Source organism: Erinaceus europaeus, chromosome 4 (assembly GCF_950295315.1).
Source record: "Erinaceus europaeus chromosome 4, mEriEur2.1, whole genome shotgun sequence".
In the NCBI taxonomy this organism is placed as follows: Eukaryota; Metazoa; Chordata; class Mammalia; order Eulipotyphla; family Erinaceidae; genus Erinaceus; species Erinaceus europaeus.
The window spans coordinates 99,410,042-99,482,130 of NC_080165.1; the positions used below are offsets into that span (position 1 = coordinate 99,410,042).

Consider the following 72,089-nt stretch of genomic DNA (forward strand, 5'->3'; position numbering starts at 1 on the left):
CAAAGCACAAGGACCAGTGTAGGGATCCTGGTACAAGTCCTTGGCTCCCTACCGCGGGGGGATCACTTCACAAGCGGTGAAGCAGGTCTGCAGGTGTCTTTCTCTCCCCCCTGTCTTCCCCTCCTTGCTCGATTTCTCTCTGTATTATCCAAAACCAACGACAGTAACGACAACAATAATAACCACAACAATGATAAACAACAAAAAGGGGGGAAAAAAAGGTCTCCAGGAGCAGTGGATTCATAGTGCAGACACCGAACCCCAGCTATAACCCTGGAGGCAAAAAAAAATCGTCAAGATGATTGTCCTCTTAAAATAAATTGACTGTGGACTTTGGGATAGATAACCAGTGGATACAAATTCAGGTTAGATCCAGCCAATCAATGGGAGAGAATGGAAAGCTTGAGGAGTGCTGGGATGAGTGAACAGAATGGCGATCTGTTTAGAGCTGATGGCTAGCAAGTTCTCTCCATGAGAGGGAGCAGTAAGGGCCTTTGGAATCCATAACTCCCACCTTCTGTACCCCATAAAGAATTTTTTTAAAATTTTTTATTTAAGAAAGGATTAATGAACAAAAACATAAGGTAGGAGGGGTACAACTCCACACAATTCCCACCACCCAATCTTCATAACCTACCGCCTCCCATGATAGCTTTCCCATTTTCTAGCCCTCTGGAAGCATGGACCCAGGGTCGTTGAGGTTTGCAGAAGGTAGAAGGTCTGGCTTCTGTAATTGCTTCCCCGCTGAACATGGGCATTGACTGGTCGGTCCATACTCCCAGTCTGCCTCTCTCTTTCCCTAGTAAGGTGTGTCTCTGGGGAAGCTGAGCTCCAGGACACATTGGTGGGGTCTTCAATCCAGGGAAGCCTGGCCAGCATCCTGGTGGCATCTGGAACCTGGTGATTGAAAAGAGAGTTAACATACGAAGCCAAACAATTTGTTGAGCAACCAAGCTTGGAATAGTGGAGAGGAAGTGTTAGGGAGGTACTCACTGCAAACTCTAGTGTACTACTGCTTTCAGGTATATATTTTGCAGTAGTTTATGGATACATGTGAACATATGATCTCTCTCACAGAAACTGGTGTATATCTAGGTTTTGGGACTTTGTTAGAAAGTGAACCACCTGAGATGAAATTAGAGTGTACTATAAAAGGAAAGGTCTCACCCGAGTAATGAAGCTGAAGGGTTGTCATTCCACACGTGAAGTCTCTGGACACAGTCTGAGGTGAAGCATGTTGAGGTAGCAATCGTTGCGTTGGTTAGGTTGTGATCGGCAGATACAATATTATTTGGTTTGGATTGGGAGATGCATACGGGAAAGTGGGCCCTATCCAAGGGTTCCAGGACTGGGGGAAGTAGGGGCTCTATAGTGGAGATGTGAGGTTCCTGCTGTCTTAGGGTTCAAAAAGACAATCGTTAGTTAATGTTATCATCACATTATTTGTTAATTGGGTTAACTTTGAAAAGTCCTTTTGTTATGGTTTGCTGTACAGTATCCAGTATCTTGTATATAGCTGTGCTATTGGATGCTTCTAATCTACTTGGTCTAGGCTTTTGAGAGAGTCCGCGTATCAAATACACAGCCTATATATTAAAAGGATTCAGTTTGTGTTTTGAGAAACTTTGAGACATACAATTGATTTTCCCCCCTCTCATATTAATTAACTACTGATTTATATGTCTGCATTTTGCTAGGAGTGTACATAAACACCATTCCCACCACCAAAGGACTGTGACCCATCCCTCCCGCCAACTCCCACCCCCCACTGGCCCAGGAAGCCACATGTCTACCCCTCACCACAGGGTTTTTACTTTGGTGCCCTACTTACAATTTGATCAGGTCCTGCTTTTAGTTTCCCTTTAAGATCTTCTTACTCAACTTCTGTTGATGAGTGGGATCATCTCATACTCATCTTTATCTTTATGACTTAGTTCACTTAACATAATTCCTTCTAGCTCTGTCCAAGATGGGTCAGAGAAGGTGGGTTCATTGTTCTTGATAGCTGCATAGTATTCCATTGTGTATATATACCACAGCTTTTTCAGCCACTCATCTGTTGTTGGGCACCTGGGTTGCTTCCAGGTTTTAGCTATTATGAATTGTGCTGCTATGAACATAGGAGTACACACCTCTTTTTGGTTGGGTGTTATGGAGTCCTTGGGGTATAAGCCCAGGAGAGGAATTACTGGATCATATGGAAGGTCCATGTCTAGCCTTCTGAGAGTTTTCCAGACTGCTCTCCACAGAGGCTGTACCAATTTACATTCCCACCAGCAATTTAAAAGGGTTCCTCTGTCCCCACATTCTCTCCAGCATTTGTTGCTGCTGTCCTTTTTGATGTATGCCATTCTTACAGGAGTGAGGTGGTATCTTAGTGTTGTCTTAATTTGCATTTCTCTGACAATCAGTGACCTAGAGCAGTTTTTCATATGTTTGTTAGCCTTTTGGATCTCCTCTGAGGTGAATGTTTTGTTCCTATCCTCTGCCCATTTTTGGATGGGGTCATTTGCTTTTTTGGTGCTAAGTTTGCTGAGCTCTTTATATATTTTGGTGATTAGTTTCTTGTCTGATGTCTGGCATGTGAAGATCTTCTCCCATTCTGTGAGGGGTCTCTCTGTTTGTGTGATAGTTTCTTTGGATGTGCAGAAGCTTTTCAATTTGATGTAGTCCCATTGGTCTGTTTCTGCTTTAGTCTTCCTTGCAATTGGGTTTGATTTAGAGGAAAACATTGGTAAAACACTTTCCCACCTACACCTCAAGGACATCTTTGATGAATCAAACCCATAAAGAATTTTGATCCATGGTCCCAGAGGGGGAGAAATGTTAGGGGAATATGACCAGAGAGCTCTGAACTCTAATTCCATCAGGACCCAGAGAGAGAAGAGGAAAACAGGACATTTGTAAGTGGCAGTGGGTGTAGCTTTGACTTGGAGGAAAGGAGAGGACAGGGCCATGGAAGAAACTGACAAATTCATATATTTAGACAGTTAGTTATAGAATTAATAGTCAGCCCACATCTATAACCTTGAGAAAACTACTGTAATTTCCAGTGGAGGGAATGGGGACTTGGAACTCTGGTAGTGAAAACAGTTTTGTCCCAGAATTTGGTAAATCAATATTAAATCACTAATAAAAGAGATAAAATAAAATAAAAATTGAAGTTCATATGAGTCTTTATGTCATTTCATGAATTTTAGATATTTCTTCCTTTTTTCTACTTTTTTTTATTATTACCACCAAGGTTATAGTTGGGGTTCAGTGCCAGCACAGTAATCCACCAATTCTGGTGGTCATCTTTTACTCCCCCCTTTTTTATTTGATAGTACTAGAGAAATTGAGAGGAGTGGGAAAAAAATAGAAAGGGAAAGAAAAGAAAGAGAGATACTTGAAGTCCTTATTCCCCACTCATGAATCTCCCCCATCTCTACACCCACTCATAGGTGAGAAGTGGGGGTTTGAACCAAGTCTCCTGTTCATTCATTGTATATAACATAATATTGAGGATGTACACTTGGGCAGGGGTAAAAAAGCAGCATGAAATCTGAAAAGAAGACAAGTTTTCAGAAACTAGAAGGAAGAGAAACTGAGATATAATCTGAGTTCAGGCCACTGTTCAAAGATACTTTCCTAAATCCACTTGTGTGCTGGACTCAGTACTAACCCTGTACTACTCCATATAGGGATAATAAAGAATACTTATACCGAGGACAAATACAGTTATACCCAAGGGGCCCATCTTCACAGCATTTGCTAGAGAATTGCTCGGTAAATTTTGAGAAGTCCTGAGACCAATATGAAGAAAAATGCTCTTCAATTAGTATCATGAATTGTGATATTCAAAACATTTCTTTATTTCAAAGCAACAAATAATTATAGAGTCCTTGTGAAATGCTATGCACATTTTCTTGTGGTTGGGGTTGTAGTTGTGTTCATGTTCCTGTTTCTCCTCGTTTGTACATTTATGTTTTGCCTTTTGCTCTTAGGGAGTTTTTTTTGTCCAACATGTATGTTTCTTCCATTTCACAAACCCGAAACATATTGAGGAAACAGGGTACATCATTCCAATTTTGCCTTGGATTGGAAGAGTCTCTTATAGTGACACAATCCTCAACTGTTGCCAGGTTGTTAGGTTCCCCGACATCCCAGAAGCTGAAAGAGAGTCATGGGGAAGATTTAAACCACGGTAACTGGATTTTGACAGCAGACCCGTGGAAGGCAGCAAGTGCTACAATATTTTTGCACATCAATAAGTGTTACAATGCTGTAATAAAGCAACTCTCCAAAGTTTTGTAGAATTTGGGCTATTTCTTAGAAATTATTGAATTAACTAGAAATTAATTACTTAAAGTTATGTATCTCAGAAAGGTCTATCTTCAGCAAAATAAAAAACAAACAAAACAAAACAAACAGACAAAAATGAGATAAAACCATTGAAAGTCCTCAAGGTTTAATGACAAACAACCATTATAAAGAGAATAAAGGGGCTGGGTGGTGGCGCACCTGGCTGAGGGCACATGTTATAATGCTCAAGGACCCAGGTTCAAGGCCCTGGCCCCCACCTGCAGAGGGAAAAGCATTTTGAGTGGTGAAGAAGTGTTGCAGGTGTCTGTCTGTGTCTCTCCTTCTTTATCAACCTTACCCTTTAGATTTCTGGCTGTCTCTACTCAACAAATAAAGAAAATAAAAAATAAAATAAAGAGAATAGAGATATTATTATCAAGGATAGTAAGCATCTTCTGTCTTTTTCAAATCACTATTTTATTCTATTTACTATAATCTTGGGGCATAAGAATGAATTCTACTCTTTGCTTCCTCTGCACTTCCAATGAGTTAGTCTTCCAGTTCTTTCTCATTTGTATCTATTTCCCCTTTATTCTGGCAATGCTTCTGAGAAATAGAAGCAGCAGATACTAAGATGTCTCTTTTCTCATCTATACCAACTCTTTCCCTTTTCTCATCTAATATCACCAAGGATGAACCTAAGTATATCTCATGGTATAAAAGGAGATTATGACAATTGCTTTCAATAATGGCATAACTTTAGGGTTTGGGGTAGTGTTAAAATTCTGTAAGAAGAAAGTTACCTTAAGGATGTGTTGAAAGGTGTGTTATCCACCCATTTCCACTGACTTTCAGTTCTTTGGTCTGTCAATCCAATGTAAAACTCTCTCTTTGTAGGTTTCTTATGGAAGAGGAATTCCTATGAGAAAGGAATAATCATAAAAGAAATGAAACTCAGTTATTTTAATTCTGAACAAATATTGATGATAATTGTTAGGATCTGGACTAGAGATGACAGATTAATTGCCCTGGAATTGTATGACCATGGAGGATTGTCTCTTGATCTTTTTATACACAACATAAAAACTAAACTAACAAAAGAGAGAGAGAGAGGGAAGTTGTCAAACCTCTGGTTAGCTATTTTTATAAGTAAGAAAATAGACTGTATTTACTTTAGACAAACATCGTCAATCAAAACTTGAAGATAATGGGCAGTGCTTGTCCTTGTTCATAGAATATGATCAGAATCTTACTGGGTTATTCCCTTTCTCTTCTTCTTTTCTTTTCTTTTCTTTTCTTTTCTTTTCTTTTCTTTTCTTTTCTTTTCTTTTCTTTGTCTCTCCCTTTTTTTTAAAAAAATTATTTCTTTATTGGGGAATTAATGTTTTACATTCAACAGTAAATACAATAGTTTGTACATGTATAACATTCCCCAGTTTCCCTTTTAACAATACAACCCCCACTATGTCATTTATCATCCTTCATGGACCTGTATTCTCCCCACCCACCCACCTCAGAGTCTTTTACTTTGGTGCGATATGCCAATTCCATTCCAGGTTTTTTTTTTTTTTTTTTTTTTTTTTTTTTTACCAGAGCACTGATCATCTATGGATTAGGTGGTTCTGGGGATTGAACCTGGGACTTTGTAGCCTCAGGCACAAGACTCTCTTTGCATAATCATTAGGCTACCTACCCCTGACCCTCGGCCATTCTAAAATAAAATCTTAACTTTTTTTTCTTGTCTCACTAATAAAAGAACAGAGCATGGAAACACCTCCCAATACATTATTTCTGCAATGTAAATAAATTAAAGTAGGTGTTGAGTTACAGAAAAAGCAGAAGCAGTACTCATTCCAGTGAATCAATTTAACAAATAGTAATTGTGAACCAAACAGTAGGCACATGTAGGCCAGAGGGGACAGATCTGAGAAAGTGGTGTTTAAGATAGAAGAAGCTGTATTCCAACTACCTGCTCCTCCAGTGAGTTGATAACTACCAGATGACCTCCTAAGTCTGAGCAGTTTTTTAAACTTGATGCCCAGGTCAAGGTGTTAGTAGAGAAGAAATAACAGCTGGATTGAAAATGTAGCCAGTTCAGTGGACAGCACTTCTTGACTGAACCTATGGTGAGATAAATTTCTGTAAATGCCCCATATGAGCAACATAGAAAAGGAGAATTCTTTATCTGAGTCTATGAAGCTCACTGTATATAATCAAGAAGCTTGAATCCTACGTTCAATAAGTAGGAAGAATGAGGAGGCTGGGTGGTAGCACATTTGATTGAGCTCACAATGTTACAATGTGCAAGGACCCAGGTTCAAGCCCCTGGTCCCCACCTACAGGTGGAAAGCTTTGCAATCAGGGCTGCAGGTGTCTGTCTGTCTTTCCTTATCACCCCCTCCCCTCTTGATTTCTGACTGTCTCTATCTAACAAATAAATAAAGAGAATTTTTAAAAAATGAATGAGCAGATAGGGGAACCGTTTTAATAGTATAATGGCACTAGAATTACAGTGGCCAATGCAGTGGGTTTTACTTAAAGGTGTGACATTGTACTTCTGATTGTATAATATCATAAACTAATAGCAGATCAATAAGATTTACTTTCTTGTGATTATGCACTTAAGTACTTAGTTATTTTTACCAGAGCACTTCTGAGCTCTAGCTTATAGTGGTATAGGGGATTGAACCCAGGACTTGGAAGTCTCAGACATGAGAGTCTGTTTTTACATTACTACTATGCTATTTCCCCTACTCAATGAGATTTAGGTTAAAAAACAAGTTGTTTTCTTATCTCTTAAAATGTCCTTATTTTCTAGATGTCAGTAAGAGTAAATACAAAAATATAGGCAGCCTGTCTGCTACACTATGATATAGGACTGTATTTGTTCTTAAACTGCAAAGGTCAAAGAAGTGATGTATTCATAATTTGAGAGATTCCTAAGGCAACTATCTTTTATGATACCCAAGCAGGTATCTCTTAGTATAATCTCCAACTAACTGTTTAGGTGGACCAAACTTCTTAGAAGTATAAATGCTGATTTTTCGAAAAAAATTCAAAAGGTAAATAGTTAAATTTCTCTCATAAACTTAATGTTGAGAAAGTTATATGTCAAAAAAGTAAGTCAATGTTCAGTCATATAGTATTTTTCTAAGATCTGCAATAAGAATACATGTAACAGCAATACAGATTATATTTTTGATGTGTTTCCAAATTCCCCTCTCTCTTGCTTTCTCGCTCTCTCCCATTCTCTCTCTCAGTTTCTTCCTCTTCATTTTAGAATCAATGAATGAAAAGAGTGTATTCCTGAGGATAACAGCTTCTACTTCCAGTTATACTATTCAGACATATACCATAATTATTCCCAAAACTTGCTTTAATGTCCCCTAAATTTTCTGCCCCGGTGACAATTATATTTCTAAAGTTGTCCCTCCTCAATTACGCTCCTCTCCCTCTTTTAAGATTTTATCTATTTATTAATTAGAAAGATAGGAGGAGAAAGAAGCAGACATCACTCTGATATATGTGCTGCCAGGGACTGAACTCGGGACCTCATGCTTGAGACTCCAATACTTTATCCACTGTGTCACCTCCTCATAATTCTCTTATAGCACAGATAAAAATTTTATTGTAATTTTGAAAAGCAGAGCTTAATTTAATGAATTTACTTATCCCTAAATCAGCCTGGAGGCCAGAAAAGTTTGCTATTTAAGTTTTGATGTACAAATGCAAGGACTATTATACCTGATTCATATGTGTAGCAGGGTAGCGCCATTAAATCCTCAGGTGGCTGCAATGTTTTTTTATCACAGAGTTGAAAAACATGATATGTCACTGTAGGGGAAGAAGCATAACTTTTTTGGTAAGAATAAGCTATTCCATTTTTTCGTCATAGAGAAAACATAAATACTTATTAAAATACCTTTCTGCCTTTCTACCTTTTCTTCTGCATGGAGATACACTGAAATTTACTCACTCTGTGGAGAAAGGATTCACTTATAATCGACTTCTGGGTTTGTTAAGATGAATGTACTTTATTTCAGACCCAAAGGCTTAGAGAAAATATATGTTTGTGACCTCTGTTATGTCTAGTCTTCATGACATTTTCTTCCACCCAAATTGCCTTGACCTTCAAAACTCACCAATACATTTAGTGATAAAACAGGCACTGAGTAATAGGATGGCGATTCCAGCAGCTGTCCATAAGAACACTTGGGAAGAGAAACATTTTCTCTCTTTAGAAAGAAAGACATAAACGTGGTTAATCTTCCCCAAATAATATACCAAAGAGATACACAAAATTCTTTCTTCTTTCCTTTCCCTTCCTCCCTCCCTCCCTTCCTTCCTTACCTTCCTACCTTCCTACCTTCCTTTCTCCCTTACTTTCTTTTGGGGGTTAATGGATTACATCAAAAGTATAGTTGTTAGCACACAGGTACAATCTCTCATTTCCCTATGATAGATGTCTGTAAAACATTCTTGCTCTGGGTTGGGGTAGATAGCATAATGGTTATGCAAAGAGAATGTCATTTCTGAGGCTCTAAAGTCTCAGGTTCAATCCCCTACACCACCATAAACCAGAGCTGAGCAGTGCCCTGGAAAAATAAACAACAGAAACCCAAACAATCACCATTCTTGTCCCCAGCTTAGGTCTTTTTCCATCATCAAGCACCGGGACACCAAAGCTTTTCCAGCTCTCTTCCCTTCCTTCTGACAAGCCCTTTGGTTTGGTGAAATATAGCACATCCAGTTCAAATTTTACTTTGTTTTCCCTTTCTGTATTTTTTAAGGTCCACCTATGAGTGAAATCATCTGGTATTTATACTTCCCATTTTTGTTTCTCTCTGTCTCCCTCTCCCCAGACCCCCCCTCACCCCCTGCCACCAGGGTTATTGCTGGGACTCAGTGCTAGCACTACGAATCCACTGCTCCTGGTGGCCATTTTATTTTTCTTTCTACTTTATTTTTATTTGACAGGACAGAGAAAAATTGAGATGGAAGGGAAGACAGAGAAGAAGAAAGAAAGACACCCACAGGTCTGCTTCACCACTCATGAAGCATCCTCCCTGTAGGTGGGGAGTAGGGGCTGAAACCAGATCCTTGTGCATGGTGACATTACACTTGAGTTCACCATTGCCCCCCTGGCCCCCAGGTCCTCAGGCCCCCAGTTTATCTCATTTTACACAATTCCTTCAAGTTCCACATAAGATGAAGCAAAGGAGATGACTTCATCATTTTTAACAGCTGAGTAGAATTCCATTGTGGAGACACAAGATTCTTATTCACTTCTACTCTCTTTCACTGGCACTGTCTGTGTGGAGTGATTCTCCGACTTCAGGATGCATCAGAATCACAATGACTTGGGAGGATTTTAAGAGCAAGAATGACAGGGTTTTATCACCAGAACGAAAAATTCAGTAGAGCTGGTAAGGAACTAAGTTTACAGAAAATGCTAATGCTACTTTTCTGGGGACTACACATTAAGGGTCATGCCAGTACTCTATTACTACTGATTATTACTGATAATTATTATTAACATTATTACTGAATCATGAACATAGACAGATGAAACCATTTTTTCTTTCAATTCTCCCAGATGTTTACCCTCCTATCTCTGTCTCGCTTTTTCTCTCTTTTACCATCTCTGTTTTTCTTGTCTCTCTACTTTCTTTCAAAACACTTTGTAAATCAATCTGTTAAAAGTTCGACAATATTCTCGCAGCTCTTCTCCTCTTCCCTTTCAATACACATCTAAAAGACATGAAAAGTGAGTTCCAGAGAAGTGAAATCATTTTCCCACTGAAACAGAAAGTTGAACAGAGTACAAAACGCAGCTTGAACTGAAGTGAGCAACCTTCTCAGTATAGCGTAGTCTCTTATAAACATTCTTCTTCATTTTCCTCTCCCACAGCTCTGTCTTTCTGAATTTTCTTATTCGACTTCACTTTTCTATTGTCCTGCACTCAACATATTACTTGTCTCCACCCTGTACCCCAGGACTAAAATGAAATCTATAAAAGAAGATTGAGGAGTTAGCTCTGCCTGGTCGAGCTCTAATTTATACTCTCAAAGGCTGCAGGTTCAGTCAGTCTCCAGCACCACCTTATGCCAGAGCTGAGAAGTGATATTTTCCCTCCTTCTTACTTGTAATAAAGAAAAAAATTTTGAAAAAATTATGAAAGGGGAAAAGTGGCAAATTTTACCTGTCTGTTCACCTGTAGATGGTTTGGAGATTGTCATCCTTTTTCTTCCTCTCAAGCTCTCAGTCTCTGCCCTTAGCTTCCAAGATTGTCCACGTTTTGTTGGTGAAATTCAGAGAAAGCGAATCCCCAAGGATGAGTACTTTGTCTTTATTTTAGGAGGTTCAGCCTGAAGACATAAAAATATTCACTTACTTTGTGGCTATGTGCTGACACCAGGATTTCCTCTCTTGCATAAGAGAAACAAGGGGATGTACACGGCAACTAAGTTGAGTCTTCACACCCCAAAAAACAACAAAAAATGGGGAAATGATGAAATGGCAAGTATCGACAGCAAAAGGTTGACCATGGGTAAGTGTGAGGAACTTGACAATAATGCTGGGCAAAAATCTCTTCTTATTTCCAGGCCTAATTCATAGCTTGTTTGCTTCTTAACACTCGGGGAACTCACCTCTGTACTCCAAGCTTCACGTGATCTTTACATTCACTTATTAAATAGAACACATACACATTCCCTGTTCTCACAACACAACACAGAGCTACAAACACAGTGTGGAGGGGAATGTCTCCCCACACTCTCTGGGGTCCTTTGGGATTGATGGAACCGTCAACTTAACACTGAATGAACTAATAGATGAAGGGCTGGGGGCAGTGGCACACATTGTAGAGTGTACACATAACAGTCTGTCATGCCTGAGGCTCTGAAGTCCCAGGTTCAGCCCCCCACACCACCATAAGCCAGAGCTGACCAGTGCTCTGGTTAAAGTAAATAAACAAAAATATTTTTTTAAAAAAGACACTAAAGCACTTTGCCGTTATCGATTGAACTTCCTCTGGTGCTATGATTCTCCCATGTGGTATTAGGATATGAACCTGGGGCTTCATGCTTGGTAAAGTGCAAGTTCTACACAGTGAGTTATTTCCCAGACCTCTAAGATCAAACCTATATGTTCTAACAAACAGTGGAAACCAGAGTTGACCCATGACTAACATCTGTATTTTTTATTTTAAAAAAAGATTTTTTATTTTTAAAAAAGAGGGAGGTAGGGAGAGAGGGGGGAAGAGAGAAGAGAAGATACTGAGGATTTACCTCAGAACCTCATGCTTGAAAGTCCAATGTTGTATCTTCTGCAGCACATTCTGGGCTGCTGTCCGATATCTCTACCAAAGTTATTTTTTCTTACTCTTTTCTACATTGTTCCCCTAGTAGAAAGATCAAGATATTGATAAGAGGAATTCTAGTGTAAAAATATATCTAACTCCCCTTATTATCTACCGTTGATCTTAGGTTAAAGAGGAGACCAGAAAGGAATGAGCTAGAAAACAGATCTAGAGGTTTTCAGACAACCTTGATCTCTAGCCCTGTGTAACCTGTCAGTTTTATTGTACTAGGGAGGGAACACCACCAAAGCAGAGTAACACAAGAACGTTATTACACAAATCACTTTAGGATTTGAACACATCCTTGAATAAAGATTCAAGCATTTTCCTCAGACAATTTATGGGGCAGTAAGTAGTGTCTTCCCCCACCCCTATCCCCTCTGGGAAGATGTGGTAAATCTCTCTGACTCAATCATTCAAATATCTCTTGGATGCTATTATTTGGCAGACACTTTTGGTGCCAGAGTCTGCCTTAGTAGAAAGAAGTGACTCAATTCCTTTAAGAAACATAAAGCCAGTGGGCAGGGGTAGATAGCACAATGGTTATGCAAAGAGACTCTCATGCCTGAGGCTCCAAAGTCCCAGGTTCAAGCCTCTGTACCACCATAAGCCAGAGCTGAGCAGTGCTCTGGTAAAAAAAAACAAAACCATAAAGCCAGGTGATGGAATAGATGGTGGGATGGAGGGAGAGGGCTGCATATTCTAAATCATGTGATCAGAGAATATAAATAGTTTCTACTGAGCAGCATACCCTCTAAAGATAGTGAAAAGATTGGCTTCAGAGAATATTTTCAAATCAGATATTGACAAACGATGTGTATCTAGAAAACAAAGAGCTCTTTCAAAACTCAAAAAGTAAATTGCAGTCCAAACAGTCCAATATTACCATAAGGAAAAGCACATATGGATCAGTTGCCTGGGAGGTAGTGCAGTGTATAAAGCACTGAACTTGCAAGCATGAGGCCCTGAATTTGATCATAGGCATTGCATGTGGCAGAGTGATGTTTTGGTTCTTTCCTCTTTCTCATTAATAAATAATTCTTTTTTTTTTTTTAGTTCTTTTTATTTATTTATTTTCCCTTTTGTTGACCTTGTTATTTTTTTTGTTGTAGTTGTTGTTGTTATTGATGTCATTGTTGTTGGATAAGACAGAAATGGAGAGAGGAGGGGAAGACAGAGAGGGGGAGAGAAAGAGAGACACTTGCAGACCTACTTCACCGCCTGTGGAGCAACTGCCCTGCAGGTAGGGAGCCAGGGGCTCGAACCGGGATCCTTATGCCGGTCCTTGCGCTTTGCGCCACGTGTGCTTAACCCGCTGGGCTACCACCTGACTCCCATCTTTTTTGTTTTTAAGAACATATAGATCAGTGGAATAGGATTGAGAGTCCAGAAATAAACTGTGTCCATATTCAACCAATTTTCAACAAGGGCACCAAAACCACTCACTGGGGAAAGGCTCTTTCTTGATTTAAGGTGCTCAGGGGATACAGTGAGTCCTGTGGTGCAAAATTCTGGATTTCTTCAGGTCTTTTAGTAGAAGCCATAACCAATGTGCTGACAATATAGTGGCCAGAAAATATGTACATTTTCTCTCTGAAGAGGATCAAGGGGGGACGCAACACTCCCTGCTGTTGCGGTGGTGACTTGGTGATGACAATAATAGATATAAAAATAAAAAGGGCTTGAGTGGTGGCAAACCTGGTATGCCATGTTACAGTGCTGAAGTACCCATGTTCAAGCCCCCAGTCCCCACCTGAAGGGGGAAAGCTTTACAAGTGGTGAAGCAGTGCTACAGGTGTCTCTCTTCTTGCTCTCTCTTTTCTGTCTCCCCTTACCCTCTTATTTTCTGGCTGTCTCTATCCAACAAATAAAGATAATTTTAAAAAATTAAAATAAATAGAAAAAAAATAAAGCAGATCAGGAATTCAAAAGAAGGCATATCCAGCAGAGATTATTGAGCAACTAATGTCCTACTGAGAGAGAGATGTCTCTTTGTTTTGAAGATAAGTGGGTCATATTAAGCCTTTAGGATGAGATGGAAAGTCCTGCCACCAAAGGTCCATTTTCAGAGGAATGTGCAGACTTATGACTAATTCCAGTCCTGGCCACAGTGTAGTATGGTAATGGTAATGGTATGGTAATAGTAAGGGTAGGGTAAGGGTAAGGGTAAGGGTAAGGCTAAGGGTAAGGGTAAGGGTAAGGGTAAGGGTAAGGGTAAGGGTATGGTATGGTATGGTATGGTATGGTATGGTATGGTATGGTATGGTATGGTATGGTATGGTATATTTATCAAACATAACCCATTAAAAATGCTCTACTATCAGGGAGTCGGACGGTAATACAGCACGTTAAGTGCAGGTGGCACAAAGCACAAGGACCGGCGTAAGGATCCTGGTTCGAGGTCCCAGCTCCCCACCTGCAAGGGAGTCGCTTCACAAGCGGTGAAGCAGGTCTCCAGATGTCTGTCTGTCTTTCCCCCTCTCTGTCTTCCCCTCCTCTCTCCATTTCTCTCTGTCCTCTCCAACAACAACGACATCAATAATAACTACACAGTAAAACAAGATGGGCAACAAAAGGGAATAAATAAATAAATATTTAAAAAATGCTCTACTAACATAAATGTAAATTGGAGGGGCCAAGCAGTGGTGCAGCCAGGAGAATGCATATGTTACCATGCACAAGGACTGAGGTTCAACCCCTCAGTCTCCACTTGCAGAGAGTAAGCTTTACAAGTGGTGAAGCAACCCTGCAGGTATCTCTCTCTCTCTTTTTTTTTCTTATGAGAAAGATAAGAGGAGAGGGAGAGAGAGCCAGACATCACTCTGGTACATGTGCTGCTGGGGACTGAACTCAGGACCTCATGCTTGAGTGTCCAATGCTTTTATCTACTTAGCCACCTCCTGGGCCACAGTTATCTCTCATTCTCTTCTCTTCTCTTCTCTTCTCTTCTCTTCTCTTCTCTTCTCTTCTCTTCTCTTCTCTTCTCTTTCTTTTCTTTTCTTTTCTCTTCTTCTTCATACAGGAAAGGAGGCAGGGGTGGAGGGAAGGAGGGAAGGAGAGATCCAGAGCACTGTTCAACTCCAGTTTATGTTGGTGCCTCCTTCCCTGTATGTCTCTCTTTCATTTAAACAAAATATTTTTTAAAAACATATGAAAATGTCAATGTGAGGTCACAATACACTTGCCAAAATGACTAAAAAAAATGGGCAAAAGATGTGAACAAACATTTTATTGACTAAGTTATGCAGGTGATAAGCACATGCGAAGATGTTCAACATTATTAACTGCTCAGAATGACTAACATTGAGAGTAGTGATAGTGCCATTCACTGGCAAGGTTTCAGAGAAACTGAATCACTCATAATTGAATAGCTAAAATGTAAAATGGTACTAACACTCTCGTAAAGAATGCCAGTTTCATGGGGGCCAGGCAGTGGCGCAGAGTGTTAAGTGCACATGGTACAAAGCACAAGAACCCGTGCAAGGAGCCCAGTTCAACTCACCCCCCCCACACACACCTCTGCTCCCAACCTGCAGAGGGCTTCTTGCTTCACAAGCAGTGAAGCAGGTCTGCATGTATCTTATCTTTCTCTTTCCCTTTCTCCCTCTCTCTCTCTCCCTCCTCTATCAATTTCTCTCTGTCCTATTCAATTAAATGGAATAAAAATGGCCACAAGTAGTAGTGGATTTGTAATGATGGCACTGAGCCCCAGTGATAACCCTAGAGGCAAAAAAATCAATTAATTAAAAGAAAAAAGTGCTCATATTACAAAATCAAACACACATGCACTTAGCCATATGCATTTGTCTGGGTGGGGGTAGATAGCATAATGGTTATGCAAAAGGACTCTCATGCCTGAGGCTCCAAAATTTTAGGTTCAATTCCTTGCAGCACCATAAACCAGAGCTGAGCAATGCTTTGGTCAAAAAACAACAACAACAAAAAACTTCCCCCATGTGCATTTGTCCCAGCAAAGTCAGTAAGCATTCACCTTCAGAGAAATAAAGACCTAATCATATAAAAACTTGTACATAGATGTTCACAGCAGCCTTTTAAAAAAATATTTATTCCCTTTTGTTGTCCTTGTTTTATTGTTGTAGTTATTATTATTGTAGTTATTGATGTCATTGTTGTTGGATAGGGCAGAGAGAAATGGAGAGAGGTAGGGAAGACAGGGGAAGAGCAAGATAGACACCTGTAGACCTGCTTCACCCCCTTGTGAAGGGACTCCCCTGCAGGTGGGGATGTGGGGGCTTGAACCGGGATCCCTATGCTGGTCCTTGCGCTTTGCACCACGTGCACTTAACCCGCTGCACTACCGCTGCACTCCCGCAGCAGCTTTGTTCGTCAGGAAACAACTGTGATGCCTCTTAACAGGTGTATGGTGAAATGATGGTACATTGATGCCATAGAATGCTAGTCAGCAATATAAAAGGAGCAGATTAGTTATTGATATATAAACAACTTGGGTGAATTTCAAGGGAGTTACTGAATGAAAAGAGGTTCTCACGTAGGCTACATATTATATCAGCTTGTTACAAATGAATGTTTTATGTCCCCCCCCCAAAAAAAAATCCTGTGTTGAAACTAATCTGGAGTGTGGTGATATTTTCAGATGGGGCCTTTGAGAGGTAATTAGATCATAAGAATAGTCTTCTTGATTGGATTAGGTGTTTTCTTAAGTGACTTAATACTGACTTACAAAATTATAAGATAACAGGTTTAATTCCACACCTTTCCCACCACCAGAGCTATGTGTCCCAATTCCCTCCATTGGAAACTGCATTAGTTCTCCCAAAATCACAGATATAGGTTGACTGTTATTTCTATAACTTTCTATATTGATACATATTTGCCTATTTTTTAATATGGCCCTGCCTGCTTTTCCTTACTACACCAGCTACTTCTGAGTTTTGTTTTGTTTTGTTTTTTTCTCCTTTCCTCACTTTGGGTCCTGATGTAATTGGAGTTCAGAACCCTCTGTTCATCTTTCCCCTAACATTTACCCCTCTGAGGGTAAGGACCAAAATTTTTTATGGGGTGCAGCTGATGGAAGGTCTGACTTCTGTAATTGCTTCTTCAATGAACATGGACATTGGCAGCTCAATCCATACCTCCATTCTGTTTCTGTCTTAACCTAGTGAGGATTAGTTTCACAGTAAGAAAATACAGAGCACCAACCCACTTTCTGTTAGATGAGGCACAGACACATGATGGCTGTGGAGAACTCAGTCAGCCGGCACTTTGACCTAAGACTTCCAGCCTTTAGAGATCTGAGAAGTAGTGTTTATTGTTTAAGTAACCCAGACTGTGGTATTCTGTTGTAGCAGTGCCAGCTAAGATAGGCTCTGTTTATTTATTTATTTATTTATTTTTAAAATAATTTATTTCTTTATTGGGGAATTAATGCTTTACATTCAACAGTAAATACAATAGTTTGTACATGCATAACATTCCCCAGATTCCCATTTAACAATACAACCCCCACTATTTCATTCATCATTTTTCATGGACCTGTATTCTCCCCACCCACCCACCCACCCCAGAGTCTTTTACTTTGGTGTAATACTCCAATTCCATTTCAGGTTTGACTTGTGTTTTCTTTTCTAATCTTGTTTTTCAAATTTGGCCTGAGAGTGAGATCATCCCATATTCATCCTTCTGTTTCTGACTTATTTCACTCAACATGATTTTTTCAAGGTCCAGCCAAGATCGGCTGAAAATGGTGAAGTCACCATTTTTTACAGCTGAGTAGTATTCCATTGTGTATATATACCACAACTTGCTCAGCCACTCATCTGTTGTTGGACATCTGGGTTGCTTCCAGGTTTTGGCTATTACAAATTGTGCTGCCAAGAACATATGTGTACACAGATCTTTTTGGATGGATGTGTTGGGTTCCTTAGGATATATCCCCAGGAGGGGAATTGCAGGGTCATAGGGTAGGTCCATGTCAAGCCTTCTGAGAGTTCTCCAGACTGTTCTCCACAGAGGTTGGACCAATTGACATTCCCACCAGCAGTGCAGGAGGGTTCCTTTGACCCCACACCCTCTCCAGCATTTGTTGCTGTTACCTTTTCTGATGTATGACATTCTCACAGGAGTGAAGTGATATCTTATTGTTGTCTTGATTTGCATTTCTCTGACGATCAGAGACTTGGAGCATTTTTTCATGTGTTTTTCGGCCTTTTGGATCTCTTCTGTGGTGAATATTCTGTCCAAGTCCTCCCCCCATTTTTGGATGGGGTTATTTGTTGTCTTGTTGTTGAGTCTGGCAAGCTCTTTATATATATTGGTTATTAAACTCTTATCTGATGTATGGCATGTAAAGATCTTCTCCCATTCTGTGAGGGGTCTCTTGGTTTGGGTAGTGGTTTCTTTTGCTGTGAAGAAGCTTTTTAATTTGATGTAGTCCCATAGGTTTATACTTGCCTTAGTCTTCCTTGTAATTGGATTCGTTTCATTGAAAATGTCTTTAAAATTTATGCAGAAAAAAGTTCTGCGAATATTTTCCTCTAAGTATCTGATAGTTTCTGGTCTAACATCCAAGTCTTTGATCCACTTGGAGGCTCTGTTTATTTTTTTATTAATCAGATGAACTACTACCTGGCCCCAATAGGCTCTGTTTAAAGAACATTTTTTTAAAAAAACATTTTTTATGTTTGTATTATTGGATAGAGACAGAGAGAAATTGAAACGGAAGTGGAAGGTAGAAAGGAAGAGAGAGACAAGGACACCTGCAGCACTGCTCCCAATACTCGTAAAGCTTCCCCTGCAAGTGGGGACCAGGGGCTTGAACCCGGGTCTGTGTGCACTGTAGTGTGTGTGCTTGTCCAGGTGGGCCACCACCTGGCCCCTAAAGAACACTTTTTTAAAATGACAAAACTATGGTGGAGAACAGATTAATTTCTACTGCTAGTTGGAAGTTAGAGGTCACTGACTATGGAAGAAGGGAGAATGAAGCATCTTCCTTTTCTGGAGATGATCTTCTGATGTAACTGCTTTGTATCTTACCTGATGGGCATATGTATATGAATACCTATACAGTTAAATAGCAGATTGGATAGGAAGGTGAGGGGCTTCCCTTCTCTTGCTTTCAATGAAATGAGAAGTGAGAGTATCAGCTGGTAATGAACAAAGGAAAGAAAAATCTTGGACATGTGAGGAGAGAGGAAGAAGTGTGAAAATGCTGACTTTAGAAAATAGAGAGTGGTGGGGTCCAATAGTGGTGCACCTAGTAAACTGCACACATTACCATGCACAGGGACCTGGGTTCAAGTCCTAGTCCCCACCTACAATGAGGAAGCTTCACGAACAGCAAAAGTGCTGCTCATGTCTCTCTTCCTTCCTTTCTATCTTCTCTTCACACTCAATTTCTCCCTGTCTGTATAAAAAATGGCCACCAGGAGCTGCAAATCTGTTGTGCAGGTACTGAGCCACCAATAACCCTGATGGGAGAAAAAAACAAACAAAACAATTACTTGAGAAAATAAAACCATACAGAACCATGCTTAGAGCCCTTTTGAGATTATCATCCATGGTCCAGGAGGTGGCACAGTGGATAAAGCATTGGATTCTCAGGCGTGAGGTCCTGAGTTCAATCCCCAACAGCACATGTACCAGAGAGATGTCTGGTGCTTTCTCTCTCTTCTCCTATTTTTCTCATGAATAAGTTAATAAATAAAATCTTTAAAAGAGAGAGAGATTAACATCCTACAGTCAGTGTGAAAACAACTAGTGTGGTTGTAGATTTTAGTGAAAAGAAGCAAACAGAGCAAGTAGAATTGGATTTGACCAAGAGTTTGGCTTTACCAAGAAATAACATTGAAGGGGAGGGGAAGAAGTACCAGGGAGACATAAGTTTATGCAGATAAGTGTCTAAAGTTATAAATCAAAAGAATTTAAGTTGGATGATGTGGAAAGTAAAATTACAAGGGTGATGGGCAGTGAAGACTTAATATGACTCATATAATAGAGATACTGTTTCTATTATTTATTTGTTATTGGATAGAGCCACCGGCTAGCCCTGAGATGCTGTTTCTTCTACTTGAAAAAAGTCAGATAGGAAATGTAATTGTGAGATGCAAGAAATAGGGGTTTGGGAAAAGGAGTTTGTTATGAATGACCAGGGAGGGGTAGGGTATCACAGTGGCAATAGGTGGTAAGGTAGGATACGAAACAAGATGCTTAGAAATGAGTGGACAAGGAATTGAGAGACCAATATATATAGCATAAATTGTCTTTGTAGATAAGAGTGGACCTGGAGGGGGGGCCGGGCGGTAACGCAGAGGATTAAGAGCACATGACACCAAGGGCAAGAACCAGAGTAAGGATCCCGGTTTGAGCACTGGCTCCCCATTTGCGGGGGGTGGGAGAGGGTGCGCTTCACAAGCGGTAAAGCAGGTCTGCAAGTTATCTATCTTTCTCTCCCTCTGTCTTCCCCTCTGTATTTCTCTGTCCTATTCAACAACAATGACAGCAATAACAACAATAATAACAATGATAAGCAACAAGGGCAACAAAAGGAAAAAAATAGCCTCTAAGAGCAGTGGATTCATAGTGCAGCACTGACCCCTAGCATTAACCCTGGAGGTAAAAAAAAAAAAAAGGACCTGGAGAATGCATGAAGATGAATCAGGTTTTAAGATTTCCTGAGAGCAGGAGCATAAATAGACTATTAAAGCATTCTAGTGGGATGTACTTTATTTTTTAAAAAAATTATTATTGCTATTTTTAAATTTTATTCAGAGAGATAAAGACCAGAGCACTACTCAGCTCTAACTTACTGAAACTGGGATTTCAGAGCCTCAGGCATAAGAGTCCTTTTGCATAACCATTATGCTGTCTCCCTAGCCCTTATTATTTTGAGCCAAATCACTAATCAGCTCTGGTTCATGGTGGTGCAGGGGATCGAACCTGGGACTTTGGAGCCTCAGGTATGACAGTCTCTCTGCATAACCATTATGCTGTCTACCTCCACCCTTGTCATCATTTTTTAGTTGATAGGGCAGAGAGATTGACAAGGGAGGGTAGATAGAAAGAGAGACATCTGTAGCACCCCTTCACCCCTGGTACAGCTTACCACTCTTCCACTCTTATGGGTACCAGGGACTTGAACCTGGGCCCTTGTGCACTCAACCAGGCACACAACCATCCAGCACCACAAATGAAATGTTAAATGTACCCCCATAGTACTTAGAGGACCAGGTACTTTGAGTTGGAAGATCGGAACTTGTTGGGCAAAATGACATTTACACTGGGCTTTGGCATTCTGAGAGAAATAGACTTGTAAAGATAAGCCAGGCACAGAAAACGCTTACCAAAGAAGAGGGAGCTGACACCACTGTGTCCCGCCCACAGCCTGGTGCTTTTGCCTCCCAGCTTGCAGGCTTGTTGCTATGGTTACTAAGAGCATCCTCATTGTTGCCCAAATCTCTTTAATTGTAGACCACCAGGTGGCAGTATGTGTCCTTGAAGCACCCTTCCCAGGCCTATGGGTCTGGGAAACAGCTTATAGGACCCTAAAGAAAAACTGGAAATGATAATCAAGGGTAAGAAAAGCTGATGGGAGACTTGTTAACTATGACAGGGAAAGGACAATAAAGAAATCCCACAAAAAAAATACAGAAGAAGTGATTTTCCCCCCACTGGTTTACTTTCAAAATAATTTTGAAAAACTCTGTACTACCTTATACATTAAAAAAATATAAATATAAGGGAGTCAGGCGGTAACACAGTGGGTTAAGCGCACAGCACAAGGACCGACATAAGGATCCCAGTTCGAGCCCCTGGCTCCCCACCTGCAGGGGAGTCGCTTCACAGGCAGTGAAGCAGGTCTGCAGGTGTCTGTCTTGCTCTCCCCCTCTCTGTCTTCCCCTCATCTCTCCATTTCTCTCTGTCCTATTTAAGAACGATGGCATCAATAACAACAACAGTAATAACTACAACAACAAAGAAACAAGGGCAACAAAAGGGAAAATAAACAAATTTAAAAATTATATATAAATATAAAATAAATCTATCAAATGTAAATCACCATCATGTTTGAATGGTGATTAATTTCTACTGTGTAGTTGCCACATAAGTATTTGCAGGCTGTTACCAGTCATTTAGAGATCTTTGTGCAGATGAGGAAAATCTGTCCTTCTGGGGAGAGCAGGGTGGCCAGGTTTCCCGAGAGATGCTACCTTTGTGCAGAGAGAAAGTCTCCCTCCTTCTGGCTGTGGCTCACAGTCTACCCAGGCTGTGCTTTAGATTCCAAGAAACTATACAACAAGGTTCCAACCTCCACTTGCCCCTAAACTTTAGAACTGTATACAACGGTGTTGTAGACTACTTCCACCCTTCAGTAAAAACCTTTGAGAGACACAACACAGTCAGTTTATGGAAATAAAAGCTAAATGGCAAAGCCATTGTTCATGGGCTGAGGAACCAGCATAGTAATTATGCAAAAGACCCCCCAACAAGATATGATTTTATATCAAGAAAGAAACTAAAACCCACCAAAAGTCATTAGAACTAATGAACACCAAGCACAAGGACCATAAGGATCCTGGTTCGAGCCCCAGGCTCCCTCCCCACCTGCAGGTGCATCACTTCACAGGCGATGAAGCAAGTCTGCAGGTGTCTTTCTCTCTCCCCTCTCTGTCTTCCCCTCCTCTCTCCATTTCTCTCTGTCCTATCTAACAATGACGACATCAACAACAACAACAATAATAACTACAATAACAATAAAAAACAACAAGGGAAACAAAAAGGAAAATAAATATTTAAAGAAAAAAAGAATATTTATAAAAAAGAACTAATGAACAAAATTTTTTTAATTTTTTTTTTTTCCTCCTCCAGGGTTATTGCTGGGCTCAGTGCCTGCACCATGAATCCACCGCTCCTGGAGGCCATTTTTTTCCTCCTTTTGTTGCCCTTGTTGTAGCTTCATTGTGGTTATTATTATTGCCCTTGTTGACGCAATTCGTTGTTGGATAGGACAGAGAGAAATGGAGAGAGGAGGGGAAGACAGAGAAGGGGAGAGAAAGATAAATACCTGCAGACCTGCTTCACCGCCTGTGAAGCAACTCCCCTGCAGGTGGGGAGCCGGGGGCTCGAACCGGGATCCTTATGCCGGTCCCTGCGCTTTGCGCCACATGTGCTTAACCCACTGCGCCACCGCCCGACCCCCTTTTTAAATTTTTTTATATATTTAAAAAAGGAGACATTAACAAAACCATAGGATAAGAGGGGTACAAGTCCACACAATTCCTACCACCAGAACTCTGCAACCCAACCCCTCCTTTGATAGCTTTCCCATTCTTTATCCCTCTGGGAGTATGGACCCAAGGTCATTGTGGGATGCAGAAAGTGGAAGGTCTGACTTCTGTAATTGCTTCCCTGCTGAACATGGGCATTGTAATTGCTTCCCTGCCTCTCTCTTTCCCTAGTAGGGTGGGGCTCTGGGGAAGCAGAGCTCCAGAACATATTGGCGGGGTCATCTGTCCAAGGAAGTCTGGTCGGCATCATGCTGGCATCTGGAACCTGGTGGCTGAAGTCTCTGGACACAATCTGAAGTGAAGCATGCTGAGGTGGTACTCATTGCATTGATTAGGTTGGGAATTGGCGGATGCAATATTGTTTAGTAAATTTAGTGAAGTTTCAGGATACAAAACCAGCACACAAAGATGAGTTGTATTGCTACATGGTAACACATATCTAAAAAAATAAACAATCTCATTAATAAAAGCATCAGAAATAATACAACACTTAGGAATGAATTTAATCCCAGAGCTGTAATATCTTTACACACACACTAAAATAAAATAAAATAAATGCCTATGGGGCCAGGCAGTGGTGCTCATGGTTGAATACACACATTAACATATACAAGGACCTAGGGGTCCAACATCAGGAAGAAGACTCCAAGGCCCCAGGTTAAGTCCCCTGTATCACCATAAACTAGAGCTGAGCAATGATTTCATTAAATAAGGGCCTATAAGACACCCCCCCCCCCACCTCTGCAGTGGAGGAAGCGTCAGTGCTGCGATGTCCTTCTTTCTCTCTCTGGCTTTCTCTTCCTATCTGAAAAGGGCATCCCAGAGAGGTGAAACCCCAATGATGGTGGTGATTATGATGAAGAAATAATAGTCATTTCCTCGTTTATTGCTGAGTGAGAATGAAAACCATAGAATCTTTTTGGCACATGAGGTTCCTCGGATCAAACTCAGGACCTCCTGATAGCATGTCTTGCATTCGGCTGCACTGCCTTCAGAGCTGTCAGACTGCCTTCTTACTAGAAAAAGTCCAGTTTCTTCTCTTATTACAAATGTAAATGTTGGCAGCTGGACTATGGCGAGCACACATTACCCAGCTGGTCCCCACTTGCAGTGGGGGAAGCTTCATGAGTGGTAAAGCAGAGTTACAGGTGTTTCTCTTTCTCTCTGTCTCCACTCCTTTCTCAATTTATCTCAGTCTTACCAAGTTAAAAAACTATCTATATCTATATCTATATCTATATCTATATCTATATCTATATCTATATCTATATCTATATCTATATCTATATCATCTATCATCTATCTATCTCTCTCTATATATCCTCCCAGCCAGCAGGGTGAGCTGGCTCTGCCTGGCACCTGGAGGTGGCAAGGGACACCCCTACACATACAGTGGGAGGCAAGAGCTTCCCCTCCCCTCTCCTGACAGCAGAGTGCACAGGACGCAGGCGACCCCACTCTGATGGGCAGGACCCTGACCTGCTCTGGCCCCGGACCCTCCCCCATGATTTCACCTTTCCTTCTATCCCCAGCCCCACTGGCAGAATCAGCTTTGAGTAACTGTACAGTTTTTCTTGCTGTTGGAGAAGACTTGTTTGTTGGAGTTTCAGTTGTTTAATGGTCTGGGCTTATTCTGAAAAAGAAAAAGGAAAAAAAAATATATGTATATATATATATATATATATATATATATATATCAAATATAAGTGTTAAATATGTCCCTATCCAAAGCATTTTTACTTCATGCTATAGAACTTGGCTCTCCCCCTGCCAGGAAAGTTGGTTTAGTCCTGCTAGTTTCGCAGGCCCGCTTGTCCCCGCCCCAAAGAACCCTGACAGAGTTCAAGACTTCCTGGCGCCGCCATGTGAGAAGGATGCAGGAGAGTTCTGTTTGGTGATTAGTTTGGGTTAGTTTATGAATCGTTGTTCGTGAATAAAGAAATACAGCTTCTTGGCCCAGCCGTGTGTCTCTCTCTGGTCGTCTCTGTTAACCGCCCATGAAGCCAGCCCGGATAAAACAACATTTTTATAGTTAAAGGTATGAGGAAAATGTGGCACATAAAATATATGTCATCAGTTCTTGGGGCATTTTTCTATCACATATATTTATATGTTTATTTATTAAAAGGAAACACTGACAAAACCATAGGATAAAAAGGGTACAACGCCACACAATTCCCACCACCAGAACTCCATAGCCCATCCCCTCCTCTGATAGCTTTCCTGTTCTTTATCCCTCTGGGAGTATGGACCCAAGGTCATTATGGGATGCAGAAGGTGGAAGGTCTGGCTTCTGTGATTGCTTCCCTGAACATGGGCATTGATTGACAGGTCAATCTATACTCCCAGCCTTTCTCTTTCCCTAGGGGGCAGGCAGGGTAAGCAGGGCTTCAGGACATATTGATGGGGTTGCCTGCACAGGGAAGTCTGGTTGGCATCATTGCTTGAGAGAAGCTTGAATGGGAATTGAAAGTGCAGACACTTGTAAGTTAAATAAAAGGCTCCATGGAAAGATTAGAAAAGATTTGGCCTAAAGAAATGCTCTGGCATGTACTTTGTAGTTACTCACTGAATAATTTATCTCTGTGATTATAAAAACATTAAATGGGAAGGTAGGGCTCCAGGATATATTGGTGGGGTCGTCTGCCCTGGGAAGTCAGGTTTGTATCATGGTAGCATCTGGAACCTGGTGGCTGAAAACGAGTTAAGATATAAAGCTGAATAAATTGTTGACTAATCATGAATCTAAAGACAAGAATATTGTAGAAAAAAATTGGGGTCTCCATTTAGGAAAAAGCTAGTAGGTCTATATTAGGTATATTCCAAGGGGGCCATGACTTTACTACTTTTTTTTGTTTGTTTGTTTTTGTTTTTGTTACCAGAGCCCTGCTCAGCACTGGTTTATGGTGGTGCTGGGGACTGAACCTGGGACTTTGGAGCCTCAGGAGTAAGAGTCTCTTTGCATAACCACTAAGTTGTCACCCCTTGCCATGACTTTACTAGTTTTTGCCTGAGCCTGACAATTAACATGCCCAAGGTATTGTCTGGGGAGATGGTGTCATAGTTGGGAAAAGGACTAGAAAGCTGGATCAGGGGAGATAAATACTATTAACTGTAAACCCCATTTATTTGATCTGGGCCCATATTCAGCCTATGTAACCTCTGCATCCCTGTAGGTCTGAGCTCGCATTCTTTGGTCATAGCTAGGAGCATTTCAGGCTGCACTAATTTCAGGACCCATGTTCTTCAGGTGGCAGATAGAGTATGTTATCCAACCTCCCTTTAGAGAATAGAACAGTCCCTACCACTGTTGATCCACATTGAGGACAAGGTCCTACAGGGGCCCACAAAGGGGTACACTATGTTGTTCCTGATGGAGATGACCAGTGACAGTGGAGAGAGGGATCTGTTAGAGGTCTATGCCCATTATGTTTGTGTGGGAATCCCAGGATTCCCTGACTAGGGCCCCAGGAGATGAGGTGGCCTAGTACTAACCCAAAGAACCATCATTAATGTATGGTGGACTTTTGCCCTTATCTAGCTTTTGTAGTCCTTACTTTTTCTGACAATGTTAGATGAGGAGGGTTTCTAGGTCTAAGTAGAAACTATTTGACTAGGTACTTTATGGTGTCTTTTCTAGGTCTTCCTACTTTCTTGCTGCATTTATTGACTCATTCAAACTATTGTGCACTTTTTGCTTTAAGGTATATATTTTCTCAAAGGATCTTATCCATTACCATCCAATTTATTAGATATTATTTAGAAATACTTAGTGAATTAATTATTTCATAGTTTTCCCTAGGACTACCCACTCTGTTTATACATACAAGCACATGCCTTTCACATTTTAAAAATCTAGAACATTAGATTTCTGGAAACTATACTTAAATAAACATTGTTTGCAGTCCTTCTGCAACCTAATAAATTCTACACACTTATGTTTTAGGATGTCACTACTTAACAGTGTGTCCCTGGAAAAGCGTGGGGGAGATCCTAGGGAAGCTGGACTTCTGACAGTATGAGGGCATCAGCAACAGGTGTGTTTGATATGCACATGGTTTAGCATCAGCAGAGCCAGCCTTCAGGGAACAGCAGGTGCCTGTAGTAGATGATAATTTGCAAAAGCCAAGAATTAAACAGAAGATGCCAGTTTCCAGGGAGCCAAATCTATGTGCAATCCTACCCTAATCTTGGTTAGATTTCTCGCCAAGAGTTGATAGGGTTTGAGATTGGATGAAATTTGAGTTAAAGAAATAAATATCTCTATTGTATTTGAATTTGTGGTGTAAATGCATGTTTATTTAACCAAAGGTTGCCAATAGATTCTGCAATACAATAGGTGCCTGCTGACTGTTGACATTCATTTGGTCTGAAACAATAGTAAAAGAGATGAAACTGCGAATTGGTAAAGGTAGACACCCATCATTTAAATAAGAGGTTCTGTGGAAGGATCAGAAAAGATTTTGCCTAAAGAATTGCCTTGATATATTTTTTGGAGAGTTGTTCATTGAGTAATTCCTCTTTGCTCTGAGATTATAAAATGTGTTACATGACTAAGGTCAAGTGTGCTAGGCTGCCCCCTGCCTCTGTGATCTGATACCTCAGTAAACACAGTTAATAATTCTGCAGTGTCCAGATAAGCTGTCTTAACTTATAGTAACAATATCCTAGGACTGTGGTCTAGGGCAAATAAGAATGCCTTTTGGGGATCTTCAATAACCCATACCCCGCTGAAGATATAAAGGCCCTAGGAGTTTTTTATTATTTTTTAAATTTAAAATTAGTGTTTAGTTAAGTGAGTTTTTGAAATTAAATGCCATGTGCAAAGCTAGATATTACCAACCCCTTAGAGATCTGCTCTGACATTATCTTGGGCCATGGACTGGTGGTTGAGCAGATGCAAAGCAAACTTGTCAATAGCAAATAGGAATTTTCAAATACTTCTACTTTGGTGTCAAGCATAAGCAAATGCTTTATAAATGGAGATGAATTTATTCAGAACCCAATCTGTTCAAGGGCTCAGGATTGATGTGTTTACAAGAGTTCTCCATGAAATGTTTCTGATACTTTGCTGTTATCTTCTATTTACTAATGCTAATTTGAATTTACTTTCAGTTTTTCCTCTGTTGTTTGTTCTCACTTCTATATCTCAGGAAGACAGCTCTATGCACTCATTAAATGTACATGCTTCTCCTGGTTACTGTCAAGATGGGGATTTCATTATTGGGGGCCTCTTTTCCCTCAGAGTGACAGCTGGTGATACAAGGAGCAAATTTGACTTTATAGATTCATTGTATATACCAGAACTTGTTCATGTGTAAGTGTGACTATGTCTATTCATAACCACTGGTAAAAGAAAAATTAAATAAGTACTGTACACTTGAGAATTACTTTTTTATATCCAGGTACAGAATGATAATGATGAAATCCTTTTCATTTACATCTGTTTTAGTCATTTGCTTGGATCAAATTTTGGTATAGCCGTGAGCTGAATTTTCTCTTAGATTGTATCCAGCTATTTAATACAGAAATGCTTGAAACTTCAAATTTTAAGACCTGATTTATCCATTTACTTTTCTCACTGACATTACTTTCTCAAACTCAGACTGCACATCAGCAAGCTAAATTTGGAAAAATCTTTTAGTCCCAACTTTTCTTAAAACTGTTCAGCAATGGAATTGGAGTATTACACCAAAGTAAAAGACTCTGGGGTGGGTGGGTGGGTGGGTGGGGAGAATACAGGTCCATGAAAGATGATGAATGACATAGTGGGGGTTGTATTGTTAAATGGGAAACTGGGGAATGTTATGCATGTACAAACTATTGTATTTACTGTTGAATGTAAAACATTAATTCCCCAATAAAGAAATAAATTATTTAAAAAAATGAAAAAATAAAACGTGTCTACTACCAAAAAAACAAACAAACAAAAAAAAAACTGTTCAGCATCTGAACATGTTCTAAATTTCTTTTTGCTTTTATTATCATGTGCATTCTTTGCTAGAAACATTGCCTGAAATAAAAAAAAAATCCAGAAAACTCTCTTTTCTTCTTTTCCAGTGGCCTTACTAAACATTACCAGCACTTGCTGGCCATGGTTTTTGCTGTGGAAGAAATCAACAAGGATCCAAGTATATTATTCAATGTGTCTCTGGGATTCTGTCTCTTCAGTGTTGACTTTGTAGAGATGAAAGCCATAGAGAGCACTATGAGCTTGCTCTCAGGAAGAAGTCCTTTAGTTCCTAATTACAACTGCAGGCCTGAGAACAAAGACAAGCTGGTAGCTGTGGTAGGTGGCATTTCAACAGGAATATCAACTCAGAGTTCATGAGTGCTAGGTCTCTACAATGTCCCACAGGTAACACAGACCCTGCTTTCTGATTGAGTATGTCACATAGCAGTGACAACTCAGATGTTGATAAGGTATATGGTTTCTTTAAGAAGTTCTGTTTAATTACACATTTCCTTAAAGATACAATTTATTTGAAATACAGAATTGTCCTAGTACACAAAAAATCTCTTTTTACAGACTTTAAATGGAGAACAGCAATAAATAAAAGTAATGTTAGCCTAAAGTTTTACTACCTAGATAGAATTTAAAAAATATTTTATTTATTTATTATGGGATAGAGCTAGATGATGGGTTTTTGTGTTAGCATCCAGTAGTTTTTGTTTCTTGCCGTTTTAGCCCATCAGAACCATGCTGGGGATATGGTGATTCTGTTTATATAGAGTTCTGTGTACTTTTTCCACAAATCTAAAATATTATGAACAATTTCACTCATGATCAAGTGTTATTATTTACTACAAGTTTAGATTACAAGTTATTTACCTGGATTTTAATAAAAGCTATGTTGTTTTATGGAACTGTAATTCTCAGGGGTACAGTTCAACATCTCCCTAAAATATGTGTCGGTGTACCCACACTCACCACCAAAGCACAATCTCTTTGTGGTTAGACACAAATTCCAGGGAGGTAGATAGCATAATGATTATGCAAAGAGGCTCTCATGACTGAGGGTCCAAAGTCCCAGGCTAATTCCCCATACCTCCATAAGTCAGAGCTGAACTGGGTTCTGGTTGGAAAAAAAAGAAAAAAAAAAAACCTAAATGATATCAATTCCTTTCAGTTCCAACCAGCGAAAAGTGTTTGAACCCACGTGTTTTAAATAAGCAAGTGTTGTCTATCAGTGGTAGCTTCCCTTATTGAATTTGCTTTTATTGAAGTCATGTGGGTTTAGTCTAGGTCTATAGTTTCACCTCTCTTCTGGTCATATTGTTTCATAGTACCTACCACCAATGTGTGAAACTTCCTTTTCTGCTGTCAGTTGGGTCCTTCCCTTCTTTTTAAACCTTTAAAATTTATTTTCATTAGTGGTATGATACTGATTTATAAAATTATAAGATAATAGAGGTATAATTCCATACAATTCCCACCACTGGTGTTCTGTGCCTCCATTCTCTCACTGGAAATTGCAGTGGTTCTCCCAAGATCATTGATATGGGCTGATTTTATAACCATCTTTATCTATGTATATATCTACTTTCTTTTTTAATTTTTTATTTATAAAAAGGAAACACTGACAAAACCATAGGGTAAGAGGGGTACAACTTCGCACAGTTCCCACCACCAAAACTCCAGATCCCATCCCCTCCCCTGATAGTTTTCCTGTTCTTTAATCCTCTGGGAGTATGGACCCAAGATCATTGTGGGATGCAGAAGGTGGAAGGTCTGGTCTCTCTAACTGCTTTCCCACTGAACATGGGTGTTGACAGGTCAATCCATACTCCCAGCTTCTCTCTCTCTCTCTTTCCCTAGTGGGGAAGGGCTCTGGGGAAGTGGAGCTCCAAGGCACATTGGTGGGGTTGTCTGTCCAGGGAAATCTGGTCAGCATTATGCTAGCATCTGGAACCTGGTGGCTGAAAAGAGAGTTAACATACAAAGCCAAATAAATTGTTGAACAATCATGGACCTAAATGCTGGAATAGTTCAGATGAAGAGTTGGGGGGCGGGGTTCTCCATTTTGTAGATAGCAAGTAGTCATATTTTAGTTAAATTCCAAAGGGTCTGTGGCTATACTAGTTTTTTTTTTTTCCTTTTTCTTTTTGCCCCTTACCCTGAATTACGGCAAACGCTAGAAGAAGAAGAAGAAGCCTGAATTCTGATATGCCAGCGGCTCCAAGTTATTGTCTGGGGAGATGATGTCATGGCTGGGAAAAGGACCAGAAAGCTGGATCAGGGAAGAGAGTAGCTCCCTAATATGGGAAAGGGGTATAAATATTGTTGACTGTAAACCCCATTGATTTGATGTGATCTGGGGCCCATAATTAGCTTAGCAGCCTATGTGACCTCTGCATCCCTATAGATAGGAGCTCACATTCTGTGGTCATGAGTAGGAACATACCATGCTGCTCCAATATAGACCCATCTTCCTCAGGTGTAGCATAGAGTATGTTGTCCATCCTCCCTTCTGAGGATGGAGCATTCTCTACCATTGTTGATCCAGGTTGAGGGCAAGGTCCTATGGGGACCCACAAAGGGGTCTGTCTATCTTGTTGTTCCTGATAGAAATGACCAGTAACAATGGAGAGAGGAGGGATTTATTCAAGTTCTAGGCCCATCAAATCTGTTTGGGAATCTCAGGACTCCCTGATTAGGGCCCCAGCTGATGGGTATATATCTATTTTCAATGGTCCGGCCTTTACTTCTTTCTAAATCACCCTACACCTATTACTACTTCTATGTGTCTTTCCTTTTTTTTTCCCCTCTTCTCTCTCAGATAAGAGAAACCACGCCTGACTTCCTCTGGTGTTTTCCAGATTCACTTTCCTTTCATTGATGGTATATCAAAAAATTTTTTCTGGCAATAGACGTTTCAGCTCTTGGTTGCATGGGAGGTATAGAGAACTCTTCCCCTACCTTTTGTCTCTCTAGGAGCATGGCCCAAAATACTTTTTGGGGTGCAGAAGGTGGGAATTCTGATTTCTGTAATTGTTTCTCCACTGGACATGACTGTTGGCAGGTCGATCCATACCCCCAGTCTGTTTCTATCTTTCCCTAGTAGAGTAGGACTCTGATGAGGTTGAAGAGGAAATATAAAGAGAAAACAGTAGCAGCATGCATACATAACCTAGTCGAGGATCTTCCTATGGTGATAGGCAGTAAAGAAAGATAGCCGGAGGGTGTTTGATAATGAGTTTATAGGAAATGATCAGCTAAATAATTAAAACTTTTACTTGAGCAATCTTGTTTGGAAATAACTGACTATGCATTCTAAGTGTATTGAGATACATATATTTCCTTCAAGTGAATCCAAAAATGTTAAAGAAGATATCATCCTCTTTTTTTTTTTGATTGCCAGCAGGGTTATTTTGGGGACTCAGTGCATACACGATGAATCCATGGCTCCTAGTGGCCATTTTTCCTTTTTTCTTTTCTTCCAATTTGATAGGATGAGATAAATTGAGAAGAGAGGGAGACAGAGAGGGAGAAAGACACCTGAAAACCTGCTTCACAGGTGGGGACCTTGCATGTGTGCTTACCTAGCTGCACCAACACCCAGCTCCCTGTATCATTCTATTTTAACTTGGTTATGTCTTTGTGACTTCAAGAAAACAAGAAGTTTAACTTGCAAGTATTATTTCAGGGCCCAAGGAAAGGTAGAGCTCAGCATGGGAAATTCTGGGTTTGCAACTCATCTTTGCAGATCTTTGTTAACATAATTTGGAGTAGGACCTAAAAATGGCTTTCTTTGAATATCTTTTGGGGAACAAAATAAAGATCTATGTAGTGTCAGCAGTGAAAAAGTAAGTGTGGAAATGACAGCAGTAAAAGTAGGTGACAAGTGACATAAAGTGTACTGAAATTTCTTAATAGTTATTTTGTTTCATTATCCCCCAGTTGATATGAGGTAGGATAAGTGAAATCTCCTGTGAAAAGGCATCTTTGTGCTGTGTCAGCAGTGTTTGTGTTCTGTTTAGATCAGCTATGGGCCATTAGACCACAGGCTCAGGGACAGATGCCAGTTTCAGTCTCTTTACCAGTTTCCTGTGAGCCCTGCAGCTCTGTATCGAGTGATCATTCGCCTGTTGCTGCATTTTGGTTGGGTCTGGATTGGCCTTGTAGTTCCAGATGACGTCAGAGGAGAAATTTTCCTCAGTGGCATAACAGAGGAAATAGCCAACTATGGACTCTGTGCTGCATTTACAGAAAGAATTACAGAGTTTTCTATTAAGGCCACAGTGAACTGGCTACGTTTTTATGAAAGATTCAAAACTACAAGAGTCATTTGGTGATAAATATTCTCTTCTGAGATTTGTATATATCATTTATTGTTATTCTCCATTTGGTAATGTGTGGGTCACAACTTCTGATTGGTTCACAACCAAGTTACTTTTAGATCAAAGTGAAAGTTATACTTACTTTGGCGGAGGATTGACACTGTCTGCTCATGTAGATGAAATCCCTGGTTTTAAAGATTTCCTTAGAAGTTTTTAACCTATAAAATATCCTCATGATATATTTATCCAAGATGTGTGGTCTATATTATTTGATTGCCCTTATTTTTATTGAGATGTGGTGAGGGAATTGAGTTAGTGTGAACAAAAAGGCACCTTGGACACTCGGGGTCTACATGTTTGGGATATGAACACATCTCCCCAGAGTCACAATGTTACAATGGTGTTCACGCTGTTACTCAAGCACTTCATGAAAGTCTCACAGACACTGGAAAATGAAACATTTGATGAAAGTGGAACTTTGGCTTTGAAACCATGGCAGGTAGCAGTAGTTCATTTTTTAAAAATCACTTTATAGAGGAAATGCTGATTTATATGATTGTTGTTTGATTTATATGACTTGTTGTCATGGAGGTACATTTCCACATCTCCCCAGGATAGGTGTCAGTACACCTTACCCTCCACAAAGTTATTACCCTCCATACCAGAAAGCACTGGATCTCCAGCCTCAGCGTTTAGTAACCCTCCTGCTCATCTCTGCTCCTCTGACTCTGGGTTTGCTGCCATTAACCACCATCCATTAAGGCTTCATTCTGTATTGCCCCCTTGATTTCTTTCCCATGTTACCATTTTATGTTTTGCTGGTTCATTTACTCTGGTTACCTATATTATACATATGAGTAAAATCATCTAGTAAAAATATCATCTTTCACTTCTTATTTCACCTAGCATAATTCTCTTCAGCTCCATTCATTTTTTTCCTTGATGATACAATAATTTTTTTCTTGCCTTTCTACTAGACTGCCAAGCTTGTTTGGTTTAAGTTTGATCAATTAGAGAAATTATGATACCTGCTTTAGGTCCTTACGTTAGGAGTCCAGACTTACTAGGTATAAGTCTACTCATGGAAGGCTACTAAGCACTTTTTTAAAAATAATTTATTTCTTTATTGGGGAATTAATGTTTTACATTAAACAGTAAATACAATAGTTTGTACATGCATAACATTCCCCAGATTCCCATTTAACAATACAACCCCCACTATGTCATTCATCATCCTTCATGGACCTGTATTCTCCCCACCCACCCACCCACCCATCCCAGAGTCTTTTACTTTGGTGTAATACTCCAATTCCATTTCAGGTTCGACTTGGATGACACAATAATTTTTTATTGAAAATAATATTCCATTGAATAAATAGCTCAGAACTTCTATATTTTATCATTTGTCAAAGATATTTGAGTTGTTTTTATAATGTGGGTATTGTGAGTAGTGCAGTTATGAACAACAGGGTATGCATATCCTTTCAAATCAGTGTCTTCCTGTCCTTCGGATATATACTTAGGTATTACTAAATGATTTTATTGGATTTTCTACTATATAGTTTATAGTGTTCCATTTCAGTATGTAAAGTCTTACCTTTTTTGGATTAAATATATGTATTGAGGAAACATGGTTTTACAAAGTGTAGCTTTACACTTTCCTAAAACATATGTTAGCATACCTTCATCACCACCAAATTGCTATTTTTCTCCACCGCAGGGCATTGAAATTGTAGATGACATCACATCATTCCTTGTCCCTTACCTTCTTTTCCTACAGTTGTTACTTTAACTCAGTTCCAGGAGTTACATGCTATAGCTGCTAATCACTTGACATGTCACTGAAAGTTGGTTGATATTTACTTTTCTAGCCAGTTATGAGAGCCTGAGCCACTCAAAGAGCTTTAAATTCAACCAGACTTTTCCCTTAAACACTAGTGAGTCCTTGTGGGCAGTTTAATATTTTGTTGCCCCTGAGTTCACAGATTAAGCATGAAGATTCACTTTCCTGCTACTGGCACTGTGCTCTCTAGCATAACTCCTGAACTGGTGCCAGCTCTCATTAAGCATGGCTTCTTGAGTTTTAAAAATCTCTCCCTCACTCCTTTTTTTCCCTCCTTTCCTTTCTTTTTTTTTCCTCACTGACCAAACATGTCTGCATTTACCTGTGGCTTACTGAGTTTCTGAAGAAATCCCAGTTGTATGTTGCTGAGTTTTCAGGTGATTTTTCACTGCTTTATCTGGTTGACCAGGGGTGTGATGTGAGGCAGCTGTTATTCTATGGTCACACTGCCACGTGTCTCCAGTAGGATCTCTTCTTGTTTTCTTACATTGTATGGAGACCTTTTAATTTGATGTAACCCCCTTTATTTTCATTTTTGTTGGCCTTATTATTAGAGTGAAATCTTCAAATAGATCTTTAAATTCAGTATTGTGGAATGTTTTGCCTAGTTTTTCTTCAATGTACTTTAAAGCTCGGATTTTCATCCAAGTCTCCAATCCATTATCCATGAACTTTAATGCATTTTGTGGGATAGTGTTTCAATTTCAATATTTTGCATGTGACTGCCAAGTTTTTCCAATGCCATTTGTAGAAGAGACTATTTAACCTAGACCAAGTAGATCAGAAGCAACCAATAGCACAGCTATATACAAGATACTGGGTACTGTACAGCAAACCCTAACAAAAGGACTTTTCAAAATTAACCCAATTACCAGATAATGTGATGATAACATTAACTATCCATTGTCTTTTTGAAACCTAAGACAGCAGGAACCTCACATCTCCACTATAGAGCCTATATTTCCCACAGTCCTGGAACCCTTGGATAGGGCCCACTTTCCCGTATGCCTCTCCCAATCCATATCAAATAATATTGCATCTGCCAATCACAACCTAACCAACACAACGATTGCCACCTCAACATGCTTCACTTCAGACTGTGTCCAGAGACTTCACGTGTGGAATGACAACCCTTCAGCTTCATTACTCGGGTGAGACCTTTCCTTTCATAGTATACTCTAATTCCATCTCAGGTGGTTCACTTTCTAACAAAGTCCCAAAACCTAGATATACACCAGTTTCTGTGAGAGAGAACATATGTGCACACGAATCCATAAACTACTGCAAAATATATACCTGAAAGCAGAAGTACACTAGAGTTTGCAGTGAGTACCCCCCTAACACTTCCTCTCCACTATTCCAAGCTTTGGGTCCATGATTGCTCAACAATTTGTTTGGCTTCATATGTTAACTCTCTTTTCAGCCACCAGGTTCCAGATGTCATCAGGATGCCGGCCAGGCTTCCCTGGACTGAAGACCCCACCAATGTGTCCTGGACTTCTGCTTCCCCGGAGACCCATCCTACTAGGGAAAGAGAGAGGCAGACTGGGAGTATGGACCGACCAGTCAACGCCCATGTTCAGCGGGGAAGCAATTACAGAAGCCAGACCTTCTACCTTCTGCAACCCACAATGACCCTGGATCCATGCTCCCAGAGGGATAGAGAATGGGAAAGCTATCAGGGGAGGGGGTGGGATATGGAGATTGGGTGGTGGGAATTGTGTGGAATTATACCCCTCCTACCCTATGGTTTTGTTAATTAATCCTTTCTTAAATAAAAAATAAAAAAAAGGAAAAAAAAGAAGAGACTATTTAAATCTTTTGTTTATTTATTAATGAGAGAGATAGATCAGAGCACCACTCTGGTATATGTGACACTGGGATTGAACCCAGGATCTTATGCTTCCAAGTCCAATTCTCTAGTCACTGAGCCACCTCCCATGTTGAGGAGATTTTCTTCTCTCTCTCTCTCTCTCTCTTTATTTAAGAAAGGAGACATTAACAATACCATAGAATAAGAGGGGTACAATTCCGCACAATTCCCATAACCCAATCTCCATATCCCATACCCTCCCCTGAAAGCCTTCCCATTCTCTATCTCTCTGGGAGTATGGATCCAGGGTCATTGTGGGTTGCAGAGGGTGGAAGGTCTGGCTTCTGTAATTGCTTCCCTGCTGAACATGGGCATTGACTGGTTGATCCATACTCCCAGTCTGCCTCTCTTTTTCCCTAGTAGGGTGGGGCTTTGAGGAAGTGGAGCTCCAGTACACATTGATGGGGTCATCTGTCCAGGGAAGTCTGGTCAGCATCTTGCTGGCATCCGGTGGCCGAAAAGAGAGTTAACATCCAAAGTCAAACAAATTGTTGAACAATCATGGACCTAAAGACTGGAATAGTGCAGATGAAGTGTTGGGGGGTATTCCCTGCATGCTTTTATGTACTTCTGCTTTCAGGTATATGTTTTTCCCCTAGTTTATGGGCACGGGTGAACCTATGCTCTATCTCAGGGGACCTGGACTATATCTAGGTTTGGGGACTTTATTGGGGAGTGGAACACCTGGAATGGAATTAGAGAATACTATGAAAGGAAAGGTCTCACCCGAGTGATGAAGCTGAAGGGTTGTCATTCCACACCTGAAGTCTCTGGTCACAGTCTCAATTGAAGCATGCTGGGGTGGCACTTGTGGCGTTGATTAGGTTGCGACCCACGGATGCAGTATTATTTGATTTGAATTGAGAGCAGCATGCAGAAAAGTGGGCCCCACCCTAAGGTTCCAGAACTGGGGGAAATATAGGCTCTATAGTGGAAATGTGAGGTTCCTGTTGTCTTAGGGCTCAAGAAGACAATGGATAGTTATTGTTATCGTCACATTATTTGGTGATAGGTGTTGCTGAGGAGTTATTCTGATGCAGTCTCTGCCCCCAGGTTTTTCTACGCCCTGCAAAATCCTAGAGTGCCCCCTTCAACCAATCCTGGCCCTACACGTCACCCCTGGTTGTCGCCCAATAAAAATCCCCCTCACCCCCCTCCCCCCTTTGGGCTCTCAGCTCTCCCTCTCTGAAGTCTCGCTCCCTGCTCTCCCCCTGTGGTCAGGTAGTGGGGACGGCCATTGCCGGCTGGCTCCATGTGGTCTGAACCAAACCCCCCCATCCTATAATAAAGATTTGTGTACCCCTTTGCTCTGGACGTCCGCTCTCTTCTCCGCGGTGCAGCCTGACACCAGACCACCACAACAACATCTGGCGCCCATCATGTCCCGTACCCACACCACGCCCGGCCTGAGGTCTTCGAAACCGCCCAGACACAGGTAAGTGGCATCCACCCACTTCAGTGGCCCTGCGTTTCCCTCCACCATGGGAAATTTCTCGTTTTATGAGGAGGTGTCCCAGTCATTATCTCTTGACCTGGGACAGATTCGCGCTGTCATAAACGGTTTAATTTTCGCTACCCCTTGGATTTTTTTTAACTGTGGTTGCCACTTTCAAGATATGTAAATCGTGGTATGCCATAAGGATAAGTGACCTTGAGGCTGAGGTATGAGAGTTAAATCACATGTGCTTAAGACTTAGACGTCCTAAGCTATCAGGGGCTAAACCCAAGAATTCCGTTCCCACAGACACGCACACGTGTTCAGACGCTCCTCTTATGACTCCAGCCCCTTTCGCCCTGGTTTCAGCTCCGCCGGCAGCTTCTCCGTTCCTGAACCCCCCCCCTGCCCCTGCCACCCTGGTTTCAGCTCCACCTGCAGCTTCTGCGTTCCTGAACCCCCCTCTGCCCCTGCCGCCGTGGTTTCAGCTCTGTCTGAGGCTTTCTTGTCCCTGACCCCGCCCCCTGCTGATATGTCACCATTAAGGGACCTAGTGGCTGAGATACGAGAGCTAAAGGATATTTTTCAGCATTTAAGGATTTTAAACCATGTGCAGTCCACCCCGGGAGCTCCGTCCCCGTAGATATGCGTTTAGTCTCCCCTGCAGCCACTACAGCAGTTTCTACGGCACTTTCCACTTCTGTAGCTCCCTCTCCCGTGCCATCGGACCAAATCCACACATTCCCGGTAAACTTGGCCCCTTCTAAACAAAACCCTCAGCCGTGGCAGCCATATTCCTCTAAACATCTTAAAACACTCAGACAAGTGGTCAGGGAGGACGGAATGCATTCTCCATGGACCAAGTCTGTCTTGAGGAGTTTTTACCAGCATTTAAATACACCACAAGACTGGAAAGATCTGGCTTGTGCTGCACTCCCAGACCCACTCTGTCTTCAGTGGCAGGCATGCTTCTGCGATGAGTGCTCTAGGCAATCGCAGGAAAATAGTAACAAACAGGTAGAATGGAATTCTGATGCTTTGTTTGGAGCAGGAGCTTATGAATCTGGAGCTCAGCAGGCAGAAGCCAGGTTTCTAACTGGTTATTTTGAACAGGTACGCATCTGTGCAACACAAGCATGGGAAAGGGTGACCACACCCGATGTAGATCCGTCAGCTCCCATTAACTCTTTTCACCAAGGCTCTGATGAATCATTGGCGAGCTTCATCTCAAGGGTGAAGAGAAGCTTAGAGAGAAAGGTTTATAATCCTGACGTCCGCACACTACTCCTGCGCTCTATTGTCTTGGAAGGCATGACACCACAATTCAGTCAGGTATGCCTTAATGTTAAACACCTACACCCAGATAATTGGATTCTAGTGACACAGGAACTTACATCAGGCAATTATGGGGCACCCGCTATGACGCAGGTCTATGCAGTTGCCCCACGTAAGCAAAACAGGGCCTGCTTTCAGTGTGGTCGCCAAGGACATTGGCATAACCAATGTCCTGATAAGTTGCGACCACGCCTCCAGTCAGGGAAACCACGTCTCCAGCCAGAGCAACCCCGCTTTCAGTCAGGGAGCCAGAGACCACGTACTGTTTGTCCAAAATGTCATAAGGGGTTTCATTGGAAGAGAGATTGTTGGTCCCAAATTCATAAAGATGGTTCGCCCCTGAATGGTACAAATTCGGGGCCTGAGATTTTGTGGACCACTCCTGTTTTAGAATGGGGCCACCCTTCTATGACAGTAAAGATTGACAATATTTCTTTTAAATTTTTGATTGACACGGGGGCAGCAAAGACGATTTTAAGGCAAGAAGAGGTTCCCCAAGATTGGGAACTTATTCCTGGACCCAGTTTACATGGAATAGGAGGGATGACCAGAGCATTTTGCACACGAGACTCGTTCATGTGGGAAGACCCAGAAGGTTCTACCAGACACTTCCGCCCTTTGGTAGCTAATATTAGCACCAACTTACAGGGCAGGGATCTTCTGGAATGTCTTGATGTTAGGATATCCACAGATGCCTCTGCAGAGCGTAAAACTCATTCCCGCGATACCAGGTCTATTCAGCACCCCCAATACTAAATGCCACTGTTCGTAGCCAAACACCCCACTTAAGCTGGCTTTCTAATGAGCCTGTCTGGGTGGAACAGTGGCCTTTACCAAGGGATAAGCTAAAAATTTTAAAAGAGCTTGTCCGAGAGCAGTTGTCCTTGGGACACATTAGTCATTCTCGAAGCCCATGGAATACTCCTGTCTTTGTGATTAAAAAGTGCTCGGGAAAATGGCGCCTCCTTCAAGATCTCCATGCAGTTAATAAAACCATGCAGGTCTGGGGCTCCCCCCAAAGAGGTTTGCCTCTTGCTTCTGAAATTCCCACGGGAATTCCAATCATAGCTATTGATATACAAGATTGTTTTTTCTCTATCCCCTTGCATCTGTGAGATTGTAAACGTTTTGCCTTCTCTGTTCCATCTATTAATAACGCCAGCCCTGCTGATAGATTTGAATGGGTGGTGCTGCCCCAGGGTATGGCCAATAGTCCTACAATTTGTCAGGAGGCTGTTAAATCTGCCCTTGTCCCATATATTCATAAGGGCCTTCATATTTTTCATTATACAGATGATATTTTAATATGGGGAAAATCAGATACAGATCTCTATGCCTTACGTGATTTTCTCATTCCTGCATTAAAGAAAAGCAGCCTTAATGTAGTCCCTGAGAAGATACAGCTAATCCCTCCAATATCCTTCCTAGGTTCAGAGATTTCTCTAACGCAAATTCGTCCCTTAAAACCTAATGTTACCTTCCCTTCTAACCTTACTCTTGCTTCTTTACAAAGTTTTCTAGGAAATTTAAATTGGCTTAGGCAGTATCTCTATCTGCTCACAAGCTGCCTCCAACCACTGTTTGACCTGTTGAAAGGAAACAAACAGCCCTCTTCAAAACGTAAGTTAACTCCTGAGGCCTCCTTGGCACTGGAAAGGGTTAACCAGGCCCTCCAGGACATGCACCTTGTTCGATTCTCCCCCTCCTCTCCGGTAAACCTTCTAATCTTCAACTCCACCCCCACAGTAGTAGGGGCACTGTGGCAAGACCATGGGGTTCTCGAATGGCTTCACACGGCAGTAGGAGGAGCTCCAAGACTCCTCGCTGAGATAGATGCGTTAGCATTCATGGTTCGCCAAGGGAGAAATAGGTCTGTGCAGGTCTTAGGGAAAGAACCGTATTTAATCATTCTGCCCTTTTCTCTCACAGATACAGAGTGGCTTATACGCCATCATTCCCGCTTTGCCATAAGCTTCGTGGGGTTTCCAGGACAAATAGATAACCATTTTCCTTCTAATAAATTGATAGCTTCTTTACCTCTTCTGCCTCTACTAGCACCTAAACTTTTCTCTCGGGATCCCATTCCCTCTGCTCCTACAATCTTTACTGATGGTGGAAAAAGGGGAGCTGCTTCCCTTATATATTACCCAGTCAAACAATCTCCTAAACCTCTCTTTGCTGAGCTTCCTGATAATTCCCCTCAGTACAAAGAACTTTATGCTGTTTTTCTTGCACTAAAAGCTGTACCAGAATCCTTCAACCTTTTTTCTGACAGTGTGTATACTGTTAACTTACTTCCATGGCTTGCTGGTTCTTATGTGAAAATTGATGACAACCCACTTTCCCCTCTCTTGATTCAAATTGCCTCTATGCTCTGTTCTCAAACCCAACCACTGTATATTCAACACCTTCGTTCCCACAGCCCTCTTCCTGGTTCCCTGTCCGAAGGGAATGCCGCAGTTGACCACCTTGCCTCCACAGGAACTTTCCCAGTCTCTGTCTCTAATCCTGCTAATTTTCATTCTCTAACCCATGTTAATCTTAAAGGCCTTCGAGCTTGATTTCCTGATGTTCCTGTACCACAGTTAAAACATATCCTCGCTACATGCTCTTCTTGTGCAAGTCTCATAAAGACACCTGCTATCCAGACCCTTGGGGTTAACCCCTGAGGTTTAAAAGCTAATGCTATTTGGCAAATTGATGTCACCCACATACCAAACTTTGGCAAACAAAAATATGTGTTTGTCTCAATTGATACCTTTTCTAAATTTATGTGGGCTACAGCTCAGACAGGAGAAAGTGCTAAAAAGCTTGTAAGCCATATGCTCTCTTGTTTTGCCGTTATGGGGGTCCCATTATTTTTGAAAACAGACAATGCAGCTATGTTTACAAGCAAACAATTTAAAGATTTTTGTTCCCTCTGGAATATTACTCATACCACGGGCATTCCCTACAATCCACAGGGACAAGGCATTGTCGAGAGGGCCCATCAAACTCTGAAGGCTCAACTAAATAAAGATAAAGGAGGAACATATCCCCCCAATATCCAGCTAGCAAAAGCCTTAACTACGTTAAATCTCTTTAACATTTACAATAACTCGGCCTTACCCCCTATTATTCTTCACTGGCAAACACCATCTACCCTCTCATCTATTAAGCTCAAATGGAGAGACCCACTCGATAAAATTTGGAAAGGGCCTGACCCATTATTGACCATGGGAAGGGGTTTCGCATGCATTTTTCCTCAAAATTTCTCTAAACCTGTCTGGGTTCCTGCCCGCCATGTCCGACAATACCCGCAGGATGGCGCTGTTACTCCTGAAGAACAAGAAATACCACAAGAGGACCAGATGCAGGATACATCCCAGGACCCGTAATACGACATGGCAGAACCTACAAAATCTGGCTCACAGAGACCTCTCTCCTACCCTTTCCCTGTATGTCTTATGTTATAACTGACCAGTTGTTTTTGTGAGTGAGTGTGTTGAATGACAAAAATTTTGTTTTTGCATGACCCATCTGCTTGGAGTACTCTAAAAGGTAATTGGCTTTATATAAAAATGCTGGACGCAGCCAAAGTTTCTGGAGACGTCCAGAAACATTCCAAAATTTTTTTCTTTCTCCCTCTTTTGAATTTTATATATAGTTTTGGTATATATGTAAGTGTTTAGTCTTAAACTGTGTGACTAATGACAGATTTAAATTTGTTCTTAAATAATGTGTTTTTATAACAAAAGTTCTTTTTCCTCCAGTTTGTTATAACTAAATGTTTATGGGTATGTCTCAAGTGGTAACACTAACTTAACGGTCAAAAGTGTAACCCTACAGCTACACTTTTACCAGACAAGGTAAAAATTAATTTGTTAAGGTAACTAACTATTTAGGTAAAAGTCTAAATGTTCAACGTGACTATTCATTCCCAAAACTAAACTATATATTTTATATACAGGACACCTTTGAAGGGCCCCCAAAGGTGCCCTGTAAACTATCTTGTGGAAATTAATCCACAATAGATCTGGCATCAATCTGGCACTGTAAACGTTAAAATCATTGTCACGAATATGCGTTAACTCTCTAAGTAATTTGAGTCTGTTTAAAATACACATTTTAGCTAAAATTGGTTTCAAGATCCTGCGGTAGAGGCTGCTACAGGAGGTCACATTAGATGACCTTTAAATAAAATCATAAAGAGATTCTAAACCAATTATAATCATCGAGGTATCAACTATAACAAACCTATAACTTGTTACAGGTTCAAATTAACCACGAGAAGCAGATTGCTTGTGCTTCTTTCACAGGAATCCCGGAAAAACCATCTGAACCCCTGCACACCCTGACATCACCCACTAGATGGCACGACTACCGTGGCACACCCCCCGAAACCCTAGATGTCACTCAGCGTGATCTGAAGAACCTGATACACAGACTCCAAGGACAGAACTTTCTTCATGCCTGGTTACCGTTCCTGCTTCTGACCTGCTTGTCACGTGTTGGCAGTTCCAGCTGGCTATCTACAGAAAAGCAACATTCCAGCGGCTGACCTCCCTCATGCAGCGTTGCATCCCCTGCCAATTCTTCCCCTAGCCAACTACTTCGGACTGAGACTTGTATCGGACTTTCTGACATACCCTATATACATTTTACACAATTTTGAAGCAGCTTATTTCCCTTCACGCTGCTGGTTTTTCATAGACTGATTCTGAGTAATTCATAGACTTTACAGACTCTTGCCTTGAGGACTATACAATGCCAAATAGCCCCTCTGTTTGGTGGGTCATGCCTCCCGCCTCCCCCTCATTATGGACCCTTGCCCCTTTCCCCACCCAAGCAGGGAATGTTCCTTTACACACCAATCCTTCCCTTCACACCACACTGGCTTTTACTACTCCCCTACTTGTCCCTTCCTATTTTGTTGTATCATTTAGGCTTATGCCCAAAAGGTTTCTGCCCCATGATAGTCTTTTACAGACTTTGTACATCTTATGCAATTACTAGATAGAAAGATAGAAAAGATGTAGAGATATTGTGAAGAGATGGTTGAGCAGGCTGCGCTTAAACCTATGAGATGAGTCTCTCCAGGTAAGTCTCTCTCTCTAAAGAGGGGTTGAGCACAGGAGGACGCATAAATCTCTCAAGGTTCGCAGCCAGTTAAGCCTTCCCTCCTCCACAGAAAGTCCTACATCTTCCCACCTGAGCATGGCATTCCTCTAAAACATTTAAGCCTGCTCCATTCCATTTTTCTTTACTGTGTCCATTTAGATATAAAGGGATAGGAGGAGATGTTGCTGAGGAGTTATTATGATGCAGTCTCCACCCCCAGGTTTTTCTACGCCCCGCAAAATCCTAGAGTGCCCCCTTCAACCAATCCTGGCCCTACACGTCACCCCTGGTTGTCGCCCAATAAAAAGCCCCCTCACCCCCCCCCTCTCTGGGCTCTCAGCTCTCCCTCTCTGAGGTCTCGCTTCCTGCTCTCCCCCCGTGGTCAGGTAGTGGGGACGGCCATTGCCGGCTGGCTCCACGTGGTCTGAACCAACCCCTCCCCATCCTATAATAAATATTTGTGTACCCCTTTGCTCTGGACGTCCGCTCTCTTCTCCGCAGTGCAGCCCGACACCAGACCACCACCACAACAGATAGGGTTAACTTTGGAAAGTCCCTTTGATAGGGTTTGGGGTATAATACCCAGCATCTTGTATATAGCTGTGCTACCGGTTGCTTCTGTTCTCCCTGGTCTAGGCTTTTGGGAGAGACAACATATCAAAGACAGCCTATGTATTAAAAAGACTCAGTCTGTGTTTTAAGAATTTTTGCTCTTCATTGTTGTGGAAGAATTTGAAGGTTTATGTTAATTTCTCTTTAAATGTTTGTAGAATTCACCTGTGAAACCATCTAATCTTGGGTTTTTCTATATTACTAGACTTGATTACTCTTTGTATATTCTCACTAGTAGTTGGTGTATTCACATTTTTTTTCTGTTCCTTTTTGATCCAGTCTTCTCTTTTAGGATGTTTGTTTTAAATTTTATTCCACTTGTCAGAATATAATTGCTCAGAATAGTCGCTCAGTAGGTTTTATATTATGTGGTATCAATTTTAATGTCTCTCAATTATAATTTTACTTATTTGTGACTTCTCACTATTTTCCTGATTAAATATTTACTCATTTTGTTGGCTGTGAAGATAGCATAATGTTTATGTAAAAAGATGTTCATGCCTGCAGCACCAAAGTTCTCAGGTTCAATCTCCAGCACCATCATGAGCTAGAGCTGAGGATTACTTTGGTTAAAAAAATTAATTTTGCTTATGTTTTCAAAAACAATATTCTTAATTTCATTGATCTTTTCCATTGACTCTCTATGCCTTGGTCTCCTTTACCTCTGCAGAAATATTTATTATCTATTTCCTTCAGTTATCTTTGGTTATTTTTTTCAAGTTTCATTGATATTCTATGAGAACTTGCACTTAGGGACCTGTGTTTGAACCTGAGTGGTGAAGAGAAGCTTGGAGTTCCAAGTACTCAGCTGTTACTAGGTTGTTGTGGATGGGACTTCTGTCTAGGTTGTGGTAATTCTGCATGTGCTTAGCGGCAAGCCAAGAACAAGAACTGACTGGAGAGTTACAGTCCTGACTTCTATTCTCCCTGACTGTCTGCTTGTAATTTCTATGTAGTGTTTGCAAATTTCAACAGAAATACCCAGAAGATCTGGCTATGGGGCAGCCAGTTGAGTTCACATGCTACCATGCACAAGGACCCAGGTTGAAGCCCCCAACCCCCACCTGCAGGAAGGAAGCTTCTTGAGTGGTGAAGCAGATATGCATATGTCTCTCTATCTTTCTCCCACTTTAGCTTGCCCCCCCCTCTCAAATTCTCTCTGCCCTATCAAGATAAAAAAATAAAATAAGAAAAAATGGCTGCCAGGTGCAGTGTATTCACCATATAGGCACAAATTCTCAGTGATAATACTGGTGGCCATAAAACAAACAAACAGTAGTATCCAATAGGCTAGGGAGTAACATCCCTTCCCCTCTATGTATGTATTGTATATGAAGATTCAATTACAATATTACTATGTCATCAGAGCTCTACTTCGTATGCTCCCATGGGCGAGTTGCTACCCTGGCTCACCCATCCTCCCTACAATATACAGTTCTTCAGTTCCCATTGTGAGTTCATGTAAAGTTGGAAGAATAGGAATGGATGTTGTGAATTCAGTAAGATTGTCTCTGCTCAGCAGACAAGATTACATACCCAACAGATCTCTTCTACTGTGGCTTGTTATCTCATTGCAGGGTTTTTATTTTATTGGGAGAAAGTATTTTTCCTCAGCCCTTAAAACCTAACTGTTGTTGACCATTTTGTCTATTGCTATGGGTTGCCAGTTTCTATGTGTGGGTTTCCATATTTTTCTGCTGATGACAGGAGTGACATGTAGACCCTGCACTAATATACCATTTAATTTTGTTCCCCTCTTGTGAATGTTTGAGCTGACATATTTTGGTTCTTTACTATTTATGATTTGTGCACAAGTTGAATGTTTTTTTTTTTACACATAGCTCTATCCATTCTTGCAAAAACAACAACTTGAAGGAAGTTTTGGAAATGAAAAAATTGTGAGAAAATTCCCACAACCAAAATTGACATATTTAATTATCAATCCTTTAATGATATTGAAGTTCAAGTGAAAGTTGGAGAGTTCATCTTTGAGTCTCATGACACTCAGCACTTTTCTTTAAATGATGAGCAAATCATGTGGACTGAACACTACAATGAGGTAAGTAGTAAGAAGATACCATACTGATATTTCTTAGAAAGTATGCATATCAGTTAGAATTTAGATTAACTTCCTTGCAAATTGCATTAGGTAAATAAATACTTACCTTATTTTGCCCTTTGATGTAATACCAAATATGTGAACTTGTGTGTTCTATTCATTGAACAGATTGCTTATCCTTGCACTGATCAATGCTGTTTACATGGTAAAAAAAAAAAAAATCAATATGTGCAGTGTTTTAAAGGAGATGAATCATTCAAACATTGTGACATTTAATGCAAAAATGACTAACTTGGGGCTGGGCAATGGTACACCAGGTAAAACACACATATTATCGTGTTCAAAGACCTGAGTTCAATACCCCCTCACACCTGTAGGGGTGACAACTTCATGAGTGGTAGAGTAGTGCTACAGATGTCTCTTTTCCTCTCTGTCTGCCCCTTACCTCTCAATTTCTGTATCTGTTCACAAAAGAAGGGAAAAAGTGCACAAGAGAGAGAGTGAGAGAGTACCTCAGGGGGCAGTGGATTTGTCTTGCAGGGACTGAACCTCAGCAATAACCTTGGTGGCAATAACAAAGAAATGAGTGACTTCAGTGAGATAAATGAGATGACTGCACTGACATAGAGATGGTCTCATTGTACATGGTTGTTTGGTCACTTGAGCTTTCATATTACATATGCATTTATTTTAGCTTCAGCTAAATGTGGGTGATATTTTAATGAAAAGAAACATGAATAAGGGTAAGGATAAAAAAAAAAGTCATGAGGTCCAGGAAAGTAGATCAGCATTAGAGTTCAGGATTTGTATATCTGAAACTTTAGAGCATTTTGTTCAGTTCCTGGCACCAAATATGCCAGAGATGAGTAGTACTCTTGTCAGTGTCTCTCTTTTTCACACTTCTCCTACTCTCAAATAAGAATGATAAAATGATAGTCATTGATAAAACATTACAATTTAATTTGTTCAGATAATTAGCAGCTCTTGGTTAAGTAGTTATGCTGCAACACAGAAGTTGAGGTAAAATCTCTGGCCTACATATGCTTACTAATTTTGTTCATTAAGACTAGTTTTCCTTCTTCCTCTGTCTCTTCCCTGTACATACACCCTCTGCTGTTTGCAGTGTAAGTTGTTTATCTGGGTTCAGAAAAACAGCCCAAGAAGGAAAACCATTTTGTTGTTTTGACTGTATTGCCTGCCCAGATTTTTAATGAAACAGGTAAGAACTTAGACTTTGAACGTGGGACTGGTCCACAATGAAAATGGTCCAATCATTCGCAAGGATGTGCTTGTAGAATTCTTTTTTTTTTTCTTTAGCTTCTCAGTTCAACTCTGTCTGCAGAATATCTTCATTGGATTCAATTTCTTCTCTTTTCATCTTTTTTGCCTTAACTTTTCTCCTGGTTCCACTGCAGAGCAGCAATTGGCATTTATAGAGCACCCGCTAAGTATCAAATATTTAAAGTGCCTGGATATGCATAGACAGGATGGAAAGGTAACAATAATCAACATTGTACTTGGAGAAATTGAGCTCCAGAGAAATTATAGAAGTTTTCAAGGTCATGCGGTTAAGAGATAGTCATAGTAATATCTTGAGATGTATCTGTATCTATTTATATATGTACATGTATTAGAGATAGAGAAAAATAGAGAGGGAAAGAGAGACAGCTACCACACTACTTTACTGATCATGAGGCATACAATTAATTTTCCCCCTCTCATATTAATTAACTAGTGATTTATATGACTACATTTTGCTAGGAGTGTACATAAACACCATTCCCACCACCAAAAGACTGTGACCCATCCCTCCCACCCACTCCCACCCCCCACTGGCCCAGGAAGCTGCATGTCTACCCCTCACCACAGGGCTTTTACTTTGGTGCCCTAATTACGATTTGGTCAGGTCCTGCTTTTAGTTTCCCTTTCAGATCTTCTTCCTCAACTTCTGTTGATGAGTGGGATCATCCCATACTCATCTTTATCTTTCTGACTTAGCTCACTTAACATAATTCCTTCTAGCTCTGTCCAAGATGGGTCAGAGAAGGTGGGTTCATTGTTCTTGATAGCTGCATAGTATTCCATTGTGTATATATACCACAGCTTTCTCAGCCACTCATCTGTTGTTGGGCACCTGGGTTGCTTCCAGGTTTTAGCTATTATGAATTGTGCTGCTATGAACATAGGAGTACACACCTCTTTTTGGTTGGGTGTTATGGAGTCCTTGGGGTATAAGCCCAGGAGAGGAATTACTGGATCATATGGAAGGTCCATGTCTAGCCTTCTGAGAGTTTTCCAGACTGCTCTCCACAGAGGATGGACCAATTTACATTCCCACCAGCTATGTAAAAGGCTTCCTCTGTCCCCACAACCTCTCCAGCATTTGTTGCTGTTGTCCTTTTTGATGTATGCCATTCTTACAGGAGTGAGGTGGTATCTTAGTGTTGTCTTAATTTGCATTTCTCTGACAATCAGTGACCTAGAGCAGTTTTTCATATGTTTGTTAGCCTTTTGGATCTCCTCTGAGGTGAATGTTTTGTTCCTATCCTCTGCCCATTTTTGGATGGGGTCATTAGCTTTTTTGTTGCTAAGTTTGCTGAGCTCTTTATATATTTTGGTGATTAGTTTCTTGTCTGATGTATGGCATGTGAAGATCTTCTCCCATTCTGTGAGGGGTCTCTCTGTTTGTTTAATAGTTTCTTTGGATGTGCAGAAGCTTTTCAATTTGATGTAGTCCCATTGGTTTGTTTCTGCTTTAGTCTTCCTTGCAATTGGGTTTGATTCATCAAAGATGTCCTTGAGCTGTAGGTGGGAAAGTGTTTTACCAATGTTTTCCTCTAAGTATTTGATTGTTTCTGGTCTGACATCTATGTCTTTGATCCATTTGGAGTTGATTTTTGTTTCTGGTAAGATAAAGTGGTTCAATTTCATTCTTCTGCATGTTACAACCCAGTTTTCCCAGCACCATTTATTGAAGAGAGCCTTCTTCTTCCATTTAATGCTTTGTCAAAGATTTGATGCCCATAGGTGTGGGGATTTATTTCTGGGCTTTCAATTCTGTTCCACTGGTCTGTGTGCCTATTTTTGTTCCAGTACCATGCTGTTTTGATGATGATGGCTTTATAATATATTTTAAGGTCTGGTAGTGTGATGCCTCCATTTCTTTTTCTTTTCCTCAAGATGGTTTCGGCAATTCTAGGTGTTTTCAGGTTCCAGATAAATGATTGTAGTGTTTGTTCTATTCTCTTAAAGAAGCTTGGTGGAACTTTGATGGATATTGCATTAAATTTGTATATGGCTCTGGGAGAATATTCATTTTGATGATATTTATTCTTCCAATCCATGAGCATGGGATACCTTTCCATTTCCTGGTATCAGTTTCTATTTCCTTGAGTAGCGACTCATAGTTTTCAGCATACAAGTCTTTCACTTCTTTGGCCAACTTTATTCCTAGGTATTCGATTGATTTTGCTGAAAAAGCAAATGGGAGTGATTTCTAGATGTCTTCTTCTTCAGATTTAGTGTTTGCATAAAGAAATGCCACTGATTTTTGTACATTGATTTTGTAGCCTGATACCTTGCTATATTGCCTAATAACTTCCAGTAATTTTCTGCTGGATTCTTTAGGTCTTTCTATGTATACTATCATATCATCTGCAAATAGTGAGAGCTTGACTTCTTCCCTTCCAATCTGTATCCCTTTGATTTCTTTCTCTTGCCTGATTGCTATGGCAAGAACTTCCAATACTATGTTGAAGAGTAACGGTGACAGTGGACATCCCTGTCTAGTCCCCAATCTGAGGGGCAATGCTTTCAGCTTCTGTCCATTGAGTTATGATGTTGGCTGTAGGTTTGCTATACATAGACTCCACTATCTTGAGGAATTTCCCATCTATTCCCATTCTTTGTAGAGTTTTGAGCATGAATGTGTGTTGGATTTTGTCAATGGCTTTCTCTGCATCTATTGAAATAATCATGTGGTTTTTGGCTTTGCTTTTATTGATGTGGTGAATGACATTGATTGACTTACGGATGTTGAACCAACCTTGCATTCCTGGGGTGAATCCCACTTGGTCATGATGAAAAATCTTTTTGATATGTTGCTGTATCCAGTTGGCCAAGATCTTGTTTAATATTTTGGCATCTATGTTCATCAGAGATATTGGTCTGTAGTTTTCCTTTTTTTGTTCTGTCCCTATCAGCTTTTGGTATCAGGGTGATGTTGGCTTCATAGAAGGTGGAAGGCAGTATTCCTGTTTCTTCAATCTTATGGAAAAGCTTAAGAAGTATGGGTACTAACTGTTTCCTGAAAGTTTTGTAGAATTCGTTTGTGTAGCCATCTGGTCTAGGACTTTTGTTCTTGGGGAAATTCTTAATAACGGTTTCAATTTCTTTGTCTGTGATTGGTGCATTTAGATTTTGTAGTTCTTCTTGGTTCAGTTTTGGTAGGGCATATGCTTCTAGGAATTGTTCCATTTTTTCCAGATTCTCTAGCTTGGTGGCATATAGTTCTTCATAGAAGCTTTGCAGGATTCTCTCGATTTCTGTGGTGTCAGTTGTGATATCTCCTCCATCGTTTCCAATTCTATTAATTTGAGTCTTCTCTCTTTTTTGTTTGTTGAGTTTGGTTAGGTGGTTGTCAGTTTTTTTTAACCTTTCAAAGAACCAACATTTGGCTTCATTGATCTTTTGTATGGTTCTTTTATTTTTTCAATGTTGTTTATTTCTGCTCGAACTTTAGTGATTTCTGTCCTTCTGGTTGCTTTAGAGTTCCTTTGTTCCTCTTCCTCTAAGTCCTTGATGTGTGCAGTAAGGTCGTTCATTTGAGCTTCTTCTTGGTGTTTAATATGTGATTGTATGGCTATAAGTTTCCCTCTCAGTACTGCTTTAGCTGTGTCCCAAATATTTTGATAGGTTGTGTCTTCATTTTCATTTGTTTCCAGGAACATTTGAATTTCCTGCTTGAGTGAGTCTCTGACCCTGTGATTCTTAAGGAGTCTGTTGTTTAGTTTCCAAATTCTGTGTCTTTTAATAATTTTCCGTTTGTTGTTAAATGTTAGTTTTACTCCACTGTGGTCTGAGAAGATACTTGGGATTATTTCTATGCTCTTGAATTTATTGATGCTGTCTTTGTGGCCTAACATGTGGTCTATCCTTGAGTATGTGTTATGTGGATTTGAAAAGAAGGTGTATTCCAGTTTTTTGGGGTGGAGGAGTCTGAAAATGTCCAAGAGGTCTAGTCTGTCAATCTCTTCATTCAATTCTCTTGTATCTTTATTGGTTCTCTGCTTTGTTGATCTTTCTAAGTGTGAGAGTTGGGTATTGAAGTCTCCCACTATTATTGTATTACTATTGATGTATTTTTGAAATTCTTTCAGTAGATGCTTAATGTATTTAGATGGTCCCTAGTTGGGTGCATAGATGTTAATAATTGTTAAATCTTCTTGGCTGATTGATCCTCTAATCATTATGTAATGTCCTTGCCTATCTTTTATTACTTTATTTAATTTAAAATCTATCGTGTCTGAGATGAGAATGGCTGTTCCTGCCCTTTTTTGTGGTCCGTTAGCCTGTATGATAGTTTTCCATCCTTTTACTTTAAGTCTGTGTTTATCTTGTGACAGATGGGATTCTTGCAAGCAGCATATGGTTGGGTTATGTTTTCTGATCCATCCCCCCACTCTGTGCCTTTTGATGGGTGAGTTTAAGCCATTGACGTTTATTGATATTATGGATTTAATGTATTGCAGTGCCATTGTTCAAAAAAATTTTTTTTGTTTGCTCTGATATATTGCAAGTATTATAAGGATGTTTTTGTTTATAAGCGGTCTTTTAGAACCTCTTTCAGGGCCGGCTTTGTGATGGTTGCCTCCTTTAACTGTTGTTTGTCTATGAAGGTTTTTGATCCCTCCATCTAGTTTGAATGAAAGTCTAGCAGGATATATTATCCTTGGTTGAAACCCTTTTTCATTCAGGGCTCCATAGGTATCTTGCCATTCCTTTCTGGCTTTTAGAGTTTGAGTGGAGAAGTCTGCAGATAATCTTATGGGTTTTCCCTTGTATGTGACTTTTTGTTTCTCTCTTGTAGCCTTTAGGATCCTTTCTTTATCCTTACTTCTTCTCATTGTGACTATGATGTGTCTTGGTGTCTTCAGGTCTGGGTTGATTCTGTTTGGAACTCTCTGGGCCTCTTGAACCTTGATATCCTTTCTGTTATTCAGGTCTGGGAATTTTTCTTCTATTATTCCTCTAGAATTTTTGCTTCCCCTTCCTCTCTTTCTTCCTCTGGCAGGCCAATTATACAAATGTTACTTCTTTTGAGATCATCCCATATGTCTCTGTTGTTGTTTTCAGTGTCTCTCAATCTCTTTTTAAGCTCTTTTACCTCTTTCTTTGTTTTCTCTAACTCATCCTCTGTCTGACTAATTCTGTTTTCTGCTTCTGTTAGTCTGCTTTCCCTTGCCTCAGCTTCTTTCTTCATTACAGCTATTTCAGCTTTCAGTTCTCTAATTGCCTCAAGATAATCAGTATTTTCCTTGGAGGTCTCAACTGTTGTTTCCCTAATACTGCCATTCCTTTCCCCCAATGTTGTTTTCATTTCTGTGATTAATAAGTTTATTATTGCTTGCATACTTTTCTTATCTATGGTTACTTCTGGCTGATTTGTAGTTTCTTCTGGGCTCTTGTCTTCATTCATTGGAGTAGCAGTTTTATTTGTTTTTAATCTACCCATTTTTTATTTATGTGTTTCTCTCTCTTTTTTTATGCTCTGTTGTTCCTCAGTTGTTGTGTATTGAGTAAAAGTAACACTGTGCTAAATACCTTTATGACAATTGCACTCACGAACCTCTGGAATTACAGTAGCAACTGAAGTAAGTATTGAAGTAGTTTAATCGTTACCAGTTAGCCAAACAATTTCTCCAGTCCGTGAATAAATAGTAACCAAATCCCAGTGAAGAAGAAAGAGAAAAGAAAGGATAGCAAGGATAGACAGTTATGCAAATCTACTATCCACTATATATTCTAGGGGTAACAAGAGGGGGAAGGGAACTAGAGCAGAGATACACACATAGAGAGTCCACTTTGAATCAGATTTCTTCCCCAAAATAATTCACAAATTCAGAAAGGCAAAGAAGAAGGAAGAAGTGTATGACAAGATAAAAAAAAAGAGGCAAGAGAGAGAAAAGGGAAAAGATAAGAAAAAGAGTTGTAATTAAAGAGCAGTGAAAGGAAATTCCCAAATGTGTATCAGTGAATTAAAAAAAGCACACTGTTTGTTGGTGTGGGGCTGGGGGCTGTGACTTTGGTAGCTGTAGGATTAAGGAAGAAAGGATGACAATAATGAGAAAAAGAGAAAAAAATAGAGAGAGAAAAAAAAGAAAATATAAGAAAAAGAATAGTCATAAAAGGGCAGTGAAAGGAAAGGGTTTTTTTTAAATGTATTTATTTTTAATTATTTAATTAGCTATGCGGGGTGAGGTGGGCAGGGGTTTGTCTACTTAGATAGAAAAAAGGCCAGAGGTTTCAGAAGGGTATAGACTTAGAATTAATGACACTCCCTGGTGGGACAGGAATTTGGTAAAGAAAAGGAGTTCCTAGCAGGGGATCCTGCTAGGAGCCTGTCCCCAGGGACTGGTTATCGGGGTGGGGGGGGGGGGAGGGAGGTATGCTTAGAAATTAAAAGGAAGAAAAAAAATTTTTTTTCCCTTTTATCCTACTCTAATTCTTAACCCAAATTAAGTTATAGTCACTTCCTTGGTGTCACCGCTAGGACCCCTTATTGGCTGGCCTACTAAAGGCAGAAAATCCTACTGTTTCCAGGAGATGTGGTCAGAGCTCAGCCACTAGCAGCTTCTCAGTCCACCATCTTCCGGGAACCTCCCTGGATCTCTTTCATACCCTCCTACCTGAGTGTCAGAGGCAAAGCATGGTGACCTTGGAAGTATTTTCCATCTTGGCTTCCAGCGTTGGTCTATTGGGCTGTATATTTCTCCCCAAGTTCTACGTGATCCTGCTGATATCAGATAATAATTCAAGGACAAAATTACTTCAACAAATTACTGCATGAGGAGTGGAATTCAAGATCTCAAAGTGTGGGGAGTTGGGCGGTAGCGCAGTGGGTTAAGTGCACCTGGCACAAAGTCTAAGGTCTGTCATAAGGATCCTGGTTCAAGCCCCCAGCTCCCCAATTGCAGAGGAGTCACTTTACAGGTGGTGAAGCAGGTCTGCAGGTGTCTTTCTCTCCTCCTCTGTCTTCCCCTCCTCTCTCCATTTCTCTCTGTACTATCCAACAACGACAGCAATAACAACAATAGTAACTATAGAAACAATAATAATAATAAAAGACAATAAGGACAACAAAAGGGAAAATAAATAAATAAAATTAAAAAAAGATCTCAAAGTGTGGCATGAAATAAGAGTTTTGTTAAAACAATGACACTTTTTCTTTAATCAATAGACATTATCACTAACAACATGTCATGTGTGCTTATGAGATCTCATCAACCAGTGTTCAAATTTAGCACCATTATTGGCTGTTTGACTACAGTGTGTTCAGCCGGTATTTCTTTATATAATCATTAAAAACAAAATTTATTTATGAAAGAAAGGAAAAGAGAGAGGGAGAGAGAGAGGGAGAGAGAGAGAGAGATTAAACTCAGAACCTCATGGTTGAGAATCCAACACAGTAGTTTTCTCATATTTTTTAAAAATTTATTTATTCCCTTTTGTTGCCCTTGTTGTCTTATTGTTGTAGTTATTATTATTGTTGATGTCATAATTATTTAATAGGATAGAGAGAAATTGAGAGAGGAGGAGAAGACAGAGAGGGGAAGAGAAAGACAGACACCTGCAGACCTGCTTTACCACCTGTGAAGCGACTCCCCTGTAGGTGGGGAGTCGGGGGACTTGAAACAGGATCCTTGTGTTTTACGCTACCTGCGCTTAACTCACTGTGCTACCACACGATTCCCAGTTTTCTCTTCTTTAAGCAGAATGTAGCAAGTTAACAAGTTGTAAAGAGTCAGAATATGAATTGAATAAAGTGATTAAAGTTAAAGTCCTAAGTGCCCCATTTTCCTTTAGTCTTCCTCTGTCTTCTGTTGCTTACATCAATTAAAAAGTTAATATTTAGGAAATTATGAATTCTGGTGGTAAAAAGCTAGTGTTTAGCCAAGAGCACTATGTCTCTCTCTAAGCAAACGCTGCAAGTCCTACTCAAGGAGTACAGGGAAAGTACTGGGGTGTAGGGAGGTTGTGGGGATGTGGTGGAGCATGACAGGGCTTGACCCGTGAGATGAGTCCGTCCTGTTAGTCTCTCTCTCTATGCCGGGGTTGAGCAAAAGGGGGGACACATAAACCTCAAAAGGTTGGCAGCCATATAATTCTTCCCTGCCTCACAAAAACATCCTGCATCTTTCATCCTCCAGGAGCCAGCATTCCTTAAAACATTAAGCCTGTTCCACCCTGCATTCCCTTTATTATCTACATATCAATCTTCTGCTTCATTTTACAAATGACTAAAGGTCTCCTTCCTAATTCCCCACAGGGTATTGCTAATCCTACCAGTTGAACCCCTAGCAATAGTTGTTGGGAAGGTCCATACCATTCCTGGCCCATTTTGCCCTTCTCCACCCCTTTCCTAACCATGTATGGTAAACTTCCGTTTCTGTCTTGTCTCTTCTGTGTCCCAAGCTGGAGGAGGGCAGGTGTGCAGACCGGGAGGCAGATGCAGGCCATTGCGGTTTGTGCCATGTGGCTTAACCAGGTGTGCTACCACCACCAGACTTTGGGATGCTCGAATGAATAAAGATTTGTACTGCCTTGCCTCCATGAGGTTAGTTCCTGGGTCATCTCTCTCTTGCGCTTGATGCTAGCACAACACTGGGGTCTACTGTTCTTGCTCTAGCTCACTCAGATGGTGGAGACTTTTTGCTGGGAGGAGCAAACCAAGATTATTGACTGTTGTTGCCACCACTCCCCCCATCCTCAACATCACTGCCCACTCAGAGCTGGAGTGTCACCCCCAGCTCCAATGTAACTTTTCCTTCCCAGGGAAGAGTCAGGCACAGGAATGAAAAGCATAACAGCTCTACCTGAGAGTCTGAGTTTATTTGGACAACTTCCATACAGCTGCCATGAGTGAAGGCTGGATTCTAGTCCCCAATGCTCACATATGGTGGTGGCAGTGGTGGTGGGGGAGTGAAATAGTGCTGCAGGTATCTTTTCGTTCTCTCTCTCTTTTTCACTCTGTCAAAAAATGGCCACAGACAATGGTGAAATTGTACAGGTACCAAAACCATAGGTAGCAAAACACACACACACACACACACACACACACACACACACACACAGAGAGAGAGAGAGAGAGAGAGAGAGAGAGAGAAAGGGAGAGAGGGAGAGGCAGACACTTGGAAAGGAAATATGTATATATATATATTAGTCAACTCATATCTGTGATCTTGGGAGAACTACTACAGTTTCCAGAAAAGGGAATGGGGACACAGAACTCTGGTGGTGGGAAAAGTGTGGAAATATACCCATGTTATTTTATAATTTTGTAAATCAATATTAAATCTAATAAAAATTTTAAAAGACCATTATAGGTATTTTAAGTTAGACATAAAATTAATGTAACTACAAAACAAATATAAACCAGAGGCCCATAAGAAGCACAAATTCAGTAGATGAGACCATTACAGAAAACCCCCCACACATAGTAACAGATAGAAACAACCAGGAAACCAATCAACAAGAACATGAAACAACCTCAAAACAGAAATCAAACTGAGTAAGTCACATGTATCAATAATCACCCTAAATATAAATGGTTTAAGTTCACCCTTAAAAAGACTCAAAGTGATTGAATGGGCTAAAAAGCAAGATCCTCTGATTCTCTATCAGGAAACATACATATTAAAAAAAGCAATGAGTAGCTCAAAGCTGGAGCAAGGGCGCTCCAAGTCAATCCAGTAGAAATAAGGGGCAGGGGCAGATATTCTGCTATCAAATAAAATAGACTTTCAGGAGGAAGGTAATAAAAGACAGAGATGGACATTACACATTGGTCAGAGAATTAATACAGCAAGCAGACATAACAACTATCAATATATACACTCCTGGTATGGGTCTACCCAAATATATAACACCAGTACCATCTGACTTCTAGGAAGACATTGGCAATAAAACAAAGTAGTCAATCTTGGAACATGACCCATAGCAAGAAATAGATCACTAGGACAAAACAACAAGGAAATAGGGGCATTAAATAAAGTTATAGACAAGATGAACTTAACACATACAAATTTTTCATCCCCAAAGAAATGAATACAATTCTTCTTAAGAGCACTGGGAATATTCTTGAGGATTGACTATATGTTGAGATACAAAGACAGGTTTAAACAGCATGTGGATATTGAAATCATAAAAATTATCTTTTTGAACCATGAAGATAGGAGGCTAGAAATAATTCATAAAAATAAAAAGAGATATGCCTTCCCCCAACCCAATATGGAGATTGAAAAACATTCTTCTGAACAATGCCTGGGTCACTGAAGAAATCAAAAGAGATCTTCAAAGTTACTTGAAGGGCAATGACAATGCAGAGATCAGCTACCAGATCCTATAGTACCCAGCCATATATGATAAAACTGACAGCTAACATCAGACTCTGGGAAGCTATCACCCTAAAATCTATAGACAAGGATGTCAACTATCACCACTATTATTCAACATAGTCCTTGAGGTCTTCACCACTGCAATCAGACAAGAGAGAGAGATCAAAGGAAGAAGACATTAGAAAGAAAGAAATCAAGCTATCAGTATTATCACACTAGAAATAATAAAGTGGCAGAAAACAATACACTTAAACTTGTGGTATTTCTGTATAAAAATGATGAGTCAGAGGAAAGGGAATTGAAAGACTCACATAATCAAACCCAAACAAATAAAATACTTTGGAGTGAATTTCACAAAGGAGGTGAAGGATCTTTTCAATGAAAACTATACAACATCTTTAAAAGAAATAGTAAATAATACTAAGAAATGGAAGAACATCCCTTGTTCATGGATTGGAAGGATAAAGATTATTCAAATGGTGACCTTACCAAAAGAAATCTACAGGTTCAATGTAATCCCTATCAAAATCTTCAAGGCAATTGATCAACTTATCCAAAAATTTGTGTGGAACCACAAAATCCAAAAGCACTCCTAAGAACAAAAGGAAAAAGCTGGAGATACACACTCCCTGACTTCAGTTTATACTATGAAGCAATTATAACAAAACAATGTGGTACTAGAATAAAAACAGACACTTGAACCAATGAAATAGAACAGAAATCCCAAATATACCCACACATACCAACACCCATCTTTATGTGAAAGGGGCCAACACCACTTAATAGGTAAAATAAAAAAAACTTCTCAACAAACAATGTGGGGAAAACTGGACAATGACATATAGAAAAAAATGAAACTAGAACACCACTTAACACCATGCACTCAAATCAGATCACAATGGATCAAAGATCTGGGTATTAAGCTAGAAACTATAAAATGCATGAAAGAAAGCATCAGTGAACCACTGCAGGACTTTAACATCAATGCTGTATTGGGTTATTGGAAGAGTTAAGATGCATACACTTGAAATAATTAAAAAAATTTTGCATGTATAAAGGCTTTTGACTGGAAAAATATTATTATTTACTTTTTATTGATTTATTATTGGAAAGATATAGAGGGATTGAAAGGGGAGGAGGAGGGAGAGAGGGAGAGCGAGACACCTGCAGCCCTACTCCACTACTTGTAAAGCTTTCCACTTTCAGTTGGGGGCCAAGGGCTTGAATCTGGGTCCTTGTACACTGTAATGTGGGTGCTTAACCAGGTGCACCACCACTTGGTCCTTCTAAAAATATTATGTACATGTATAGAAATATATATGTAATTTATTTCTTATGTGCATTTATTGGTTATTGTCAAATTGTGAACTCCTGAAAACTTGTAAATAAATAATAAAAAGAAATCTGTGGCATATAAAGAAATGCATTTTTTGCATAGAAAAACATAAAAATATATCATGACTGAGTTGAGGAGATAGTATAATGCTTATGCAAAAACATTTTCATGCCTGAGGCACCAAATATCCCAGGTTCAATCCTGACCATAAAAGAGCTTAGCAGTGCTCTCGTAAAAACAAACAAACACACAAATAAAAAAAACATCCTGACTTCCCCAACAATACAAATATTTAAAGAGTCAACCCAACTGGCATGTAAAATGAAAATAAGGTTAAATTAAATAAATGGGACTACATCAAACTAAAAAACTTTTACACATCAAGAGCAAACTACACAAGAATAACTGGGCAACACAGTAAGAGAAGTTAGGAGAAGATATTTGCACATCAGACAAGCAACTGATATCAAACATCTATATAGAATTGGTATAGATCTACAAAAGAAGCAAAAATAACCCAATAACAAAGGACCAAAGAACTAAATAGTTTTCCAAAGAAGAGATGAAGAAATGCTCCACTTCACTCATCATTAGAGAAATGCAAATTAAAACTATGCTGAGATACCATCTCACACATGAGAGAATGGCTTACATCAACAAACCAGGAAATAATGGGTGTTGGAGAGGTTGTGGAGAAAAGGGAATTCTGCTACATTGCTGGTGAGAATGCCAAATGGTACAGCCCCTTTGGAAGACTATATGGACAATCCTTAAACAAATAAAAATGGAATTACCTTATGACTCAGCAATATCACTCTTAGGCATTTATCCAAAGGACACTCGGACACTAATTCAAAGGAACATATGCACCCCTATGTTCATAGCTGCATTATTCACAATAATCATAGATTGGAAGCAGCCTAAATGTCCATCAACAGGTGACTGGCTAAGGAAGTTATGGGATATAAATTCTATGGAATACTGCGTTGCTATAAAAAGATGACATTGTGCTCTTTGGGACAAAATGGATGGTACTGGAGGTGATTATGTTCAGCAATATAAGAGATGAAAGAAAACTTCCATATGTTTTCACTCATATGTGAAATTGAGAGAACTGATACACATGAACTTGCAAAACTAACAAACAAAAAACCAAATAAATTGTCTCTATGACTTTATGAAACCTATGGTGGTTGTCTTTGGGGGGTGGGAGCAAAGAACTTTGGTGTTGGGGTGTGGAACTTATACCCTGTAATATTACAATCTTATAAACCAATATTAGTAATATATATTTTTTAATTTTTAAAATGGAAATATTGACAAGACTATAGGATAAAAGGGGTACAATTCCACACAATGCCCACCCCAGAGCTCCATATCCAATCCCTTCCCTTGATAGCTTCCATATCAAAATGGGAGTATGAACCCAGGATCATTGTGGGATGCAGAAGGTGGAAGGTCTGGCTTCTATAATTGCTTCAAAAAACTGGTTTGAAGTTTAATAATCATAACCTTGTGTTTTTGTGAATTTTTAAGTTTCCAAGTGCTTTCACAAATATTTTCCTTTTCACAAATACTTATCTCTATATGTTACCATACACAGGTTAATCATGTATATATAAAACTATATTAACATATATATTAAAAGGTGGAAATTGAATTATATTTATTTAAGAATGCTCAACTAAATAATGACAGAGTTTTTACAAGAACCTGAATATGTGGACTTCTTGGAAAGCATACTTAGAACTCAAGTTTGAACCCAGAGTTGACTTTACTATCTTAATTATGTTATGCTAGATAAGGAATGCCATGGGAGCCTGGCAGTGGTGCACCTGGTTAAGTGCACATAGTACTATATGCTTAAGGACACACAAAAGAGCCCAGGTTTGAGCCCCACCTCCCCACCTGCAGAAGCAAGTCTGCAGTTGTCTCTCTCTCTTCCTCGTTGTCTCCCTCTCCCCCTTTCAATTTCTCTCTGTCATATCGAAAAAATAAAATGAGGGAAAAAAAAAAGGAAAAAGTGGCCCCCAGGAGTGGTGGATTTGTAGTACTGGCAACGAACCCTGGCAATAAACCTGGAAGCAGTAAAAGATAAGTAATGCCACTAACTTTTTACACAAAGACTCCTTTGTAGCAGAGATTCACATTTTAAAGTTAAGAATATAGTTAAGTAATGAAGCTGAAGGGTTGTCATTCCACACGTGAAGTCTCTGGACACAGTCTGAGCTGAAGCATGTTGAGGAGGCAATCGTTGCATTGATTAGGTTGCCATCGGCAGATGCAATATTATTTGATATGGATTGGGAGAGGCATACGGCAAAGTGGGCCCTATCCTAAGGTTCCAGGACTGGGGGAAATATAGGCTCTATATTGGAGATGTGAGGTTCCTGCTGTCTTAGGGTTCAAAAAGACAATGGATAATTAATGTTATCATCGCATTATTTGGTAACTGGGTTAACTTTGAAAAGTCCTTTTGTTAGGGTTTGCTGTACAGTACCCAGTATCTTGTATGTAGCTGTGCCATTGGTTGCTTCTGATCTACTTGGTCTAGGCTTTTGAGAGAGTCTGCATATCAAATACACAGCCTATATATTAAAAAGATTCAGTCTGTGTTTTAAAAACTTTGAGACATACAATTAATTTTCCCCCTCTCATATTAATTAACTAGTGCTTTATATGACTACACTTTACCAGGAGTGTACATAAACACCATTCCTACCATCAAAAGACTGTGTCCCATACCACCCCCCCCACCCCCACCCCCACCCCCCACTTGCCCAGGAAGCTGCATGTCTACCCCTCACCACAGGGTTTTTACTTTGGTGCCCTACTTTCAATTTAGTCAGATCCTGCTTTTAGTGGAGTGACAACCCTTCAGCTTCATTACTCATGAGACCTTTCCTTTCATAGTATTCTCTAATTCCATCCCAGGTGGTTCTCTCTCTAACAAAGTCCCAAAACCTAGATATACACCAGGTTCTGTGAGAGAGAGTATATATTCACACGTATCCATAAACTAGTGCAAAATATATACCTGAAAGCAAAAGTACACTAGAGTTTGCAGTGAGTACCCCCCCCCCCCAACACTTCCTCTCCACTATTCCAAGCTTTGGGTCCATGATTGCTCAACAATTTGTTTGGCTTTGTATGTTAACTCTCTTTTCAGCCACCAGGTTCCAGATGCCATCAGGATGCTGGCCAGGTTTCCCTGGACTGAAGACCCCACCAATGTGTCCTGGACTTCTGCTTCCCCAGAGACCCACCCTACTAGGAAAAGAGAGAGGCAGAGTGGGAGTATGGACCAACCAGTCAATGTCCATGTTCAGCGGGGAAGCAATTACAGAAGCCAGACCTTCCACCTTCTGCAACCCACAAAGACCCTGGGTCCATACACCCAGAGGGATAGAGAATGGGAAAGCTATCAGGGGAGGGGATGGGATATGGAGATTGGGTGGTGGGAATTGTGTGGAGTTGTACCCCTCCTACCCTATGGATTTGTTAATTTATCCTTTCTTAAATAAAAAATAAATAAAAAAAAGAATATAGTTAGGTCAGGGGCCAGTAGGTGGCAGACTTGATTTGGCACACTAGTTACCAGGGACAAGGACCTGGGTTCAAGCTCTAGGTTCCCAACTGAAGAGAGGAAGTTTTACAAGTTGTGAAGCAGTGCTGCTAGTGTCTTTTTTCTCCTTCTTTCTCAGCTTCTCTCTGTCTCTATCCAAATGATGATGATAATAAATTTAAAAAACCAATAAAGATGGGGGCCAGGTGGTGATTCACCTGGTTGAGCACACATGAGCAGTGAAGCAGTGCTGCAGGTATCCCTCTGTCTCCTTCTCTGTCTCCCTTTCCTCTCTAGGCTTTGTTTCTAACCAATAAATAAAATACAAAAATATAACAAATTTTTTTTAAAAAATAAGGTTTAATGATATTGAGCATAGGAATAAGGTCCCCAAACATCTGTAATTGGGTGATCTATTTTATTCCCATGTTCACAAATCATTTCAAAGACTGAGAACAAACTGTGAAGTGAATGAACTTATCCCCTTTCCATTCATTCAATTTCTCTCACCTATGTTCTGACTTCTACATCATAATAGGAAGGGATAACCACTATTCTCCCAAAGAGATTTACTTTCCTTACATAAGTTTTCCAACAGTGAAATTATATACTCATAGAGAAACACTCACCTAGTTATTTCATCTTCAACTTTGCTTTCCTAACTTTGTATCATATTGCTGTGAAATGATGGTGACTTTATCTCCAGAAATAATGCCTAAACAAATTTCTCTTTGAGTCTGCTTTTGCACATATATATCTTAAGCAATATATTAAATGCTAAGTTTATATTTTGAGGGATTGGGAGAAAATGGACTATATTTTTTTAAAAATTTATTTTTTATATTTATTTTCCTTCTGTTGCCCCTTTTTAAAAAATTGTAGTTCTTCTTGTTGTTTTTATTGATGTCACTGTTAGATAGGACAGAGAGAAATGGAGAGGAGGGGAAGGCAGGGAGGAGCAGAGAAAGATAAGACACCTGCAAACCTGCTTCACCGCCTGCAGGTGGGGAGCTGGGGGGCTCAAACCAGGATCCTTGACGGTCCTTGTGCTTAGTACCACATGCTCTTAACTTGCTGTGCTACCCCCCGACTCCCCAAAATGGACTATGTTGTGTAATAGTTTTGCTTGCATGCAAAGAGAAAGAGAATCGCTATTCTAGATCACTTTGTACTATCTGAATGATTTCACATAAATAATACTAGAATAATTTTCTAATATATATTTACTGATCAATAAAGTTGAACCATTTAATTTAGAAAATGTTTGCCTATTATAGTGTTTTTTTCTTACTAGGCTAATCATTGTTTGATTAAATTTACTACATAAGCTTTGGCCTTAGTGGTTCAAAGTTTTTAGTCTATAACTTGCTGACCTTTTGACTTCATGCACTACTAAGCTCCAGATAGCAACTTGAATTAGACACGTTGAAACTTGAAGGAAGAGACTGGAATTCCCACCCATCATTCTCCCCTGGCCTCTTACTTCTTGCTAGAGGCAGTTAACCTCCCTGGAGAGATTCAGGACACCAAACAGTTTTCATCCACTGTCTCTGTTCTAATTGCAGGCAGGTGCAGGGCCGTGGGGTAATAACTTCTTAAAACCTTCCAATTTATGTCTCAAGATGAAAAGGAGTGGGGAGAAAGGAAAGTTAATGAAATGATTAAAAGTTTTCATTGATCACAGAGAAAGAAGTCACAGGCCCTGTGGGAAGTACTGTTGCATCAGTTGCCAGTGAAGTGCTAAAGCATATTCTCAGAAGAGGCCTGTCCCCAGGCACAATGATGAAGTTGCTGGAGTGTCAGCAGCTTATCACTGTTGCTTGTTTGTGAGAAAAAGTTTTCCTAAACAGGGACACAGAACCCTGGTGGTGGAATGGTGTGGTATACTCCTGTTGTCTCATAGTTTTGTAAATAAATATTAAATCACTAATAAAAATTTCAACATTAATTTTTTATTTTAAAACTTCTTAATAAAACGGAAATAGATGGATATTTCCTCACTGGGGTAATGTGTATCTGGGCAAAAGCCATCATTATCAGTATGTGTATATGTGAACAAAGTGAAGAATTCCCAATAAAATGATGAGGAATAAAAAAAAAAAAACTAAACACAACAAAAAAAGTTTTCCTAACCCAGGACTAAGCAAGACTTTTTTTCTGTCTTGTGCCTTTCCAATGCCTCATGAATATGCAGGCATGAAACTGCTGTCTGCATAGCATTAAGCCAGAACAAATGCAAATTAACTTAGATCAGATTAAATCAGAATCAATTGACTGCATATCCCAGACCTGTATTCACTGACTAGGCCATGGCATCTTCTCCATTTCAGACATAGCTGTCCCATGTCATTACAGCGGGCCTCAATAGACTCACACAAGAAATTGTAGGGCTGTCAGTCGTGCTGACAGGTTAAAAGAGATTTCTCCAGTGAAAATTACCTGGGTACTGTCAATTCATATTCCTTTGGTTACGGTCTGTGCCTCTCACATGCTGTGCATTTCCTCTCTCCACATGCTTTGCACATTGATTTCCTTTGAATAAAAGGCACTACACCCTCAGCCTGTTTTTATCTTTCCTAAGTGGGGTAGGGCTATGGAGAGGTGAGGTTCTAGGACACATTGGTGAGATCATCTGCCCAGAGAAGTCAGAGTGATGTCATCTTAGCATCTGCAACATAGTGGCTAAAAGGTGATAAGATATAAAACAGGACAAATTTTTTAACAAACAGGAACCCAAAGGTAAGAATAGAGCAGATGAAATTAGGGATCTTCCTTTGGGAAGAAGCTAGGAAGTCTATTTTAGGTATATTCAAAGGGGCCCATGACTTTACTAATTTTTGCCAGAGCCCAACAGCTAACATGCAGGAGGACTGAAAGTTTTGTCTGAGAAGATGGTGTCAGAGTTGAGAATAAGTCTAGAACGCTAGATTAGGGCAGAGAATAGCTCCCAAACATGAAGAAAATATTCAAAAACCATCAACTGTCTACCCCATCTACCTGACCTAGGGCCCATGTCTATTCATATTTAGCACAGTAGTCTGTGTAACTTCTGCATCCCTGTAGGTCAGAGCTCACAGTCCATGGTCATAGCTAGAAACATTCTAGGCTGCCCTCATTTCAGCACCAGTCTTCATCAAGTGGCAGAGTAGGTTGACCCAGCCTCCCTTTGGAAATTGGGGCAGTTTCTACCATTGTTGTTCTACTATGAGGGCAAGGTCCCATAGAGGCCCATAAGAGGGTTTATAATGTTCCTGATGGGGATGACCAGTGATGGTGAAGAGAGGGATCTGTTAGAGGTCTAAGCCCTACATCTCTATATGGGAATCCAATAATTCCCTGACTATAGCCCCAGATGATGGGGTGGCCTGGTAGTGACCAAAAGGGTTATCACTTAAATGTGCCTGTATCTTGCCCTTATCCAGCTTTTATAGCCCTTACTTTACTTTAGCTGGCATTGTTAGACTTAAAGCAATTGATAGAGTAAAATAGGGGGTAGGAGAGAAGAGTATCTAGGCCTAAATAGTCAATATTTGATTAGGTACTTTATGTTTTTTTTTTAAATGTCTTTCTACTTGTTTGCTGCACTTATTGAGTCTAAGTCTATTCACTGAAGACTACTAATCAATTTTACTTTGAGGTATATATTTTCCCCTAATGTATGGTTATATATATTCATGTACCCAGAACCCTAGGCCTTAGGCCCTCTAGAGTCTGCAACTTTGTTAAAGTGTACCATCTGAAATGAAACTAGGCAGTCTCATGTGCTGGGAAAGGTCTCATCAGAGTATTGGAGCTGGAGGGTTGATATCTCAGGCTTGGCGTCTCTGGATACAGTCTGTAGTGAAACATGGCATGGCAGCACTGGTTGCACTGATTTAGTTGGGGTCAAGCAGAAGGAGTATCACATGGTAGGGGATCAAGAGAAGTATGAAGAAATACAAGCAAAGCCTCAGAGGTTCCAGGACTGGGAGAAATGTGGATTTTAAAGAGAATAAAGAAGGTTCCTTGCTGTCTTAGAGTTTAAGAAGGCAATAAATAAGTACTATAATAACCCAGTTATTTGGGAGCTTGATTTACTTTGAAATCCAATGTAAGGATTTATTATACCATACATGATCTCACCATTATTTATGTCATTTAATGCTATTTACAAATAACTTTATCTTAGATACTGACAGGACTGGTTACTTCTGGCATATCTGATCTAAGTATATAGGTGATTTGATATTTAAAAAAAAGTTACTTTAACAATTTAAGCCCAGCCACTCATCTGTTTTTGGGCACCTGGGTTGCTTCCAGGTTTTAGCTATTATGAATTGTGCTGCTATGAACATAGGAGTACACACCTCTTTTTGGTTGGGTGTTATGGAGTCCTTGGGGTATAAGCCCAGGAGAGGAATTACTGGATCATATGGAAGGTCCATGTCTAGCCTTCTGAGAGTTTTCCAGACTGCTCTCCACAGAGGATGGACCAATTTACATTCCCACCAGCAATGTAAAAGGGTTCCTCTATCCCCACATCCTCTCCAGCATTTGTTGCTGCTGTCCTTTTTGATGTATGCCATTCTTACAGGAGTGAGGTGGTATCTTAGTGTTGTCTTAATTTGCATTTCTCTGACAATCAGTGACCTAGAGCAGTTTTTCATATGTTTGTTAGCCTTTTGGATCTCCTCTGAGGTGAATGTTTTGTTCCTATCCTCTGCCCATTTTTGGATGGGGTCATTTGCTTTTTTGTTGCTAAGTTTGCTGAGCTCTTTATATATTTTGGTGATTAGTTTCTTGTCTGATGTATGGCATGTGAAGATCTTCTCCCATTCTGTGAGGGGTCTCTCTGTTTGTTTAATAGTTTCTTTGGATGTGCAGAAGCTTTTCAATTTGATGTAGTCCCATTGGTTTGTTTCTGCTTTAGTCTTCCTTGCAATTGGGTTTGATTCATCAAAGATGTCCTTGAGGTGTAGGTGGGAAAGTGTTTTACCAATGTTTTCCTCTAAGTATTTGATTGTTTCTGGGCTGACATCTAGGTCTTTGATCCATTTGGAGTTGATTTTTGTTTCTGGTGAGATAAAGTGGTTCAATTTCATTCTTCTGCATGTTACAACCCAATTTTCCCAGCGCCATTTATTGAAGAGAGTCTCCTTCTTCCATTTAGTCCTTTATGGTATATATACACAATGGAATACTATGCAGCTATCAAGAACAATGAACCCACCTTCTCTGACCCATCTTGGACAGAGCTAGAAGGAATTATGTTAAGTGAGCTAAGTCAGAAAGATAAAGATGAGTATGGGATGATCTCTCTCATCAACAGAAGTTGAGTAAGAAGATCTGAAAGGGAAACTAAAAGTAGGACCTGACTAAATTGTAAGTAGGGCACCAAAGTAACAACCCTGTGGTGAGGGGTAGACATGCAGCTTCCTGGGCCAGTGGGGGGTGGAAGTGGGTGGGAGGGATGGGTCACAGTCTTTTGGTGGTGGGAATGGTGTTTATGTACACTCCTAGTAAAGTGTAATTATATAAATCACTAGTTAATTAATATGAGAGGGGGAAAATTAATTGTATGTCTCAAACTTTTTAAAACACAGACTGAGTCTTTTCAATATATAGGCTGTGTATTTGATATGCGGACTCTCTCAAAAGCCTAGACCAAGTAGAATAGAAGCAACCAATAGCACAACTATTACAAGATACTGGGTACTGTACAGCAAACCCTAACAAAAGGACTTTTCAAAGTTAACCCAATTACCAAATAATGTGATGATAACATTAACTATCGATTGTCTTTTTGAACCCTAAGAGCAGGAACCTCACATCTCCACTATAGAGCCTCTACTTCCCCCAGTCCTGGAACCTTTGGATAGGGCCCACTTTCCCGTATGCCTCTCCCAATCCATATCAAATAATATTGCATCTACCGATCGCAACCTAATCAACACAACGATTGCCACCTCAACATGCTTCACTTCAGACTGTGTCCAGAGAATTCACATGCGGAATGACAGCCCTTCAGCTTCATTACTCGGGTGAGACCTTTCCTTTCATAGTATTCTCTAATTCCATCCCAGGTGGTTCACTTTCTAACAAAGTCCCAAAACCTAGATATGCACCAATTTCTGTGAGAGAGAGCATATGTTCACACGAATCCATAAACTACTGCAAAATATATACCTGAAAGCAGAAGTACACTAGAGTTTGCAGTGAGTATCCCCCTAACACTGCCTCTCCACTATTCCAAGCTTTGGGTCCATGATTGCTCAACAATTTGTTTGGCTTTGTGTGTTAACTCTCTTTTCAGCCACCAGGTTCCAGATGCCATCAGGATGCCGGCCAGGCTTCCCTGGACTGAAGACTCCACCAATGTGTCCTGGACTTCTGCTTCCCCAGAGACCCACCCTACTAGGAGAAGAGATAGGCAGAGTGGGAGTATGGACCAACCAGTCAACGTCCATGTTCAGCGGGGAAGCAATTACAGAAGCCAGACCTTCCACCTTCTGCAACCCACAAAGACCCTGGGTCCATGCTCCCAGAGGGATAGAGAATGGGAAAGCTATCAGGGGAGGGAGTGGGATATGGAGATTGGGTGGTGGGAATTGTGTGGAGCTGTACCCCTCCTACCCTATGGATTTGTTAATTTATCCTTTCTTAAATAAAAAAAAATAAATTTAAAAAAAAGAAAAGAAATGAACAACAACAACAACAAAAAAAAAACAATTTAAGCCCAATGTCAGAATTCAACCAATTTATAAATTTAAAACAATGTGCTTAGAATAAAGGAATATATACTCAGAAAATTAAATCTATGCATTTAAAGAACTCATGTATCTTTCAATCTATTTCCCTCTCACATATTGATTAAATGGTGATTATAAGTTAATAGATGTATATTCCACCACCAAAGATTTGTGTCCCCACCCCCACTTCCCTACATGGGAGTTGAAAATCTACCCTTTCCCCTAAGAGTATCTTATTTTGGTGCAATACTCCAAACCCAGTTAAATTCTGTTTTGTATTTCCCTTCAGCAGAGAAGCTATATAGAAGCCTTCCACCTTCTGCACCTTACAGAAAATGTTGGTTCATACTCCCAGAGGGATAAAGAATTGGGAAACTTCCAGTGGAGGGGATGGGATACAGAAATCTGGTGGTGAGAACTATATAGAATTGTACCTCTATTATCTTACTATCTTTTAAAAAATTATTTATTTATTCCAATTTGTTGCCCTAGTTTTATTGTTGTAGTTATTGTTGTTGTCTGTCTTTGTTGGATGGGACAGAGAGAAATGGAGAGAGGAGGGGAAGACAGGGACAGGGAGAGAAAGATAGACACCTGCAGACCTGCATCACTGCCTGTGAAGTGACTCCCGTGCAGGTGGGGAGCTGGGGGCTCGAACCAGGATCCTTATGCTGGTCCTTGCACTTTGCACCACGTGCGCTTAACCCGCTGTTCTACCGGCCAACTCCCCTGTTATCTTACTGTCTTATTAATGATTATTAACTCATTAATAAAAATTAAGAGAAGAGAAAAAGGCACTACACAGTGAACATGAGTCATGCATAATACATGTTGTTCATTATAATACTTTTCTGAGAATCAATATTGTTACCCTGACTTCTAATTACACTTCCTTCCACAAACCACTGTAACCTTTGACCCTGAGAGATAATACTTTAAATTGGGGAGAACTAGTATAGAGTTATTTCTTTCTATTGGAAATAAAAATAATTTAACCCTAACAGAATATTAGTTTCAAAAATATAATATGTTGCAATAACATGGTCAAAACTTGAAAGAATCATGTTGACTGTGACAAGCCAGAAATAGAAAGACTAATACTGAATGATCTCACTTATAAGATGGAACTTCAGAATGAAGAACAGTAAGGGAAAACGTAAGGTGAAATTTGGACTGGGTGTGGTGTATGATATCAAAGCAAAGGACTCTGGGGAAGGAGGGTACGGGACATGGTGAAGGGACATTGGGGTTCTGAGATGTCTTTTACACACCTATCAAGGGGAGAGGAGAGGCTGTGTCTATATGTTGAAAGACTACACTGCGAAGTGCCCTGGGACCTCCCCTCTCTAGAGCCCTACCCAACTAGGGAAAGATAGAAACAGGCTGGGAAGATGGACC

General features: G+C 40.2%; 2 protein-coding genes and 1 pseudogene across 2 annotated transcripts in view; 2 read left to right on the top strand and 1 right to left on the bottom strand.

Moving 5' to 3' along the window:
* Positions 1 to 22,551, top strand: part of CLEC4A (C-type lectin domain family 4 member A) — a 173,096-nt gene extending 150,545 nt beyond the window's left edge. The window contains exon 7 of the mRNA XM_060190128.1: positions 22,491 to 22,551. The gene's annotated coding sequence lies outside the window, so the exon portion shown is untranslated. The remainder of the gene's footprint in view (positions 1 to 22,490) is intronic.
* CLEC4E (C-type lectin domain family 4 member E) lies at positions 3,831 to 10,727 on the bottom strand. The gene is made up of 6 exons (XM_007535858.3): positions 10,488 to 10,727; positions 8,427 to 8,519; positions 8,029 to 8,118; positions 6,254 to 6,405; positions 5,088 to 5,203; positions 3,831 to 4,152 (listed from the first exon to the last, which is right to left on the bottom strand). The coding sequence occupies exons 1-6, from the start codon at positions 10,522 to 10,524 to the stop codon at positions 3,963 to 3,965; spliced, it is 678 nt and encodes a 225-aa protein (XP_007535920.1). The 5' UTR covers positions 10,525 to 10,727; the 3' UTR covers positions 3,831 to 3,962.
* Positions 22,552 to 27,963: 5,412 nt separating the features above from the next.
* LOC103125090 (vomeronasal type-2 receptor 26-like) lies at positions 27,964 to 55,515 on the top strand (annotated as a pseudogene).
* Positions 55,516 to 72,089: the final 16,574 nt, after the last annotated feature.

Excerpts from the sequence above, each read along its gene's own strand:
- CLEC4E (XM_007535858.3), bottom strand. The coding sequence starts at position 10,524 with ATGACAATCTCCAAACCATCTACAGGTGAACAGACAG. Across the intron at positions 6,406-8,028 it reads CTGCTACACATATGAATCAG|GTTCAGTCAAGAAGTGCTGT; the intron begins GTATAATAGTCC and ends ATCTCACCATAG. Across the intron at positions 5,204-6,253 it reads TCAACTCACTGGAGGAGCAG|GAATTCCTCTTCCATAAGAA; the intron begins GTAGTTGGAATA and ends CCTTTCTCATAG.